At 40.0% G+C, this 72089-nt stretch overlaps 2 protein-coding genes across 2 annotated transcripts; both read left to right on the top strand.

Annotated features, from left to right (window-relative positions):
- Window positions 1-21246: 21246 nt before the first annotated feature.
- On the top strand, window positions 21247-26639 carry LOC103695939 (ketol-acid reductoisomerase, chloroplastic-like). The gene is made up of 10 exons (XM_008777391.5): window positions 21247-21616; window positions 21725-21817; window positions 22533-22598; window positions 23845-23985; window positions 24585-24812; window positions 24997-25114; window positions 25187-25326; window positions 25410-25577; window positions 25772-25927; window positions 26041-26639. Exons 1-10 carry the CDS (start codon window positions 21317-21319, stop codon window positions 26407-26409), a joined length of 1779 nt encoding a protein of 592 aa, XP_008775613.2. The 5' UTR covers window positions 21247-21316; the 3' UTR covers window positions 26410-26639.
- Window positions 26640-28953: 2314 nt separating this feature from the next.
- On the top strand, window positions 28954-59607 carry LOC103695938 (SCY1-like protein 2 A). The gene is made up of 14 exons (XM_039119556.3): window positions 28954-29756; window positions 32200-32304; window positions 34379-34489; window positions 35009-35191; window positions 36846-36972; window positions 38549-38610; window positions 38696-38782; window positions 40776-40862; window positions 42373-42486; window positions 54528-54656; window positions 55894-55956; window positions 57568-57729; window positions 57902-58020; window positions 58100-59607. The coding sequence occupies exons 1-14, from the start codon at window positions 29265-29267 to the stop codon at window positions 59031-59033; spliced, it is 2775 nt and encodes a 924-aa protein (XP_038975484.2). The 5' UTR covers window positions 28954-29264; the 3' UTR covers window positions 59034-59607.
- The last annotated feature ends 12482 nt before the right edge of the window (window positions 59608-72089 follow it).

Below are 72089 nucleotides of genomic sequence, written 5' to 3'. Positions count from 1 at the left end.
TCTATTACTTTTGATAATGCATCTAATAATAATTCTGCTGTTGTATTATTAAAAGACTCATTGCATCCCATATTAGATGGAAATTTACTGCATATTAGATGTGCATGTCATATCTTAAATCTTTCTGTTCAAGCTGGCATGGGCATGATTCAAGATGTGATTTCAAAAATTAGAAATGCAGTTTTTTTTATTCATGCTTCTAGATCAAGACTTCAAGAATTTAAGGAATTATGCATAAATCATGGTAAACATTTTAAAAAATTTAAACTTGATGTAATTACTCGTTGGAACTCCACATATAGCATGATACATGATGCATACCCATATAAAAATTTATTAAGTGCATATATTAATGATCGTGGATTAGGATTTACATTGACTGAAACTGATTGGAATAAAGGAAAAATTTTGGAAGATTTTTTGCTTAGTTTTTATAATGCTACCAATGTTCTTTCTGGTATTTATTACCCCACTTCATGTTCATTTTTACAACAAGCATATATAATTAGTCAAAAATTTGCAGAACATAGATATGATGATGTTTTAATGCCTATTATTCACCTAATGGAATCTAAATGGAATGAGTATTGGGACAGGATATGTCCTATGCATAACTTAGCTGCTGTATTTGATCCTAGAGTTAAATTAAATGGCGTGCTAATTTTACTTGATGCATACGCTGAAAATATGAATCAAGATGCTGAATCTGCTAAAGATGAGGTAAGACAACTTCTTTATGATATTTATGCTATATATGATGAAAAAATTCGTGGATCTAGAACACAAATACAAACCTCTATTCCTCCTTCTAGTAGTTCTCGTTCGTCATCTATTTTTTCATTCATTGCACAGAGAAGACACACACATGCTTCAAGTTCCTCTTCATCTTCTTCATCTTTAAGTAGTGAACTAGAATTTTATTTACGAAATGATCTTCAGTCTGCATATGATGAAAATCAAATAGAGAATCTAGATGTATTATCTTGGTGGAAGAGTGTTAGAAATCAATATCCTGTTATGTCTGCAATTGCACGCGATATTTTAGCTGTGCCGATGTCCACGGTAGCATCGGAATCCGCTTTTAGTGCAGGTCGGCGTGTTCTTGACGAAAAGAGAAGTAGGATGACGGGCGAAACGGTGGAGATGCTTCTCTGCTTCAAGGATTGGCTGGATGCTGAGGCAAGACTTCAAGATAAAGGTGGACATAATACAACATCCTCTGATGATGATGATACAAACACTACTGAAGACTGAAGACTGAAGACTGAAGACTGAAGACTGAAGACTGAAGACTGAAGAGTGAATACTGATTCACTGAATCACTGATGATTAGTAAGATTTCTTAATTTTTTATAATTGTACATTTTTATTGTATTCTGGAGGTCAGACCAAGGTCTAAACCTCGGCCCTTTTTTAGTTTCTTATTGTATTCTAGAATCTAGAGGTCAGACCAAGGTCCAAACCTCCCTTCATGTACCATTTTGATTTAAATTAATAAACTGGTAGGGGTCTATGCCAAACCCCCCACCATTAAGGTGGCTTTATATTTATAAATCAAGATTTCTTAGTGTTCAATATTTATTAATTTATTAAAAAAATTTTATCGGGCCGAGCCGGGCCCAGGCCCGGACCGTGCCAGGCTCGCGTGCCAGCCCGGCCCAGGCCCTTATGGGCCGTGCCGTGCTGGCCCGCGGGCCGTGCCGTGCTTGGCCCGCGGGCCTAGACCGGGCCGTGCCGGCCCAGGCCCGAAGCGAGCCGTGCCTGGCACGGCCCGCTGGCCAGGAACCTCTAGCCCAGCACGGCCCTATCAAAGGGGCCGTGCCAGGCACGGCCCGTCACTGTAGCTGGCAGGCCGTGCCAGGCACGGCCCGGCCCAGTGCCCATCTCTACCGGTCGGGGCTTCAGGCTAGTCTGCTCCCGGAATGATCATCGGGTTAGCCTGGCATCCGAGGGCCGAGCCTCGGGAAATTCCGCTCGTTGGTCGGCCAAGGCTGGCGCAAGCCGAGACGACCGGTCGGGGTTTCAGGCTAGTCTGCTCCCGGGATGATCATCGGGTTAGCCTGGCATCCGAGGGCCGAGCCTCGGAAAATTCCGCTCGTTGGTCGGCCAAGGCTGGCGCAAGCCGAGGCGACCGGTCGGGGCTTCAGGCTAGTCTGCTCCCGGGATGATCATCGGGTTAGCCTGGCATCCGAGGGCCGAGCCTCGGGAAATTCCGCTCGTTGGTCGGCCAAGGTTGGCGCAAGCCGAGGCGACCGGTCGGGGCTTCAGGCTAGTCTGCTCCCGGGATGGTCATCGGGTTAGCCTGGCATCCGAGGGCCGAGCCTCGGGAAATTCCGCTCGTTGGTCGGCCAAGGCTGGCGCAAGCCGAGGCGACCGGTCGGGGCTTCAGGCTAGTCTACTCCCGGGATGATCATCGGGTTAGCCTGGCATCCGAGGGCCGAGCCTCGGGAAATTCCGCTCGTTGGTCGGCCAAGGCTGGCGCAAGCCGAGGCGACCGGTCGGGGCTTCAGGCTAGTCTGCTCCCGGGATGATCATCGGGTTAGCCTGGCATCCGAGGGCCGAGCCTCGGGAAATTCCGCTCGTTGGTCGGCCAAGGCTGGCGCAAGCCGAGGCGACCGGTCGGGGCTTCAGGCTAGTCTGCTCCCGGGATGATCATCGGGTTAGCCTGGCATCCGAGGGCCGAGCCTCGGGAAATTTCGCTCGTTGGTCGGCCAAGGCTGGCGCAAGCCGAGGCGACCGGTCGGGGCTTCAGGCTAGTCTGCTCCCGGGATGGTCATCGGGTTAGCCTGGCATCCGAGGGCCGAGCCTCGGGAAATTTCGCTCGTTGGTCGGCCAAGGCTGGCGCAAGCCGAGGCGACCGGTCGGGGCTTCAGGCTAGTCTGCTCCCGAGATGATCATCGGGTTAGCCTGGCATCCGAGGGCCGAGCCTCGGAAAATTCCGCTCGTTGGTCGGCCAAGGCTGGCGCAAGCCGAGGCGACCGGTCGGGGCTTCAGGCTAGTCTGCTCCCGGGATGATCATCGGGTTAGCCTGGCATCCGAGGGCCGAGCCTCGGGAAATTCCTCTCGTTGGTCGGCCAAGGCTGGCGCAAGCCGAGGCGACCGGTCGGGGCTTCAGGCTAGTCTGCTCCCGGGATGATCATCGGGTTAGCCTGACATCCGAGGGCCGAGCCTCGGGAAATTCCGCTCGTTGGTCGGCCAAGGCTGGCGCAAGCCGAGGCGACCGGTCGGGGCTTCAGGCTAGTCTGCTCCCGGGATGGTCATCGGGTTAGCCTGGCATCCGAGGGCCGAGCCTCGGGAAATTCCGCTCGTTGGCCACGCGCCTGTCGCTTGCCACTCGATGGGATTTCTCCGTGTCCAGCTACGATCGTGTTTCTCCTCCTCTCCAAGCGTCGCCTGGGGAACACCAGAAGGGCATTAAATGCTAATTGAAGCGTTACCTAGGAAATCGGGCCGCCAGTTGCTGCTTGCAAGGAGTGTCAGTTAAGCGGCTGCGATACGCGCGTTCTTCGAGGTGGATGCGGCCTGGGCGCGAGCGGAGATACGTGGACCGAGGGATACATGCCGCCCGGAGTGTCCTGCACAAAGAATGCAATTAAGGAGAACGACGCTTAGGAGATCGTGGGAGGATACGCCTCGAGAGCCGGAACGGCTCCGGATTCGGTGCGCCCGCCTTTATTGGAGCCACCCGCATCGGAACGACCGGGGGGCCTCAGTTTGGCTATAAATATAAGTGCAGGTGCGGTGGAGTCTGCCAAGCCGAAGGTATTCAGGTTGCCATGGATCGTGGACCTCCTCTCCGGCGTGTGGCTGGGAAACCCCTGCTGAAGGAACGGGAGGCGCGCCCCTCGCGACTTCCGCCAACTAGCCGTTTCATCTGGGATCAACAAGGAGGTTCTCCCCGGCGGAACTCCGCTCTAGGCGTTTCATCCGGGATCACATCCCCCCTCCTTTCAGTCCCCCCTCCCGATTGAGCTCTGCGCCAGACGCTCCATCCGGGATCGCGCCTCCTCGCGCTCTTCTTCCCTTGTATTCCTTCTCTCCCCTAACCTGGGGAGGACCGGGATATCCCATGGAGGTGGCGTTCCTCTGGAGGCAGCGGGAACTTCTTCTTCGTCCACTTCTTCTTCGTCCACGCTGGCTCTTCGTCTTTTTGCGTGAGGCGTCCATGGCGCCTCCGGGGAGAAGCACCCACGCCCGGCGGGATTGCAGCTGCTTCGGATGGAGGGTTCGGGATCCCAGATCTTCAGCTCCACAGAGTCTCCACCTCTTCCTTGCTTTCTTTACTCCCTAATTCTCCCCTGGGAATTCTTTGTAATCACACGAACACACCGTTGTAACCCAGAATTATTGAAATGAAAAGAGTTGTACATTCTTCGAACTGTCTTCCTGGTTTTGTCGTTCTACTGGTAATACACCCGCAGGTTAGCGGAATTCCAGCTCCTTGGAATTTCTCGACCATCTAGGGCCTCCAACTGGTAGGAGCCAGGTCGGTTTACCCAGCGAACCCTATACGGGCCTTTCCAATTCGGCGCCAGCTTTCCACCTTCCGCGGGTTGAGATGCTTTGGCTCGCCTTAGCACCAGATCTCCGATTCTGAAAAGTTTCGGTCGGACCTTGGAGTTATAATATCGGGCCACCCTCCGCTGATACATCGCCATCCGAACCTGCGCCATTTTCCTTGCTTCTTCCAAGAGATCCAGGTTCCCTCGGAGCTGCTCCGAATTGACCTCGGGTCGGTGCGCGGCCACCCGAGGTGAGGGGAGTCCGAGCTCCATGGGGACGACCGCTTCCGTGCCATAGGTTAGGCTGAATGGCGTCTCCCCGGTAGGGGTCCGATGCGTGATCCGATACGCCCAAAGGACATTCTCGAGTTCTTCGACCCAAGCTTGCCCTGTCCGACCGATTCGCGCCTTAATTCCTTGGAGGATCGTCCGATTTGTGACCTCGGCCTCACCGTTGGTTTGGGGATGCGACACAGATGTGAACCGATGCTCGATCCCGAACTCCTCGCAGAAGTCACGGAAATGCTTGTTGTCGAACTGTCGACCATTATCCGAGATGAGGACCCGAGGTACCCCAAATCGGACAATGATGTTCTTCTTCACGAACTTCCGGACTTGCGCCTCCGTGATAGTGGCCAGCGGCTCTGCTTCTACCCACTTGGTGAAGTAGTCGATTGCAACAATCAAAAATTTCCGCTGGGCTGAAGCGACGGGGAATGGTCCGAGGATATCCATTCCCCACTGTGCGAAGGGCCAGGGTGCGGTGATCGGGGCCAAGGGGCAGAAGGGACTCTCTGGACGTTGGCGTGGCGCTGGCTGGCGTCGCATTTCCGCACGTGATCCTTCGAGTCCTCCAACAAGGTAGGCCAATAATAGCCTTGCCTCATGATCTTGTGCGCTAAGGACCTAGCCCCCAAGTGCGATCCGCAGATGCCCTCGTGGACTTCGCCGAGGACGTAGACCGCCTCCGAGGGGCGGAGGCATCTTAAAAGGGGGGCGGTGAACGAGGTCCGATACAGCCTCCCTTCATAGAGTACGTAGTGGGCGGACTTCTTGACAAGTCGCCGAGCTTGCTCTTCGTCTTCAGGGAGGATCCCTTCGGCGAGGTAGGCGACGAGCGGATCCATCCAAGACGGCTCCGGATCAATCGCCATCACCGCTCCAGCCTTGCCGATGCTCGGCGCATCCAGGGTCTCTAGGTAGATCGCCCTCGACAAGTTGTGCGCCTCTGCGCCCACCAAGCGGGACAACCTGTCGGCCCTGGCGTTTTCGCTTCTGGGGACCTGCTGGAAGTCGACGCTGCCGAGGTCGGGAATGAGCGCTTGCACCTTCCGGACGTAGTTCTGCATGGTCGGGCTCCGGGCCTCGAACTCCCCACGGACCTGCCCGACCACCAGCTGGGAGTCGGTGAAGACCTTCAGACGCCGGATGCCGAGCTCCTTGGTGAGTTTGAGTCCCGCGACTAGGGCCTCGTACTCCGCCTCGTTGTTGGTCACTGGAAATCCAAACCTCAAGGCATACTCGGCTATCACTCCATCAGGACTGGTAAGGACCAGCCCGGCCCCTCCTCCTTCGGGGTTCGACGACCCATCGATGTGAAGCGTCCAGATCGGGAGGTCGAGGCTGGGCGTTTCCGGCGGTCTAGGTTCCGCCTCCTGCACCGTGCACTCAGCGAGGAAGTCCGCGAGCACCTGGGCCTTGATGGCGGGTCGAGGCTGGTAGCGGATGTCGAACTCACCGAGTTCTACTGCCCACTTCACCAGCCGTCCCGCATTCTCGGGGTTGCTGAGGATCTGTCGTAATGGTTGGTCGGTTAAGAGAGTGACCGAATGGGCCTGGAAATAGGGGCGAAGCCTCCTGGTCGCGGTCAGCAGCGCGAAGGCGATCTTTTCAGCCTTCGTGTACCGCGTCTCGGCATCCCGTAGGACCCGGCTGATGTAGTACACGGGCTTTTGGAGCTTTGCCTCTTCTCGAACCAGCACCGCACTGACCGCAGTTGGGGAGACCGCCAGATAGAGGTAGAGCATCTCCCCTTCTTGCGGCTTGGACAGCAGGGGAGGAGACGCCAGATATTTCTTGAGTTGGTCGAACGCTGCTTGACATTCGGCCGTCCAGAGGAAGTCTTTCGGGCGTTTCAACACCTTGAAGAATGGTTGGCAGCGTTCGGCCGATTTTGCCACAAATCGTCCGAGCGCGGCAACCCTTCCAGCGAGCTCCTGAACCTCCTTCACTTTGGTCGGGGGGGACATACCTTGGATAGCCTTGATTTTGTCCGGGTTTGCTTCGATACCCCGCTGGTTGACAATGAAACCAAGGAACCTCCCGGCCGAAGCACCGAAGGCGCACTTCGCCGGGTTCAGCTTCATGCGAAACTTCCGCAAGGTGGTGAAAGTCTCCTCCAGGTCCGCGATGTGCTGATCTGCATGGCGGCTCTTCACCAGCATATTGTCCACGTACACCTCCATGTTCCGGCCGATTTGCTCTTTAAAGATTTTGTTGACGAGGCGCTGGTAAGTGGCGCCAGCATTCTTCAGACCGAAAGGCATCACCTTGTAGCAGTACAGCCCCCGGTCTGTTATAAAAGCAGTTTTCTCCTCGTCCTGTGGGGCCATCATTATCTGGTTGTAGCCGGAGAAGGCGTCCATGAAAGACAGCAGCTGATATCTGGAAGTCGCGTCGACCAGTTGGTCTATCCGCGGAAACGGAAAGCTATCCTTGGGGCATGCCTTGTTCAGGTCGGTGTAGTCGACGCACATCCTCCACTTCCCGCTCGTCTTCCGGACAAAAGTACGACATTTGCCAGCCACTCGGGGTAACTCACCTCCCTTATGAATCCTGCCTCCAAGAGCTTGTCTACCTCCTGGTCGACCACCCGGATCCGATCCGGGGCACAGTGTCTCTTCTTTTGCTTTACTGGTCGGTGGGTCGGGTCGACGTTGAGGGCGTGAGAAATGACCTTCAGGTCGATCCCGGGTACATCGGCCGCCGACCAGGCAAATACATCAGCATTGGCTCGGAGGAATTCCACCAACCGGGCCCGAGCTCCCGAGTCGAGATTGGCGCCGACCCGGACCGTCCGGTCTGGGCGGCCTTCCTCGAGGGGAACTTCGACCACACCCTCGGCTGGCTCCCCCTGCCGCAAGGCCACCTCGTCTCTGGCATCAAGGGACTCGACGCTTAGGGCTTCCACGGGCTTCTTCCCTTTGAGAGTCGCTAGGAAACATTGCCGTGCGGTCGGTTGGTCACCTCGGACCTCTCCGATCCCAGCCGCCGTGGGGAACCGCATGAGCAAGTGGTACGTAGAGACCACCGCACGAAGGGCGTTCAGTCAAGGTCGTCCGAGGATAGCGTTGTAGGCCGAGGGAACACGGACGACCAAGAACCCGAGTCGCACCGTGGCTTCTGCGGGTGCAACGCCCGCAGTCACAGGCAGCTCAACGACTCCTTCGGCCGGGACAGCGTCACCAGTGAATCCGATGAGGGGGGTGGATGTTTTGTGCAACAATTGTCTAGTCAAGCTCATTTTTTGGAAGGCCTCGTAAAACAAAATATCAGCTGAGCTTCCACTATCAACAAGAACACGCCTTACATCATAGTTTGCCATAGTGAGGGAGATCACCATGGCGTCATCGTGGGGAGTCTGAACCCCCTTTACATCCTCATCAGAAAAGGTGATTACATTACCGACCCTCTGCCTCTTTACGATGGCCGTCCCTGACGCTTCCGCCGAGCCCCCTGCGTTCCTCACGGGCCGTGAGCAGCCCCCAGTGATAGTGTGGATCACGCCCGCAACGGGTCGATTCTGCTTCCGAGGCTCCGGAGGAGCCGGGTCGGCTGGACGCGGGTCCGCGGGGGGACGTCGGTCGTTCACATATCGTCCGAGACGCCCCCGGCGGATGAGAGCCTCGATCTCGTCCCGAAGCTGGAAGCAGTCTTCGGTGTCGTGGCCGTGGTCCCGGTGGTACTCACAGTACGCCCGGGAGGGCCTCCTCCCAGGGATCTTCCGCATCTGTCTCGGGGCCGGGAGGTCCTCCCGCCCCTTGATCTCCATAAGGATCTGGGCCCGGGGAGTCAGGAGAGGGGTGTACCGGTTGAAACGTCGGGGCGGAGAACGAGGGCGTGGGGCGCCGTGGTTCCTCGCCGGCGACGGGCTTCTGCGCCGACGCTGGGGCGTCGGGCTCCTCCTCTGGCGTGCCTCTTTTCGCCTTTTCTTCCCAAGCTTTGGAGGGATCTCGGCGGCCTCCTTGCTCCGGTGGGCGGCCGCCTCCTCGGCGTCCGCATACTGGTTCGCCCGGGACAACAGCTCCGGGAAGCTCCTCGGCAGGCGTTTGTCCAGGGAGAAGGTGAGTCTGCCCTTCCGGAAGCCGCGCTTCAGGGCTGAAAGAGCTACCTCCTGGCTCAGGTTCCGGACCTCCAGCATAGCCTTGTTGAAGCGGGTGAGATAATCCCGCAGGCTTTCTCCCTCGTTTTGCCGAACATCAAAGAGGGAGTCGGAGACCAGTCGCCGCCGGCTACTGACGGCGAAATGAGTGATGAAGAGGCGAGTGAACTGGTCGAAGGACTGGATTGAGTTAGCCTCCAGGCCGGCGAACCACGCCCTTGCCGGGCCACGGAGGGTTGCTGGAAAAGCCTTGCAGAGGAGAGGATCTGATGCTCCGTGGAGGAGCATAAGGGTCCTGAAACTCTCGACGTGATCCCGCGGGTCCGCTGCCCCGTCATAGGGCTCGATCGCCAGCATCTTGAACCCCGGCGGATTCGGGGTCCGCAGGATCCTCGAGGCTAGCGCCGGCTGGGAGGAGATCTCCAAGTCGGCGAAGGGATCTTTGGAATGGCCCTTCAGGACCTGGAGTTGTCGGTGGAGATCGTCCACCCGCCGGTCCAGGGAGCGCGACCGGTGGGCGGGAGACAAGGAGCGGCCGGAGGGAGACCGACTGGAGCGCGGGTTCCTCGAGGACTGGGGGGTCTGGGAATGTGCCCGGGTCCGCCTCTCGTACCCCGCGCAGCTCCGATGAGAAGGTCCCGGCAGAATGGAACGCGTTCGAGAATCCTCCTCGCGCCGGCGCTCCTCCCCATGGGAGAGGAAGGAGCGCGGGTTGAGGAGAGCAGGCGAACGCTCAGGCAGCAGCGGCTCCTGAGCCCGCTGCGGCGCCCGGGACATCACACCCTGCAGATTTTGCACCGCCTCCGCGAGGGTGCGAACCTGCTGGGCTAGCTGGTCGAACTGAGCGGCTTCGACCGTCTGAATAGGCGGTGGGGCGGTGGAGTGTTGCTGAGAGCGCGTTGGAGATGCAGCGGCCTCCCGGCCGGAGGCGCGAGAGGCCCCGCGACCGGAAGCGTTGGAAGCTCCACGACCACCTCGCCGTGCCATTACGATCGCTCTGAGATCCGGCCCTTCCTCTAGCGCCAACTGTTGCTGGTGGTCCAAACCGAGAACGATTGGCACAGCGGTGTGAACGGGGTTCCCTTGGAGTTGGGTTGGTTGCGCTCCACCTTCCACCGGAAAACCTGCAAGCAAGCCTCGCACCACCACTGGGGTAGTGGGGGCCCTCCGACGATCAAGTCAGAGAGGATTGAAGGAGAAGGAGAGATAGCAGTAGCAGGTAAGAGAATGCTCTGGAAAACCTTTTCTTACCTCCCCCCTTCTCCCCCCAGCCGCATATATACCAGGCTGGGGGGTCCTTCTGGGGGGTTGGTCATCGTGTAGCACGATGGAGCTGCCACTGACATGGCCGTTACAGAGCGTCGTGGGGCAGCGCTGGGTACGGCCATGACAGGGCGTAGTGGAGCTCCGCTTTGTACGGCTGTTACAGGGGATCGTGGAGCAGCGCCGGATACGACCGTTGCAGGGAGTAGTGGAGCAGAGGGCCGCGGCGTGCTTCAGGGGAACAGCCTGTCGTTGTCGAGAGATTACCGACTCGGGGTCGGACTGCTGGATCATGGGGCAGCCAACTCGGGGTCGGGCTGCGAAGCCGAAGATATCCGACTCGGGGTCGGACTGCTGGATCAAGGGACAGCCGACTCGGGGTCGGGCTGCGAAGCCGAAGATATCCGACTCGGGGTCGGACAGCTGGATCTAGGGGCAGCCGACTCGGGGTCGGGCTGCGAAGCCGAAGATATCCGACTTGGGGTCGGACAGCTGGATCAAGGGGCAGCCGACTCGGGGTCAGGCTGCGGAGCCGAAGATATCCGACTCGGGGTCGGATTACTGGATCAAGGGACTGCCGTAGTCTTCCTGGGTGCGCGTGCCGGTCACGTGGGGCGTGGCGGCTAAGTTCCCCTGTAACATAATGCAAAGTGAATTTGAAATGAGTATGATAGATGAACTGAATTTCTTTCTTGGATTACAAATCAAACAACTAAAGGATGGAATCTTTATTAATCAAGCCAAATATATCAAAGGAATGCTAAAAAAATTTGGTTTGGAGAATAATAAGTCTATAGGTACACCTATGAGCTCGTCATGCAGATTAGACAAGGATAAGGCAGGTAAAAGTGTAGATCAAAAGCTCTATAGGGGTATGATTGGATCCCTTTTGTATCTTACCGCAAGTTGGCTAGATATTATATTTAGTGTATGCATGTGTGCCAGATTTCAATCAAATCCAAAAGAGTCACACCTACTTGCAGTTAAAAGGATTTTTAAATATCTAGTTGGAACTCAGCATATAGGGTTATGGTACTCAAAAGACTCTAATTTAAAATTAATAGGATATACAGATGCTGACTTTGTAGGATGTAAATTAGATAGAAAAAGTACTAGTGGCACATGTCAACTTTTAGATGAAAACTTAATTTCATGATTTAGTAAGAAGCAAAATTCGGTTGCATTATCAACAGCGGAAGCCGAATATGTTGCAGCCGGAAGTTGTTGTGCTCAAATCTTATGGATTAAATAATAATTAGAAGATTATGGGATCAAGAAAACAAAAATACTTATTAACTGTGATAATACCAGTGCTATAAATTTATCCAAGAATCCAGTTCAACACTTAAGAACTAAACACATGGAAATACGATATCACTTTAAAAGGAATCATGTCTCAAATGAAGACATATCACTTGATTTTGTGTGCACCGATGATCAATTAGCTGACATCTTTACGAAACCCTTGAATAAAGATAGGTTCTATACTCTTAGAAGAAAATTGGGAGTAATTGACCCCTTTCAATGATCATGCTTTTACTTTCCTCAATTCATTCCTTCATGTCCAAATTTCCAATCAAATTGCATCTTCATAAGTATTTTCTAAAGGTAAAAGTCAATCAAACCTAGAACCTTTTGGACTAACCATTATAAATGGTTTGAAGAAAAATAGACCTCGAGCCGACTTGAGAAGAATCCGAGTCGACTCGCGTGCGAGTCGTCTATAGCTATTGCATGAGATGTCTCGAGGTCGGACTCACAATGACCTATCTTTGTCGAGTCGTCTCGAACTCTTGCGTGAGACATCTCGAAGGAAAACTGACACTGTCGAGTCGTCTCGACCCTTGTGCGAGACGTCTCGAGTTCGAATCGACGTCTTTTTTATGTACCCGAGCCGTCTCTTCATTCATTTTTCCTGAGCCTTCTACTTGAAGTCTTCTCTATCCTCGAGCTTAGGATCATCCAATATTCCCAAAACCCTAGGTTCACCTCCAAGTCTAACCTAAGTTAGGTCTCCATGGCTCCCAAGAAATCCTCCAGCTCATGCGGAAAACGTCCTATCGTGGCAAACGAGTCGGAGCGACGGTCAAAAGCGAGGAATGAGCCAAATCCTTTCAGATCCACGGCTCCTTCCTCTCCTAGACCGGAGATCCTTCGCTCATGCGACACGAGGGCGGTCACGACTGTTAGAAAGGTTGATTTTCGCTTCCTTTCTCGCGAGGGATTTAGTCTAGATAACATCTAAAGGCCCTAGGTCTAGAACTTCTCTGCTCACTGAACGTCCCTACATACCCAGGCCTAGTTAGAAAATTTTTCAGCACCGTAGTAAGGAGAGACGGTGCCTTGGTGGGATGGGTCAAGAATGTCAAGGTGGTTGTAACCGAAGCCCTACTGTCTAGAATATTTTGCTTTCCCAATATAGGGCCTTCACCCTCTTCCCATCCTGATAGAGCAGAAGCACTCATGGCAATATTAGGACGAGAGCCCATTAGTCCAATGGAGGAAGCTTTCGCAAATCAGCACTCAGCTGAAATGCAACTGCTTTTTAGCATTATAGGTCGGATCCTCTTCCCAAAAACGGAAAGATTTGATTTCATTTTTGAAAGAGACCTAGCAGTCATGTATCACATTGTAAACGAATTGCCTCTGAATTTTGCTAGACTGATGTACCTCCACATCCTAGAAGTCGTATCCAAGAATAAAACTAGTTTAACCTATGGCACGGCCTTCACCTTAATTTTTAGGAAATTCAGAGTTTCCATATCTGAAGGAGATACTTCTCGTGAGCTACGAAACACTGACTATGTAGATGAGAAGACCTTTCAAAGAATGGGTTTTATAAAATCAGAAAATATTTGGGTTAGGAAGCCCGGTCACACTAAGAGGACCTCTCCCTCCAGAGCTCCACCTTCCCCACCACTTCCTCCTCCACCTCCTCCTCCTACTTCAGCCACAGAACATCCAGAACCTTCTGCTCAGGCTCCTCCACCCACATTGAGTGATGATCAGCTGCGAAGGATGGCCTCCTTCATGGTTGATGAGATGGCCTCCCGAGATCTGCATAGTGGAGCACCTTCTTCGGAGCTCATACCCTCTAGAGTGGCTCTCACCCAAATCGTGAGTGAGATAAAAGCTGAGTTGACAAGTCTCCATTGCCTTCTTCAAGCTCAATACCAACGGTTTTTAGATATAGAAGAAAACACACGGAGTTTGCAAGTTTAGGTCCGCAGAGACGTGGAGAAGCCAAATGAGAATGCGGAAAAACTTGCCAACCAACTGCTGGAGGAACTGCACAAGAATAATGAGACGATAAGTCAACTTAGTAAGTTTCAGCGGTTGGAGAGCTCCGAGATCCTCAAAAGTCTTGAAGATATCCTCACGGCAATCACCCAACTTATCACAAGTCAACCAGGGTCCTCCTCAAGAATTCATCCCCTATAACTTAGTCTATGTATAGGAGAAAGTTCTTTAGACCTATTGTACCTCATTTTGAATCAATCATGTATACAACCTTTTGATGAAATGAAATGATCAATTTCTTTTCCCATCTTTACTGTATCTTTTTATCATTGCACTCTTCTAATATATTTTGCTGATGACAAAAAGGGGGAGAAGAGTTACGAAGAGAAGCATTAGGAAGAACTAAGTACAAATGGTAAAGGCAAAATAAATGCACTGATTTAGAGGGAGCTAAATGAACGATGTTTACACAGATGCTCAAATTAAGGGAGAGATAAGTTTCATTATGGATATAAAGACTCACAATGACTAAACAAAACAATTCACATAACTACACAATTCCAAATGAAAGGGGGAGCATTATAATATTGAAGTTGTTGCTCACATCTTTCATATCTTGGATAAATTAAAATTGAGCATACATTCTTGATTGGAGATATTTATGTAATTGATACTTGGTTGCAAATACTCAATGTTTTGTCATCATCAAAAAGGGAGAGATCGTTGAGTAATTGATTGATCCCCTACTTGGTTTTGATGCGCCAAAACATTTTGAGTGCATTCCTTGTTGGACTAACAGTTTTAAACAAGTATTTTCCAGGTAACAATGCTATAACTTCAAAAGAATATCTTAGGAAATGGTTCATGGATCTTAAACTCAAGTTTTGGAACCATTCAAGCATTTTCCAGAACTCGAGTCGACTCCCAGAAAGTACGAGTCGACTCCGGCACAAGCATGTCATATTGGCACACCCTTGAGCCGTCTCCACAAAACGCGAATCGACTCTCTCAGACAGACAGAAAGAGGTATTTCAGGTCGCAAAGCACGAGTCGACTCGAGTCCAGCGCGAGCCGTCTTCCATCTTTCGGATAAAGCACGAGATGACTCCCAACTGTTACGAGACGATTCTCTCAGAGAGACAGAAAGTAGTATTTCAGGTCGCAAAGTGCGAGTCGACTCGAGTGAAGCGTGAGGCGTCTCCCATCCTTCGGACGAAGTGCGAGTCGACTCCTAACTGCTACGAGTCAGACTCTCTCAGACAAGGCAGAAAACTCATTTTCTACGTACCAGAACGCGAGATAATTTCCGAACCGCGCGAGCCGACTCCAACGAGAATCGACCGATAATCTGTCAGAGGGATCCTGAGCCAGAGCCGACTCCAGAATCATGCGAGACGTCTTCTACTTTAGTCGAGCCGACTCCTGGATGGGCTAGACGACTCCAGTTTCAACGGATATTTTGTCAGAAGTACCAGGTGCGACAGAACGGCTATTCTTCTCGGTCTAACGGCTAGTTTTTCAAAACGGAGTTATAAGAAGACCCGTTCTGAGTGAAATAAATATACACACGAAAAATCCAAAAAGAGAAGATCAAGCAAATCAATTGAAACAATAGCTCAAAGGACATTCAAAGAAAAATCGGAAGAAAGTAACTCTTCATCGAGAACCCATCCTTTCTCCGCACCAGAGCCAAAATAGAAAGATCCTCCATTGCTGATTGATTCAGAAGAGGATCCGGAAGAAAAGAAGCAGCATCTCAATCGGCCAAAATTCTCTGAGAAGCTTCTTTTCCCTGTTCTTGTCAATATTGTTTTATCTGCTTTTTAGAAGCTTGTGTTTATACATTCATTTTTACATTTGGGTGCTTGATTAAATCAAAGGATTGAATTAGAAGATCTGAGGTTGTAGTTGGTGATCCTTTGTGAAAACCAACCGGATTGTTTGTTCGTCCGAGTAAAACAAACAAGGTGGTTCGTTGTGAGCCAGTAAAACAACAAGTTTGGTTGTGAGCTTGTAAAACAACTGTGCTATAATTCTAGAATTATAGTGAAAATCTCAAGTGAAACTTGGGAAGTGGACGTAGGAACAAGGTTAGCTCCGAACCACTATAAATTTTATGTCTTTTGTATCGTGCTTTCCATTGTCCTACTGTGTTCATTCCTTTAAAATTCCAGACTGACACTTTAGATTAATCACGAGTTAAAATTCCACATCTTTAATTAAGATCCAATTCACCCCCCCTCTTGGGCTGCTTGCTGGGCAACAGATTGACTATCATTGCATCCATAGAATCCTAGGTGCCTTTTTGAAAGCCTGTATAACATTTATTACATAGCGAAGAGTGCCAAAGAACTTTGGGACACTCTAGAAAGCAAATATGGTCTTGATGATGCTGGGGTGAAGAAGTTCAAGGCCTCCGACTTCAATAACTTTAGGATGGTGGACTCATAAAGCCTATGTATGACCAAATCAATGATTATGAAATCCTGATCCACCGGCTTAGGGCTAATGGAACCAATTTGGATGAATCATTCCAGGTAGCATGTCTGATAGATAAACTACCTAATTCTTGGTCTGATTGTGCTAAGACTCTGAGCCATACCCAAGGAGGTCTCACCTAACCCAAGTTTTGAACTCTATTAGAATTGAAGAGCTGTATAGGCTCAGGAGCAAAACCTCTACTCGATACAAAAATAATACTTATAATGTAAAGGCCCCACCTAAGGAAAATCAGAACCGACCCTTCCGTTATAACCAAAATAAGCATTTCAAAAAAAAACCCTATAATCCTAGAAACCTTAACCACCACTTCAATGAGAAACCTATCCAATCCCAGAAGCAGAAGAAGAAAAAAGAGGAAGGCGGTGTTCGTTTCTGTTTTGTGTGTGGTCGGACCAACAATTTGTCTCTCCAGTGCTTCCATAAGAAGACTGCGCCTCTTCAGTCCAAGAAGAAAGGTCCACACACAACTAGTGCTCAAGTCAACATGGTGACTTCCGACAGTGGCTCCTCTGAGACTGCTTTTAGGTCAGTTTTCTTCACTCCATAAGTTAACATGACTTTATAAGCACTTGATTGATAGATTGATACCAGAGCCGGTATTCATATTTGATCGGATCGCTCCTAGTTTTCTTCTTAACAGGCCTCAAGTGGAGGAGCTGTGATCATGACAAACAGCTCGGAGGCGCGTGTGCTAGGAGTAGAACGTGTGGACTTAAAGCTCACTTCTGAAAAAGTTCTATTCTTGCACGGCGTCCAACATGTTCTGGTTGTTAGGAGAAACTTTATTAGTGGTTCCTTGCTTGTCCAGCAAGGCTTTCGTCTTATTTTTGAGTCTAATAAAATTGTAATTTCTCATGGTGTGATGTTTATTGGAAAAGAATTTCTTAGTAAAGGATTGTTTAAGTTGAATGTTGTAGTGCCTTCAATAATTGAAAATCCTTTGATTATGAAAATAAATCCTTTTTCTATTTGGCATGGTAGATTAGGTCATGTGAATTATAATTCAATTAAGCAACTTATGAACCTAAATTTAATATCCAAAAGTGATCTTAAGAACCATTAGAAATGTGAAATTTGTGTAGAAGCCAAACTCCTTAGGAAGTCTTTTAAATCTATTAATAGAGATTCAGATCTATTAGAGTTGATCCATAGTGATGTTTGTGACTCTGGTAGAACTTATAGGAGAGGTAACAGATACTTTATGACTTTCATAGATGATCTATCCAAATTCTGTTACATCTTCCTAATTAAAACTAAGGATGAGGTGCTCAGCAAATTTAAGATTTTTATGATCAAAGCTGAGAACCAACAGAAGAAGAAAATTAAAATTCTTAGATCAGATCAGGGAAGTGAATATACGTCTAATGATATAACTCAATTTTGTGAAGCTCAAGGAATCATTCATGAAGTGACTGTTTGGAAACATAGAAAATATAATCTCAGCTATTTGAAAGTGTGGGGGTGCTTGGCAAAAGTAAAAATACCTGATTTTAAAAGAAAGAAAATATGACCTAAAACAGTAGACGCTACATTCATAGGATATGCAGCCAATAGTAATACCAATAGATTTCTAGTGATTAATTCAGAAAAAAATGATATTAGTAACAACTCTATCATAGAAGCCAGAGATGCAACATATTTTGAAGACACTTTTTTACTTAGGACTAGAGTAGATAGTGGTATAGCTAGTAGCTCTAGTAGAATAAGAACAAGAGAAATAGAAGTAGAAGCAGAACCTAGGAGTAAGAGATCTAGGGTAGAGAAAACTTTTGGAGATGACTTCTATACCTTTCTTATAGATGACACTCCAACTACTTTTGAAGACGCAATGAAATTCTTGGATTCACCTTTTTGGAGAAAAGCTGTGAACAATGAGATGTAGTCAATTATCCAAAATCATACTTAGGAACTAATTAATCTTCCTTCTAGCTGTAAAACTATTGGGTGCAAATGGATCTTTAAGAAGAAACTTAGGCCTGATGGCTCTGTAGATAAATTTAAGGCTAGATTAGTTGTTAAGAGTTTTACTCAGAGATCTAGGGTAGATTTTTTTGATGTCTATGCACCTGTAGCTAGGATTACTACTATTAGGGTCTTGATAGCACTAGCCTCCATCCATAGATTAGTGATTCATCAGATAGATGCGAAAATAATTTTTCTAAATGGAGACTTAAATGAAAAAATTTATATGGACCAGCCAGAGGGATTTATAATCCCAATCCAAGAGAAGAAAGTTTGCAGATTACTCAGATTTCTCTATAGTCCTAAACAAGCACCGAAGTAATGACACTTGAAATTTGATGAAATCATATTGACATTTGGATTTGAAATCAATAGTACAGACGAATGTGTATACCATAAGAGAGTTGGAAATAAATTTGTGATCTTGCGCCTCTATGTAGATGATATACTGATCTTTGGGACAGATATTCAGATAGTTGATGAAGTAAAGCAATTCTTATGTCATAAGTTTGATATGAAAAACTTGAGACAAGCTAACTTGATTTTAAATACTAAAATAATTAGAAGTGCAAATAGAATTGAGTTATCTCAAAATCATTATGTTGACAAGATTTTCAATAAATTTAATTATACCGATTGTCAACCTGTTTCTACTCCTTTTGATCCCTCTACACACCTTAAGAAGAACAAAAGAATTTATATCCTTCAAAGCTTGTACGCTTAAATCATAAGCTCACTAGGATTCCTATCAAACTACACCATACTAGACATAGCATATGCTGTAAATAGACTTAGTAGATATACTATTAATCCAAATAGAGATCACTGGACAACATTAAAGAGGATCCTTGGGTATCTTAAGGGTACCAAGTTTTATAGTTTGCACTTTAGTGGATTTCCTGCTGTTCTAGAAAGCTATAGTAATACTAATTAGATCAACGATACCTTAGATATTTAGGAATACCATAGAGTTTGAACTAATAGCTTTGGACACCACTAGCACTGAGGCTGAGTGGCTTAGAGATCTACTTATAGACCTTCCTGTAGATGAGTCACCTTTACCACCTGTTTTCATACATTGTGATTGTAAATCTACAATAGATAAGTGCTACCAAGAAAATACCAATGGAAAAATGAACATGCACTTAAAAATGTGTCATAAATCATTAAGATATAAATTAAAAAATAACGTTATGGCTTTGAATTTTGTAAAATCTAAAAATAATTTGGCTGATCAGCTTACAAAAGGTTTGTCTAAAATAGAGCTGATCAAAACCTGGGCCGGACCGGGCTCGGGTCGGGCTCTACAGCAGAAATTAGGCCCGATGGCTATGCCCAGGCTCGGCCCGGCCCGACTGTCGGACTTAAATTTTTATTCAGGCCCAACTCGACTTTATAAATCTGGTCCCAGGCCCGATCCGATAGGCCCAATTTTTTCTTTGTTTGGAATCTGGAAATGAGCCAGAATGGCCCAACAACTTAATGGGCTCTCTAAAACTGGATTTATTTTTCTACTTTTATATATAAAATACGGGCCGAGCTGGGCCAGGCCATTTTTAAAAGTTTCCAGGCCTGGCCCAATTTTTTGGTCGGGCCGCTTTTCTTGCTGAGGCCCAACCCATGGGCCTTTTTTTAATGCCCAAGCTCGAAAAATTTCGGGCCGGGCTGGGTGGGCCAGAAGACTCGTGATCAGCTTTAGTCTAGAACAGTAGTTCTAGAGTCGTCGAGGAGGATGGGGCTTAGCCTATAAATATAGATCACCATGGTGGGAACCCAACCTTAAAAGATTCAATGAGTAGAAACAAACCGGAGTGTGACTAAGAGGAGCACTGTTTTATATTTTTCTCATCCCTATAGTGCTAGTGCTCATAAAAGCAAGCGGTATGATGAGTTTGTTTGTATAACTCTTAATAAATCGAAGACCTAAGAGGCAAGAGCTTCCTAATTAAGACTCACCTATATGTGTAGTCGTGAGGCCGCGATTATGGAAAATGGGCGATTTCCTAAAAAGCACATGAAAGATACCTGCGCATGGCCATATTAGCGCAACCCGCTTAGAACTCAGATCGGATTATATTATGTGTACTGTTGATTTAATCTGAGTCATTGATCGAGGTTCAAGGTTAAGACCACCTTGGCACCACAGATGTAATCAATTATCACTAAGTGAATGTTCAAACCGAAAGGTACCTACACCTATTACATAATATAATATATCCAGTATTTTGTTTTTGATTTTAAAATTATTTAAAATTTAATTTTTGTGTGGGATTGTTAGAAAAATTAATTAGCGTGTGACTTGAGACGTGTCTCGAGCGCGCACCTGCACCAGTTCGCGAGCGCGCTGGTGCCCTCTGCGGACAGAACGTGTTCGTGGAATGCGGGGATGCATCCGCGGAAGGCGCGAACACGTCCGGGGATTCGCCTCCTTGATGCCTTTTTGGGCCAACGTCTCGTTGGCCCAAAAAGGCTATAAATACCCCCATTTTCCTCCTTTCTTGACATGGAAAAATTCTGGCAAAATTCTGCAAGAAAAAAATTGTTCTTCCTCCTCTTAGCCATTTTCTGTTTTTATTTTTTGCGCCTACATTTAGCAAAGTTTTATTTTATTCTTTTTATTTCGTTCTTTGCTGGATCTGCAAGTTCGATCGGGTTCGTATTGGCTTCTTTCGAGACGCACCGAATAAGAAGTTTAGGATTGTCGTATCTCTGAGGAGGATTGCCGGGAGACCCGTACGTGGAGACAAATACTTTTTTGGAATAGCGTCCACGCGCTTCGACCTGCCTTCTTTTAGGCTATCTTTTTTTACCTCATTTCAAATTTAATATTAGTAGATCTCTAGCATTTACAATTTATGATTTAAATTTATTACATATTCTATAAAATAGATTTCTTTTGTGCTAAAATAAATTTTTTTATTCCTTTTTTTATTAATTATTATTATAGTTTTATTTGCTTATTTAGGTGATTTATTGCGAACAGTTTTCATGTATGATAATTATTCAAAGTGACATACGAAAAATATTTTAGAAAATATAAACAAATAGAACCTAATGAATCAAAATATCAATGAGAAAAATGATCAGGATATTTTTTATTTAATAACAGTATTAATTTGGTGTTTGGCTATTTTTCATACGCAAAATAGATTGCAAAAACGTTCTAAGAAAGTTTGTTTTTATAAAGTGCAAATTTAAGAAGCTGGGAAAGCCCCCAATAATTTACCAAGTGCTCTCGTGTACTTCTTACACGGGATCTCATCGACGATAGGCAAGCTCCGTGTACTATCATTTCCTTTTATGAGGACAAGATAATTTAACGGCTGAGATTTCTCGGAGCTGAGTTTCCGCTGTTAGGATGACAACAGCATATTTTAGTCATAAAAATCTTGTCTGCTATATAAGTATAACCACGGAAGCCTGGCCTTCATCTTTTCTTCCTCTCTCTCTTACCCACTCCTCACAGATGGCGGCGGCGACATCCTTCAAGCCTTCTTCCATCGCCGCCCCTTCCCAGGCTAAAACCCTAAAGCCGGCCCCCAAAACCCTAGCTTTTGGGTTGGGATTCTCGTCGTCGTACTCCAGATCCCCGAGGCTTCTCCTCTCCCGGATCCACACGGATGCGGCCGCGGCCGGGCGTGCCGGCGGCGGCGCCCGCGGAGCTCGAATGGTCTCTATGCCGTCCATCAGCAAGCCCGCCCCCTCTCTTGACTTCGAGACCTCTGTCTTTAAGAAGGAGAAGGTCACCCTCGCCGGCCAAGATGAGGTCTTGGACGCTCTCCTATTCTCAAATCTTTTCTTTTTTTTTTTCCCCAATTTTTTAACCCTTTCTTTGTAGTGTTCTGATGTGTTTATTGTTTCCTTTTATTATCAGTATATTGTTAGAGGTGGGAGGGATTTGTTCCATTTGTTGCCAGATGCCTTCAAGGGGATCAAGCAGATTGGCGTGATTGGTTGGGGATCCCAGGTGAAAAATCCTGTCTTTCCCCTTCCTCCTTAATTTCTCCTTTTTTTGCTGTTTTTTTTTAAAATCAACTGGCTCTAAAATAAATCCACGTAGCTGTTGAGTTTACTGATCTTGAAGAGCAGTCATGAAATTTAATGCACAAGATTGTTGCAAACATTCTCTGTGAACAACTAGAAGATACACGCAACCGCATGTAATTTTTAGTAGATACATATGGGTTCCTTCATCTTGGCATTCTCTTCTGTGTGCTATTCAAATCAATTTTAAGAAAATGAGATACCGAACATAAACGGTTGATGGGTACCGATGCACACTATTTAAGGGGAAAACTGAGGCTATTATTCACATATCTTTTAATTTTAGGTCATGATTCTGTGGATATCTAAGGGTGGTTCCCTTGCTCATTAAGGTGGCTAGTCTTTTACCCTCATCATTAAATCAGTTTACTGCTGCAAGCCCATTGTTGCATGTTTCTTTTGGAAAATCTGGAGTAGCTCCTTGAATAGCTGCTATTCTTTTGTTCTCTTTAACCCTAAAGTGCCCCGTCTTTACCCCAGATTCTGTGACAGTCTTGTGCAAACATTTTTATTTTGGAAACAAATGATTTGCCTTCATCATTCCTTGCCTATGTTTAGTGTTCGATTTGATATTTGGTCTTTTGGCTATCAACCTCTTTAGCGCATCCAATAGTAAAATTTCTCTGTTTGCTTTGCAGGGTCCTGCCCAAGCACAGAACTTGAGGGATTCACTTGCAGAGGCACGATCAGACATTGCGGTCAAGGTGAGACTGCTTCTTATATTTTACACAATCTTGCATTTGTCTGAGCACTGGAAGATGACAATCTGCTCAATTGAGCTGTGCATGAACCAATTCATATATTCTACTCTCAATTGCTGACTACAAGGGGACTGTCACCGCAAGGAAAATATGTAAAATGTTGTCAGTTTTCAATCTTCTAAATTAGTCAGACTGCCATGATAAGATAATAGATATAGAAGAGCATCATATGCTAGTATAGCCACTAAATGAACCATCTCTTCTCTTTCTTTCCAATTTAAGCCTGAGTTCCACCCCCATCCTGACTTCAAACGCAAAAATAAACTCTAACCAGCACAGATTCAAAATTTTCAGGGTTATCATCTACTATTTGATTTGCCCATCTTCTAGGTTTTTTCTCTGTGGTGGAATGTTCCAGTCGATAACTTCTTTTCTTTTTTTTTTCCTTAAGAAAAAAGATAGAACCTTGTTTTCTGTTTTAGTTTTGAGGAGTCTATGGCACTAGAAAGTGGGGTTGAATAACGATGAGATTTTTCTCTATTTTCGTCCCAGTCTTTTGCATTACACCATGCAAAGTTTAATCCTTTATCTGAATTTTTATACCATCTGAATGCTAACAACTCTGTGAAACATTGTTAGAAGAGGAACATTATAAGGAACCTGGTCAAGGCTTGTTAGAAGGGGAATCACTATAGAGAAAAATGTTTTCTTTGTTAAGAGAATATCAGACTTAAGACTTCTCGCTCTTGCTGCCTGACTTTACATGGTCAATTTTGTTGAGATTTGCTTGATTGCATCAAGCTTCCCAATATCTTGCTGACAATGTTGAGTTGTGAATATTACCTTACTCCTTCCCCTTAGATGATATAAAAGAGTAAAGTTCTTGCAATATCCCACCACATGTGAGTTAGTGAGATGTTTGAGAAAAGAGGAATAGAGGTTGCTCGAGATGAAGAAAGTACTTTGGATGAGTTGCTTTCTGAAAAAAATCTATTTTTTCACTGTTAGTGTTAGAGAGCACATTTTTTTTGGTCTAAATGCTCTTTTTCTTGTGAAAGAGTCTGAATGATCTTGATCTATTATTGTAAACCTACATTGTTTATCTTCTCTACCTTGTTGTAGACAATCTTTTACTTTTAATGTCATGCCTTCTTTTTTCTTATTACTGGAGAAACTGGGACCTCTTTTTATCCCTTAAAATGTTTTGTTATTGACATGATTGTATACTCTGCAATGTTTATATCTACAGATTGGTCTGAGAAAAGGTTCTCGTTCCTTTGAGGAAGCACGTGCTGCTGGGTTTACTGAAGAAAATGGAACCTTGGGTGATATCTGGGAGACAATTTCAGGCAGTGACCTTGTCTTGTTGCTGATTTCGGATTCTGCACAGGTTAGCATTTACATCATACACAAAAACTTCTAAACCGTTTCTGATTTAATCTGTGCCTCTCTTCACATGGTATAATATATACTTCTGAATGTCAACATTTAGGAATTGGTGCTATGAGTTCCTTCTGTTATAACTATAGTTCTTCATTCGGTCTTATGTTAAGATAGCAATTATTAATGTTTACTCTGTTTTAGATCAGGACTTATCTGTATAATTTTCAAGAATTCACAGCGTTTCAATACCCAAAAATAATTCGTAACTCTTGGAAACAAATACAACCTCATAACTAACAGGTTTAGCATTATTTCTATCTGAACTATCAGTTGAATGCAGTTCTGTTATATACATTTGAGTAATTTTTGACCTGTTATTTTTCTAGAAGTTTTGATTTTATTAGATCAATTTTCTTGAATACTCCTCTTGATTATTTGACTTGCATAAATTAATAATCTGGACTCTTTAAGTTTACAATTAGAGACTGGAGAAGTTACTTTTTAATATATTTCTAGTTAAATTTACTGTAAATGGTACTTTTACCATTGCACTTCTGTGTAAAGTTCTAAAATGTGCACTTTTTTGGTATTAATACTGTGCTGCAGGCAGACAACTATGAGAAAGTGTTCTCTCACATGAAACCAAACAGCATTCTGGGGCTGTCTCATGGTTTTCTTCTTGGGCATTTGCAATCTCTTAGTATTGATTTCCCGAAAAACATCAGCGTGATTGCTGTATGTCCTAAGGGGATGGGTCCATCAGTGAGAAGGTTGTATGTTCAGGGAAAAGAGATAAATGGTGCAGGAATCAATTCCAGTTTTGCTGTACATCAGGTATTTCTATAAACCTAAAGTTGGTTTTCAATAATTTGTGTGTCTTTGTTTATATAAATATATTTATAAACTTGGTTATATAATGCGTTCAATATTTAGCTGTGCAACGATGTAGTAGCGTATGTTGTGTGGTGTGAATAATAGATTAGCATCTTTTCACCAATTTCTTGTTTTATGTCAACAGGATGTTGATGGCAGAGCTACAGATGTTGCTCTGGGGTGGTCGGTTGCTCTAGGATCTCCTTTTACATTTGCCACTACTTTAGAGCAGGAGTACAAGAGTGACATTTTTGGGGAGCGTGGTGAGCCTCCATACCTGTTGATATGTTGGTTAAATGTTTTCACGAGTTTTCTGACTATCTGGTGGTGTTTAGGTATTTTGCTTGGTGCTGTGCATGGAATTGTTGAGGCCTTGTTTAGAAGGTACACTGAGAATGGAATGAGTGAAGAAGTGGCTTATAAAAACACAGTTGAGTGCATCACTGGAATCATGTCAAAGACCATTTCAACAAAGGTAGCTTTTTTTAAGATGCTATATATTATTTCCGGGACTGTACAGGACCACAGGTACTCATAGACGTGCACTACTAAATGCAGGGTATGCTCTCTGTATACGAGACTCTGACTGAAGAAGGGAAAAAGGAATTTAGTGCTGCATATAGTGCATCATACTATCCTTGCATGGATATCTTGTATGAATGTTATGAGGATGTTGCCTGTGGCAGTGAAATTCGCAGTGTTGTTTTAGCTGGACGACGCTTTTATGTAAGCTTATAACCCGGGTTTGTGTTTTCAGTATTAGTTAATTGAGAGTTGTGGTAATGACTTGTTTGAAGCATTTATAGTTGGACCTTAAAGAAAACATAAATATTTTCTTGTTAATGGATTTACTGATATCTTTATATGAGCTAAGAAAGGGATGTTAAAAAAATGGTGGTTTTTTGCCCCTGTCCTGACAGGAAAAGGAAGGGCTTCCTGCTTTCCCAATGGGTAAAATCGATCAGACACGAATGTGGAAAGTTGGTGAGCGAGTCCGTGCAGCTCGACCTGAGGGGGACTTGGGCCCCTTGCACCCCTTTACTGCTGGGGTTTATGTGGCTCTAATGATGGCTCAGGTATCACATTCCCTCCTGTCCTTTCAATGTACCTTACTAATTGGATTAGTTTATTCTTGATGTAAATTTGCTGAAATTATTAACACATTTTTCTTTTATTAAATGTTTTGCAGATTGAGATCCTAAGAAAGAAGGGACATTCTTATTCAGAGATCATTAATGAGAGTGTGATCGAGTCAGTGGATTCCCTAAATCCTTTCATGCATGCTCGTGGGGTGTCATTCATGGTGGACAACTGTTCCACAACCGCACGCCTTGGATCAAGAAAGTGGGCTCCGCGTTTTGATTATATCCTCACTCAGCAAGCATTGGTAGCTGTCGACAAAAACGCTCCTATTAATCAGGACCTACTCAGCAACTTCTTGTCTGATCCAGTTCATGGTGCTATTGAAGTCTGTGCAGAGCTGAGGCCAACTGTTGACATATCCGTGCCTCCTGATGCAGATTTTGTGCGCCCAGAATTGCGACAAACTGGCAATTGAGAAATGACAATAGATTTTGATATATAGCTCAGAGCCGGTGAGATATTTGGAGAGGGTAATCTTAGGATTAAATCTTTTTAAACATCTAGGTTGTATGTGCATGGGAACATTGTGCACTCTATGACTCTGTAGTGTCTGAATAAATTGGTGCGTAGCAGGGCATCAATCGTGTGTACGTTGCACTTGTTTGACAGTAATTGAGGAATATCTGGGAGTCATTTGTAGCTTTCTGAGATCTTTTTTTTTTGGCCCAGATGATAACCGAGTTTTTGATGCGAGTCACACAGCTGGGCATCCAGATATGGAATTGCAAGGTGCCTTAATTATGCAGAGATTACAGTTCTGAATGTTGGACCAATCCATGCTCTCAATGAACCTGTTTCTTTTGATCTCGTTTGCATGAAGTAAATCTGTCATCTACAATGAACAAGCTGGACAGCTTGGAGTGTTCTTCTTACGTATGTTTAGCAACTTCTTCTGATCATAAGTTTGCAACGACGAACATTATGTAAGCAATCTTCTGTATCTTAGCATGCTCGTTAAAGTATCTTTAAGTGCAGTTAAATTTCCAGCAAATGAAAATGAGCACGTTTTAGTGTAACAAAGCCAGGAGAAACTTGAGAGAAGATGCACTTACAGTTGCACCTGCGGATTGTGTTGAAGATATCTTGCCTCGTGAAGGAAAATCGCATGCTCTTCATAACTAGGATTATTTCTAGGAGCAAATATGGTCACGATCCCCAATGAGAGACTTTGGTTCCCAAGTGCATTATATATTAAACAAGGACGCAGGATAAGTTCTGAGACATTGTGAGATGGCTCGAGTAAGAGAGATGATAGAAGAGTAGAGACTAGAGAGATGATATAAGTGCTTGCGTGAATGTATAGTTTTTTGTTCTTTGGCTTGTTTGTTTTTTCAGATATGGGTGAGAACTTGTGCTGAAAAGAAACAATACTTGCAAACATGTGAACCACACATGCCATGTCCAAGGTTACCAGCATTTTAAAGTAGGAATATATATATGAGGCAAAAAAAAAAAACCAGTATGTTTTTTTCTTTTTTTTTTCAGGAAAATTTTATTAAAAATCAGCAGCAGAAGTTACAAGAGGGTGGCGGGGAACAACAGAGGAGTTTACAGAAGTGGAAGCTAGAAAATTTTAGGCGAGTTTTATATGCACTCCTAATTTCCTTAAGCTCGTAACAACTGCATATGGTTTCCTCTTACCCAGTGCAAACATTTCCCCTAATTAAGTATTTAATGCTCCTAATATCTGCAACCTTGAATGCTTTTTATCCCTGAATATCCTGCTGTTCCATTCAATCCAAAGTCTCTAGCAGATAGCTATAGATATCATATTCCACCGAAGCTAGTCAGCCTTCCTAATCTTGTTCTTCATCTCCTCCTAACATCTTCCAAAGGAGCTGTTACACCATGCATGCCTAACTTGTGAAGGAAATGAAGAGCACATTCTTCCAATTTTCCACAGAATACACAAGATCAGGGACCTGTCCAGTTTCTTTTTCTAAAGTTGTATACTATCAGAGCTTGTTTTGAAGAAGTATCCAAAACAGAATTTTAAGTTTGTCACAGGAGACTTCCAAAGAAGAGGAGCTCTTCTTTGAGATTAAAAGAAAAATTATAAGCAATGAGATTATTTAGGAAGATATTTTTCATTTCTGTGTTAAATAGTGGTTTATCCATGGTAGAAAATGCATCATCATTATGGCCATGTACTACTACTAATATCCAGGAAGAATTAACGTGGATTATAGTCCCGACCAAGGAGGACTTGTTCTAAATTAAGAAGTTTTTTTTGGCCATAAATTGTTAAAGAGTCGGTCCTTTTCAGTGACTCCGGTGCTTAAAAAAAAAAAGAAAAAAGTGATTGACCTATATAATTGCAAGGGAATGGGAAGGTGATTGTCACTCCAAAATGATAAAGAGAGAAGTCTTGGAAACTAAACAATTGGTAAGTCTTGCATTACAATGAAGAGAGGTTTTTGGGACATGAACGAGCTTCCCCAACAAAAAAAAAGAAGAAGGGAAAAAGAGCTCAATTGGTTTAGAAATGTTATGGAGCATACATGACAAAGCTAATAAAGAGATGTATAGACCAAGAAAAGATATCGAAAAGGAGATCTAAATAGAACAAATCAAAGACTTGGTCTTGAATTTGAATAAAATGTCAAAAAATTAAGCAAGTAAGGAAACAACCGCATTCATGAGATGCTCTATTTCAAACCAAATTATAAAAAAGACTCATCATGAACCAGATTATTTTAAACTTCCCATTCAAGGAGAAATTTAGGACAAACGGTGAGCAATGGAGAAATCCTACCCCTTCACACTTTCCTGCTACAACCATACAACTACAGTCTACAGTACTCTCTCATCTCCTCTATCTATTTTATAATATTTTCAGCTCAACGGTCACCTGCGAGCGGGAGTGCAATGGACGTCCGCATCGTCAGTCGATTAATCCATCCGATAAACGACGTGTAGCAGCCTTAACCCCTAAGCTTCCCAGAAAATTGCCCACACCAGGTGCGCCTTTTTTATATTTATCCGCGAGGCATCGCACCATCAAAGCCGAGTTTTTTCATATTTATATTTAGAAAAATTAGATTCATAATAGACGAAACGAGAGGAGTAAAACGAGTATAGAGGGTCACCGTTGACAGCCCATGTCGGTGTCTTCCTCCCTTCTTTCCTCCCCTTCCACCACCAAACCCTAGAGAGAGAGAGAGAGAGAGAGCGTCCGGTGGGCGGAGGAAAAGATCTCCCATTCTCTCTAAAATTCGCATTTCTACCGCCTGCTTTTCCCCCCGAATTTTCGAGGGCGTGCCATCGATCATGGCGCTCAACATGAAGACCTGGACCCAGGCGCTGGCCAAGACAGCGGCGGTGATCGAGAAAACGGTACAGACCACGGTCCAGGAGGTGACCGGGCCGCGGCCGCTCCAGGACTACGACCTCCTGGACCCGATCGGCTCCGGCGGACCGGGCATGGCCTGGCGGCTCTTCGCCGGCCGGCCCCGCCCGTCCGCCCCCTCGACCCAGTACCCGCTCGTCTGCGTCTGGGTCCTCGACAAGCGTGCCCTCGCCGAGGCCCGCGCCCGTGCCGGCCTCTCCAAGGCGGCCGAGGACGCCTTCCTCGACCTCCTTCGCGCCGACGCCACCCGCCTCGTCCGCCTCCGCCACCCGGGCGTCGTCCACATCGTCCAGGCCCTCGACGAGAGCAAGAACGCGATGGCCATGGTTACCGAGCCTCTCTTCGCGTCTGTCGCCAACGCCCTTGGCAACCACGACAACATCCCCAAGGTCCCCAAGGAGCTTAGGGGCATGGTACGCTCTCTCTCTCTCTCTCTCTCTCTCTCTCTCTCTCTCTCTCTCTCTCTCTCTCTCCCCCCCCTCCCCCAAGATGTAATCGTTTCTATATTATGCTGTTCTCTTATCTAGATCTGGGGATCTAGACGTCGATTGGTGCTTTGATCGATGTGATGTCTTGAGATGATTCTGATCCATAGGAATTTCAAGATATGGGGAGTGGGATCTGGACCTCCGGACATTGTGGGATGGGTGGTATAGATGAATTATTAATCTGCTTGCCTTGATTGAGCTTTACCAGTTTGGGTTAGATTTAGGGAAGTGGATAACAATGGAGAATCCCTCCAAGATTTGGAAATTTATATTGATTTAAGGGGATAAGATGACTTATCTCGTAAATTTATATTGATTAATATAAATTTATATTGATTTATATTGATTTAAGGAAAGAAAGAAAGGTTTTACAAAGAGCTCGGGTTAAAGAATAGGAAAAAGGGAAATTTGTGGATCTTAATAGGATATATTGTTATTAAATTAATAAGATCTAGCATTATGTCAACAATTTCAGCCATTTAGCCTGCAAGCAATTGGAAAGCTGAGAATTCATATAATTAAGTTCAGGTATACCCACCAAGATCTGTTGAGGCTTTACTGCCGATATGCATTGTGTTTGGATTGTGGAAATTCATTGCTATATGCTATTATTTTTTAGATTTATATAGATGGAGCTGCCTTGATTACAGATTTGACAACAATTCGTATTGGGGCAACCTCTGATTATATCCATGTGGATGCTGTCTGCAATTATGTTTCCTTAAAGACTCACTGCTAATTTCTATTTGCAACTATGACTAAGAGTTCTTGCCTGTTTTTTTAAGCTTGGATAAACATTCGGAATACATTGTGAATATAGCTAAACTTTCTTTCATACACCTCAAATAGTCTTATCTCATGAGTTTGCCAAACAATATAAATATGCCCCTAGATTGCTTACTTCCTAGTATCAATTAGAGAGCTTGCATCTAAACCCTAGTTGACCTAAAGGATGAGACAGGAACATATATGTCTAGAGGTGCATCTTGTCCTCATCCATTTTAATATAATCCTAAGAATATATATTTCTTTTCTTTTCTAGAATGAATTCATGGTTGCAATAACAAATTTTGTTGTCTAATATTATGGTCGTCAGTTTTAACGATCCTTATCTTCTTAATCCTAAACCTGCAGCAGAGTTGCATTTAATTCTTTTTATTTGGTTTGATAAACTTTCTATTATTTTTATGTGTGTATTTATGGCTTTTTACTCACCCTTCATGCCACCTCAATTGCAACTCAATATAATCTATAAATATCCAGCAATAGCCTCTTTCTGACTATCAAAATTTGATAATTTAAAACTTGCGAAATCTAGGGGCTTGGAGATGATCCTTTATGGAGACTTGTTGCTCTTGGCACCCCCTTGTCTAGGTTGAGGAGTTTGGCTTATAATTCTCTCAGTCACATTGTCTAACGCTGTCAATATATTGTCTGACATGTTTTTGTTCCTTGTTTCCCACCAAATAAGATCTTTTGCTACATAGATCCTACTAGCATACTAAAAAAATGAACATAGATATGATCTGGACAAGAGAATAAATATGCGAGATTTCACGTATTCTGTTTTGTCCAAATTATGCCCATTGAAAGAGGTGGGAATAGCTCACTGACTCCCCAAAGTTTTTTTTCTGCCTTTCTATTACGTTGTCCTCTGTTTCTTGCTTGATGATCTTACTAGATCTTTGCTGACTGACTCTTGAGTGCAGAGTGATGGTTTGACGGGGCATCTTTACTTGGTGTCTTATTTGATAATTAGACCATAGAATCAGGTGGTTGGGTTCTTAGCTTCTTTCCTTAAGAAAAGGGTTACCATACAGTCTAGGCATGGTAAGCTTGAGACCTTAGCCTGAAACTTGGGAAAGCATTGGGTGTTTGATAGAGTGTTGGGAAGCTTGACACTTTTGATGTGGCATATTTTGTCTGAGGATTGACTTATAATGATAAGAAAAAGGATGTTCAATGTTTTGGGCGTATTTTCGCTGTACTGTCAATTGCTATTTTTGGATTCTTTTGATTTTTGTTATTCTTAGGAAAGCTTTCCAGTGCCTATTGCAGTTCTTCTAAGATATCTGCATGACAAAGTCTTCCATCTTCTGGATGTCTACTATTGGTTCATCTTGTTTCCATGTCCATTCCAGTTTTTTTTTTCTTTTTTTTTTCTTCTGCATGTAGTTGGTTTTGGGGTTGTCCAGTTACGGAGTCAGATGCAGACCAATTTTATCATTCAATTGTTTAGTTTGTTTTAGCGGCGGTTCTTCGAGGATGTTTATGATTCAGATGAATTCTAATATTGTTTAAGTAATAGTGTTATCATTTTTTCTTTGTTTTCTTAAAATGACCAGGTAGTTTAACCATGTTTTGGCAGGAGATGGGGCTCTTGGAGGTCAAACATGGGTTACTCCAGATTGCAGAAACCTTAGATTTTCTTCATAACAATGCTCACCTTGTACATCGAGCTATATCTCCTGAGGTTAAGTACTCCAGATTTAACTAGTGTCATGTTGTGAAACATCTTCATTTGTGCTCTTTTGGGAATATTTACTTTTGTGAACTTGCTGGATCATGATGGTTTTATTAGAAATTTAGAATACATGTGGTGCTTACATGTCTATTTTATTATTGTTGACTCTATGCTTGTTTCATCTGTATCTAGTTTTTGCTCTATTTTGCTTATAGGTGATTCATTGAACTTACTAAAATTCACTGGTGTAAAGGACAATATGCAAATTCAAAGTAAAAAGGGGATCATGTGAATTATAGCTAAAGGAGAATCCCTAGAGATCCTAATTTGCTAGCTCTAGTCTGGATGCATTCCTTAATGGAGATCCAATTTTCCTCTAAAAGTAATACAAAATGAAGAATGGAGATATCATTTTAAATGAAAATTATGCAACATGCCCAGTAGAAATAAATTGGAAGGGCAAGACCTGTGCCTTTCTATCTGTACTCTTGGTTGGTCAAGTGAGTTCTAAACTTCGCAAGGAGAAGTTAACTCAACTCAACTCAAATTTGTTAGTCGACCAAAGAAGTTTGCTCTGTTAGTCTGTTCATGATGAATGCTGAAGATATTCCGTTGAATCTTAACAGTTCTTGGGCATTCTTGTAAAGTCATTGTTTTTGTCGCATGCATGACATTTTAATGGAGCCTATTGGATCTTGTACGATGGCTGGCAAATAGTACCTTGAACTTCAAATTCAGCATTACTTTTGGTTTTTGGCTAAGATCAACTTCTAATTGATAGTCTCTTAGTAGCAGGAATTTTCCACTTAGGATAGCACATCCGAGAGACGTGCTTATTTGTCAATGCACCCAACATGCTTCCAATAACTAAGATATTCTGAATTATATCTACGTATAGTCATGCGAAATTCCTCTTGCCTCATATTTGGGAAGGTGCCTCAGGATGATCCTAACGTTCTTTGATATAGGTCTATAATTGATGAGGATTAATCACTGAATTTGTCCTTATTGTCTGGACGGTTGGCCATGTAGTAGGTAGTTTGCTAGCGGTTTGCACCAAACCCATCATGTGGTGAGTAATGAGATAATCAACAGTATAAGGCTGATAATATACAACACTGGAGCACCTTCTATTTGTCAAAGACCTAACTCTTTCGTACTTTCTCTAGTACAGGGGGCAAGGACTGTTGGCTAAACCTGCTACGGCATTTGTACTTGAATTCTTTTCCATTGAAAAAGTAGCAAAACTAGTTTGATCTGGATGGTCCCTTCCCCGTTCGCTTTCCTTCTTCTTCTCCAGCTCTAGGAATGCACCCCGTTTTCTGAGTCAGAATCGTACCAGTGAGCCACTGGTATGGTTCGAAACGGGCCAGTTCGGGTCGGTTCTGCTGACATTGGGTTGCACGAGGTTCTTTTACAATCTGTGAATCATGTTCTGATCTTTTTTTTCTTTTTTTGCTAAAGCAGACCTGAAAGCACTATAACTTATTTTGGGCATTATGATAGGTTGAGATGACTAGATAATCTGTCCTTTCATGTCTAACTAACCATGAAACCGTTAACTTTCCAGCGAAACCTTTTTTTTGACTTGGACATCTTGTTCTAATATATTCTATGATCTGCTCCTTTGATACTTATGTTTATATGACTTCTATTATAAATTATAATTATTTTTAACTCTATATTTTTTTCATGTTCATTGTAAAAAAAGACTGTATAGATTTGCTTGTCAAATATGTTCTCTGTGTATCAATTTTTTCTTTTCATGCCTGTATCCCCATTTACTTTCATCACTTTGCATTTGCATTTCTGTCAGGAATATTCTTTTTGTCATGCTGTGGAATCACATAGAGCTTCAACATGAAAATTCTTTTACTTCTTAGTTAAAAGTAGTACAGGTTATTGCATATAGTTAGTAATGTATGGAAAACCTGATTAGACTTGTTACCAATTTTTTGCATTCTGTAACCCCTTACACTGCATTGAACTGTTATGCTTAAGGTCATTCTCAAGGACCAATCCCATAATCCTGTAGTCTGTAAGCTTTGGCATGTCAATTATTCACTTGATTTTGCTGTTGCAGACAGTCTTTATAACTGCAAGTGGAGCTTGGAAGCTTGGTGGGTTTGGTTTTGCCGTCTCTATTGACCAGGTCTCAGGTGGTTTGACATCCATGCAGCAGTTTCATTATCCGGTCAGTTTTTAACTGTTTCAAAAGACAGGCTACTGCCTTCTTTGTGTTTTGTTTCTGTTTTCTTTAACTTGTTTTCTTCTTCTTCTTTTTTTTTAATATTTGTTGTTATGTACTTCACCCATACAAAGATGGATACACGCAAGCACTCTACTACTATATATTGCGACTCATATTCTATGTTTGATGCCAGTATTATCGGTTGATCAATACCATGTTGCAAGGTTCTCAATTGCAATACCAGACCCTGCACTGGTACCATGTTGGTATGGTATTAGTATACCCGATATAAGATTTTGTTCATTGTGCCTATATTTGGTTTGCCCCCCCATACTGAATATCAGTTTGATACCAGTGTGGTATGGGATGTCTAGTATGGGTGGTACACTGATATTGCGAACCTTGCTATGCTGGGTTATGTTGCATTTGAACTTGTCATTATGATTATCTGTGTAGTAGTTATCTGTCTGTGTCAAAAAATTGCTGCCAAACCTTTTATTTGCTGGATTTTTGTGTAATCAGGAGTATGACGTTGAGGATTCCATGTTACCCCTTCAACCATCTCTAAATTATACTGCTCCAGAATTGGTTCGCAGCAAAGCACCCACTGCAGGATATTCTTCTGACATTTTCAGTCTTGGATGCCTCGCGTACCATTTGGTTGCCCGCAAGCCACTTTTGGATTGTCATAACAATGTTAAGATGGTGTGTATCATTGCTTATTGTTTGTTTTTAGCTAAAGTCTTTTTCTTCAAATCTTTAAGATTTTATCTTGTATAAGATTACTTTCATTGTTATTTTTTTTTGATATGTTAGAAAATTTCTTCTTGAGTTCATTGATCCTCTCATTAATGTGGTCACTTTGACTGGTGGAAGTTAAATGCATGTTTCTTGAATACTAGGTAAGGATAGATGTTCGGGACCAGTGAACTTTGGGTCTGTAAGATGATAACATGAATTTTGTACTCCTTCAAGGTGTGTTTTTTTTGTTGGCTGTATCATATATGTTTGGTGTGAGGAGCTGGTGTACCAAAAAAAAAAAGGTGGGTTTTACATTTTCTATGAACACATTGAAAAGTATAAGTGAGAATAATATATCTTTAGTCTGATTGCACGAGGAACAGGCCAGTCCACAATTCCAACCATGTTTAAATACTATCAATTCTGTTTACTTTCTTAATTAATCTTGAAATCGCTGTATATATTGATACTACATTTGCATGAATTTTCTTCTATTTTTATTGGGCTTTGAGGATTATGTCTTGATTTGTCTCTTTGGCTTGTGATTTGTTGCTTATGGATAAAATGCATTTCCCAGTGTTAGATCATGTGTTCTTCCCTTTTCATTTGGAAACTTCTAAAGCTTACTGTATTGATGTTCGGAGACTTAGATAACTGTTTGTATGGATAGGAATGGTCATTGGAGAGATGAGAAATTTAAGTTGGTTATACGATAGAACAAGGTAATGTGAGTCTGGAACTTAAAAAAGATTTTATTAGATGAATTGTTGGAGCTTCTCCAAATAAAGGTCGTGGCTAGGCCACCAAAAAATAAGTTTTGAGGGGACTCCTGTAAAGAGTTGAATGTGTTGGTGTGAAAGAGGAGGGAGATACCCTGGAAGTCATCAATGAAAGCTATGAAGAATGATCTGAAAAATTTATATTGATAATGTATGCAGCTTTTGCAAGAATCAGTGGACAAGAACACAAAACATAGAGAAATCCATCTTGTACCCATAAAGCATCTTTCTTTTTTTAAGCTATGCTTATTGGATAATTTGTCAGTTCCAAGAGTCTTTTTTTCTGACCTTTTTTTGGGTAAACTACAGCTGTGTTTATACTGCAATTGTTTAGTCAGTGATATCAAGGAGAATATATGGGAAGATTTGATTGCTTCGTAAGGCTATTTCTGAAAAACCTCTTTGTTCTGCACACAGATGATATGATTCCAGAATAGGTCTACATTTGTTTCTGTGTCTGCCATGATGTATTATTATTAGATATTGGGATTGACCATGCTTTTTCTCTCTGAATGTTTTATTTACCTATTGGCAATTTCATGCATATTATAGTTGATGTGTCAATAATTTGAGATATGATAACAAAAAAAGCTTTGGTTTGTTTGTATGGTCTGGAAATTCTTTTAATTTCCCATCATCATGTACATGCAATTTTTGTTTGATTATTTGTGCTATTCTTCTTTAACTGACACCATTATTATTTAGATATGTTAGTAAAAGTATTGTGGGTAAGTTGAGCAATGGATGGGTTTGCCTTGATGCATTTCAAGTAATACAGGCTGTAGATACTATCTCTTTACTTTTCATAATTTATTTATAATAGTTGTTTGCTCTTACAGTACACAAATAGCTTGACATACTTAACAAGTGAAGCATTCTCAGTCATTCCTCCGGAGCTGATTGTGGACTTGCAGAGTATGTTATCTGTGGATGAGGCAGCTAGGCCAAGTGCTTCGGATTTCACAGGTAGAAACATGACTATTAATCTGCTTTCGGTTTGCTATTATCAGTGTTTGAATATTTAATGAGTTTGGTCCTAATGATTACTGTTAACTAAATATCTCGCATTTTCTTGCAACATTTGTTCATGTGGGAACTAGTATGCTGTAGCTGCCTGGCAAAAGCATTGGATTGAATTGTTTACCAATGTTTTCATGGATTCCTTTTAGTTCATTTGAAATTATATTTAATTCTTAATTGTTCAATTTTGAAAGAAATTAGAAGCATTGTTTCATCAATTAGTTTCTATTTTTTTATTGGTCAATATCAATATTGTTTTTCTTTTCTTATGGCTTTATTAAGCCTAATTTAAATATTGAGGTGGTGATGAAAGGATGAACTACTTTAAGTACTTTATTGCATGCTGTTGGCTGGCAAGATAAATGAAAAATAAGCCAACGATTACAAGTTCTAACATTTCTAAAAGAAAAATGGGTATATGAAAGATAAGGTCAATATTCTATTTGAAGAGCTGAGTTGTTACTAATAGTAAACAAGGAAAATAATGCTATAACTAGCTAGCTAAAGGAAATATAAAGAACCTGATGGGTCTTGGAGAAGCTTGTATGTATGTGTACTTCAGCAGCCACCTAACACAAGCTTGGCCTTCTTTAATGGTGCTACATTTAAGCTGTATGTAAGTTTACTGAAACTCAAAGAAGATTGTATGTGCCAACTTTTTCTTGAGGAGTCTCATGATATTTAATAAATGAGATTTCTGGGCAAATATAATGGGTGATCAACTACAAAGACTTGCTGATGGTATGGAACAGTCAGAACCTTTGAAATGTTATGCAGTAATATGCATACTAAAGTTAGAATAGAAGGTTTCTAATATTGTTGGGGCTTGAATTATGAAATACAGTGATATATTATTGCTAATTTATTACATTATTGCTATACACAAGAAGTCAGAGTTCATACATAGAGGAAATTGCCATTATTGGGATATAAATTTTAATGATAAGTGATAACGATAACCTAAGATGGTAACTGTAGGACTGGGGTGGGACATCATAGTTTATAAGTGGCAGTTTTTCCTGTGCTAATCAATTTAGCGATGAAGTTCTTGTTTCTTCTTTTTTCCCCTGAACATTTTCGATGACAAAAAAATTGCTGTAATAGACATAGATCTCTAATGTCAAATTATAAAGTAAATTAAAGTTTTTGCTGATCCATTCCTGTGACACTTAAAAAGTGGCACTTGAGGGTAAATTTTGGTGCAATGGTAAGATTGCTCCATTGTGACCTGGAGGTCATGGGTTCGAAACACGGAGACAACCTCTCGGCATGTAAGGTAAAGATACATATATCTGACCCTCCCTGAACCTCACAATAGTGCAAGCCTCGTGCAAGCCTCGTGCACTGGACCACCTTTGTTGTGACACTTGTAATCTGTTTGATCATTCCGAACTTTTACTTATATCTGACCCTCCCTGAAGTTCCAGGCAAGATTCCAGAACAATGTCACTTCTGTTGCTAAACTTTTGTTTCACTAGATAGTATTGCTGGTTATCTCAAGACTGATTTGTTGGTTTTGCAGGTTCTTCTTTTTTCCGGCTTGATACTAGGTTGCGTGCTCTTCGTTTCCTGGACCATATGCTTGTATGGTTTCCTGCTTTTGAGTTTGCTTAGTTGTTTCTAGCTAAAGGCCTGAGACTTCTAATCTTCTTGTTTTATCATTTTTCAGGAAAGAGATAATATGCAGAAGACTGAGTTTCTAAAGGCATTATCTGATATGTGGAAAGATTTTGATGCTCGTGTGCTGCGGTATAAGGTTTGATTCATTTTACTTCTCCATATATCTACGTTATCTTGTCTATGATATCAGTCATTTCACTCTCTTAGTTATTCTAGGAACTGCATTCATTGGACTTGATTTCCAAGGAATTATCTCTGTATATTTGAATTTTTTTTTCAAAAGAAAAGAAAAAAATACATATAGATACTTTCTTCAACACAGAACTGAATCCTTTCTACAAAAGAACAAGCCTCATATATATTTTTCTTTCTCTTGTTCTCGTCATTAAGAGTTATTTTGCATTTCTTTCTAGAAAAGTACCATTTGCATTGCAGTTCATTATAGCTGCATATTCTTTTGCAGCTATCGGCATGATGGGATTAAAACAGAGTACATTGTCTAGTGTTACTAACATCGCAGAGCCTTTATGATTTTAGCTGGTACCCTAGGCCCATGTCAATTGTGTTGTCTAGAACTTCTCGCTACATAAAATTGTACTTCCTATCTTCTAGTTGTCTTTCCTTTAACGATCATCATGAAAATTGAGAAATTCTTATGTCTTGATCTCAAGATGATGCCAATCTTAAACAAATTGATGTTGACATTCTTTGCCAAACTAACTTCAAGCAAGAGAGTATTCTGTCCATGACCTGGGAGACCAGTTGGTGCAAGGAAGCCTTCCTTATGCATTACAGTGTTCCACTTTGTGCCAACAACTTGACATCTTCAAGATTGTTGCTGGACTTATGAAGGTGCAAAAAGAAGGGTTTTGCGAAGGAAATTGCATCAATCCATTTGGTATCAGTTAATGAATTAGAAGCAAGAGATTCTTTTTCAAAATATAAATTTATTTGTGTTAATATGCATGCTTTATACCATTTTCTCCTCATAGTTGTTGAAGGTGCATTTTGTTATGGTTACTGTAGATCCCCACCAGCACTTTGGTGCATTGTGGCATTGCTGGTTGCTTATTGTTTCAAGAATGTCGTGAAAGCATGATAATCATCATATTAAATAAAAAATATTTATACATGCATGCACTTTATATGCTTTATCTCTTGTTTTTCTATTAATCAAATTCTCTAGAAGTTTTGGGATTAAACAACTAGAAGATTCCTAGGTTTACAAGGATAGAGTTTATATATGTGCTGTAAATCCATTATACATGTTGTAGAAATGCAAAGTTTCATATATGGCGTGGTTGATTCTCTTAATCAATTCTTTTCTTGACATGAGCTCGGTCCAGCCCATGTACCTCAATGTTGTATATACTGAGCTAAACTGAAATACCAATATGAGGCTTCACAATCTTAAGCTTCCTAACAGATATCATGACATAATTCTCTTTAGAGAAACATCTTGGCAGATATGCATTAATAATCATGTGATGGATTAAGTTAACTAATAAAGCATGACAGGTGATACATGGCCATCTACTTGGCTGATCACATGATTCTGTGATATGTACTTTTTCTTGTGTGCTGCAAGTATTGATGAGAGATTAGTGGGAAGAAATGAAAGGTAGTTCTATAAAGGTTGATTCTCTTAATCAATTCTTTTCTTGACATGAGCTCGTTCCAGCCCATGTACCTCAATGTTATATATACTGAGCTAAACTTAAACGCCAATATGAGGCTTCACAATCTTAGCTTCCTAATAGATATCATGACACATTCTCTTTAGAGAAACATCTTGGCAGATATGCATTAATAATCATGTGATGGATTAAGTTAACTAATAAAGCATGACAGGTGATACAAGGTCATCTACTTGGCTGATCACATGATTCTGTGATATGTACTCTTTCTTGTGTGCTGCAAGTATTGATAAGAGATTTAGTGGGAAGAAATGAAAGGTAGTTCTATAAAGGTAGTTTTACAACAAGTAAGGTTGACATAGATAAAAGCTCTGTGCCTCCTTTCAGGTAGATTTTCTTTTTAGTATTCTAAATCTCTTTTTTTTTCAGAAAAATTAAAGCCCTATATTGCATTGCCTTTATCATGTAGTTTGTTAACTTTTTTTTTTACAGGTTCTTCCACCTCTTTGTGCTGAGCTGCGAAATATGGTTATGCAGCCAATGATTTTACCCATGGTTCTCACAATAGCCGATTCTCAGGTATTTTTCATGTTCTGGTCCTTTGAATCTCTGTGGCATCCAAATCAGTGTGAAGAATGGTGATAATCTTTCCTTATCCAATTCTGTTTCTTGAGGATTGTCATTGTACAAAACATGCTTCAGTATTATATATCTGTTCATGGAAGGAATTTCGGTCGCCTACTCTTGTTTAATTGATTGGATATGATTTAGGCTGTGTTTGGCATTGTCATCACTTTTTTTTAAAAAAAATAAAAATAGAAAATTTGTTTCTATTTCTTTCTAAATTTTTGACAACAGAAACCTGTTTGGTAGTCATTGTTATTATTTTATTTTTCACAACAAAAAATAGGAAAACATGTTTGGTATGCCAAAATAGGAAATCCTTTTGCGGTGCCTTTCCCACGGTAGAATCTAGGCATGCAACCTCCAGCGATCATCAAGTGGAGGATACGTGAGATACACCATGAATTGCTGGGCGTCGTCCGTCTCATGGATACATGCTGAATGAATTCTGGCGAGGGTAGCATAACACTTGACATTCACATACATTCTGGTCCCTCCCACCACCACGATGTTGAATGTTGTTGTTGTTTTTGACAACATCGTTGTTTTCATTATTGGCAGAGAAGCCGCTGCTGATAAGGAGGATGGTGGGGTGGAGAGGCAGGAGGGAAGGAAGAGGGAGGAACTTCTTGGTGAAGGAGGTGGGGATGGAGGCGACGAGGTAGTAGTAGTTGAGGACAGAAATAAATGATGGGAGCCGAGACTCGGTTTGATTTCATGGTTCAAAAAGTTATTTTTAAAAATAGTGGAAGTAAAAAAATTTTCATTTCCACTTTTTTCTATAAATTATGGAAGTTACTTTTAAAAATAAAAAATAAAAATGAGGGAACCAAACATCTTTCTTGCATCAGATTTCATGTTTTAATTTTTAAAAATAAAAAACAGGGAAATGAAAATTTTTTACTTAATTTATCTCTTTAAAAGTAGTACAGCATTATCTGCTGCAATATCTTGCCATTTGAATGGATTACTTGATTTTGCTCTCTTTTTTTGAAGATATTCGATAATACTTCAATCCTTTTTCTTTTCGTCATGAAGGACTCTTTTTGTTATTATCCTTCCAATGGGACCTTAATTTATCTCTTTGATTGTAGTACAGCATTATCTGCTGCAACATCTTGCCATTTGAATGGATTACTTGATTTTGCTCTCTTTTTTTGAAGATATTCGATAATACTTCAATCCTTTTTCTTTTCGTCATGAAGGACTCTTTTTGTTATTATCCTTCCACTGATGCAAAACTTCTCCAACAATGACAAAGTCTAAAATTGGAGTTAGATGTAGTTTTTTTCCCAATCTGCAACCTGGCCAGTATGTATAGCAGTTCCATGCCAATTCTTTTTCTGGTGTTCATGTATATATGCTGAAACTATGTTGATCATGTCTCTACTCTTTGTAAAATAGGTGCATCTTGTCTATTGTATTAATATGGTGACTGATGCCTTTGAGTGTTGCTTTACTGTAGGATAAGGATGATTTTGAGATTTCAACATTGCCTGCACTTGTCCCAGTTTTTAGTTCTGCATCAGGAGAAACACTTCTTCTGCTTGTGAGGCATGCAGAGTTGATTATTAACAAGGTGATAGAGCTTCTCTCAATCTATGTATTTGATAACTATGGGTTCATGCTTTCATGGCTTGTGACAGTATTCCAGTTGTTAGGCTTTTGAAATTTAACAAGTGCAAGACTTTTGTTCTGAATATCAGAGTAGTCATTCTCTAATTCCTTGTGGTCTTTCCGTTTTTGCTTTGGTTTTTGAATACGATGCTCTTCCTGTTATCTCAGTGCTTTCGTTCCTATAGAACTGCATGAAATTTTGTTTGATGCTTGTAAATGCCTTTATGCATGTGTAGTTTGACTCTTCTCAACTATCAAAAAGAAAAGCTCTTTGTTGCCCAAGATGACAACCCAAGAGGGAAGGGGGGAGGGGGGGTGAATTGGGTTTTCTAAAAATTGTGTTTCCTAATTTTTTACTTTAAATTGAATGTAGCGGAATGATAAGATGTTACTTACTTAAGCTCTAGGTAATTATAAGTAATGCAGTGACAAACTAAGCTAGAGCAATTATGCTATGGCTTTAGGACGCAATTGATCCTAAATTAACTTATAGTAGTATGATCAATTTAATCTATGTGAATTGTAAGAATAGAGTGAAAGCTAAGCAAGTTCTGAACAATCTCTTATAATCAATTAGGAAATAAAGCTAGAGATATTACACAGTCAAGTATGTATGTAAGGCATGAAACGCAAGAAATAAGGCATCACAAACACAAAGATATATAGTGGTTCGGTGCACCCCAGCACCTACATCCACTCCCCAAGACCTCTTGGGAATTTCACTATAATCCCTCAGATTACAGTCGGTTGTTTTACAAGCTCACAACCCAACTTGTTGTTTTGCGAGATCACAACGAACTCGGTCGGTTTTCACAGGCTCACCGACTAGAACCAACCGATTGTTTTCACGGGCTCACAATCCAACCCAGTTGGTTTTTCCAAAGGCTCACCAACCACAACCTTACAACGATTGTTTTCCGGGTTCACAATCAACCCAGTTGGTTTTCCCAAAGGCTCACCAACCACAACCTTACAACGTTGGTTTTTCTCTTTGGCTCACCAACAAACCTTAACCCCTTGATTCACTCCCTTGATTGAATCAAGTTACAAGATATTAGAGCAAGAATTTAAATCAAATACAAGCTTCTCAAATAAGCAAATATAGCAAATATAAATAAGTAAAGTAAAGAGAAGAAGCCCTCAAACAAATTTGTAGATGAAGGAACTCGGCTTCTTCTTTACTTGACCCTCTTCTGATTTGGCACGAGGTAGATCACTGAGGCAGCACACAGTTGAAGAGGAAGCTTTGGGATTCACTTGGATGCTCTTCTTCTCTCTATTTTGCTTTGAATGGCCCTTTTGTGCTTTTGGGAGATTTCTCTTGTAATCTCTTTGAAATCTCTTCCCTAAATGTTCTCTCCCACTTCCATCCCTTCTCCCTTTGCTCTCCCCTTGATTTTATAGCTTTAGAGGGAGTGGGAACAAAAGCCGTTAGAGACAAAAATAGAGCCGTTGGAGTTGAGAAAAAACTAGCCGTTATGCCTCCCAGCGTGCTCGAGTCGACTCTGCTGAAGTAGGAGTCGACTCGGCTGAGGCAGGAGTCGACTCGGCTGGGAGTCGACTCGGCTGGGAGTCGACTCGAGCACTGCAGTGCTGAAAATCAACTCTCTGTCTTTTTGTCTGTTCTCAGTCGGAGTCGACTCGCAGAATCCCGGAGTCGACTCGAGCACTGTTTCTTGAAACTCTAGAGTGCCAGAGTCGACTCGGAACTTCCAGGAGTCGACTCGAGGACTATTCTTTTGAATCTTTCTTTGAATTTGCTCCTCCAACTTGAATCCTTTGAACTTGAAACTTGGGCCAATGAAGTGTAGCTTTCTTCCAACTTTTCTTGAGAGCTTTTGAAGCCTTCTTGTATTTTTCCAACTTGATATGTTCCTTGCAAAACAAATTATCTTTCTTCTTGCCACACAAGCATTAGTAATTATACTTCAAGGTTTTGTGATCATCAAAATTAATCTTTAAATCAATTTTTGGGTCATCAATCTCCCCCTTTTTGATGATGACAAAACTTGGAGTATATGCAATATAAAATATATTGTGTTCTAGAAGTAATGCATAGCTAAGTTGCATGAAGTAGAAAATATATATCTTTAAAATATACTTCATGATAATGCTTTAGATTTAATCTTAACATAATCAACACATAAAGCATTATGAGCATATACTCAGATATTTCTCCCCCTTTTTGACAACATCAAAAAAGTTGTAAGATAATGAAACATTAAGCACAAAGATAATGGTACTCAAATATTTCTTTTCCTTTTTGTACTCTGATTTGCATGTCAAATTATTGTAAGAATATGAATCATATAACTCAAGGCAATAATGTTAGAAAAAGATTAATGAGCATAGATCAGAGCCAATTATAATGAGAACACATCGAATGTGGTTCCAAAGATAGTTTTCAAATCAAGTTAATTCAAGAAGTACCAAGAATGATATTCAAAGAAAGCACGAATGAAAATCTAACCATTCTTTAATAATAAGTATGAAAGCTTGTTCATTTAAGATCTTTTGCCCAATATATTAAGTATTTTAGCAACATGAGAACAATTTAACTAATTTTCAGAGTATAAGAACAATATATTAAGTATGATTGCAAAGTTCTTTTATGATGTAAAAATATTGTGGCATAAATACCAAAACATGAATTCATGCAATTTATGATATATCTTAGAGCATACATAAAATTCAAAGCTTTGAAGGTTCTTTTAAAGCTCTTTTAAAGACTTTATTCCTTTAAAAAGAAGCACATTTTGGTACATATAATAATGAATTGGCACAAAATTGAAGTTCTAAAGAACAAGCCAATAAGAACTCATTAGTGAATTTCAAAAATAGGTTTTCTAAGAGATACTCAAGAAAATTCAACACATTATTCTCTCCCTTTTTCATTAAATTAGAGGCTCTTAAGATCAACTTTTTTGAATTGCAGTTTGGTTCATGATTTATGCATAAGATATATTAACCAAATAACAAGCCTCAAGGTGTATCATAAAGATTTTTAGATTTAAATTTCAGATGATACATATTGGAGAGTATTAGGATCACTTTTTATTTAGTATTCTTTCTCTCTCCTTTAGTTATAGATTTATGCGATTAAGTTCCATAAAATCTCTCCTTCTAAGATTTTCTTTCTCCCCCTCAATTGATCATTCCATTTAAGAGTTTAGAATTTGAAGATAATGTTCAATAAAATTGTCAATCTCGAAAATATATTTTCTATAAGTTTCAGCTTATTTTCATAAGACTCAAGGTTTGAGATAAGACAACCTTTATAGAACTCATCTCAAGGTATAAACTTATTATATAATTAAAGCAAGTCTTGCAATATAAGGAGGTTCATCAACATCAATCCATAACGTATAGAAGATATTTATCAAATGGACATGATATTTTGCATTTAGATTGACTATCCAAAGCTCCCCCTCAAAAAATGCATTCTTCTTTAATCATTCTTTTCTTTGTTGAATTTCAGATTTTGATGATAAGCATGAATAGAACTGAAATTCTATGATATCGAGAATGTAGAGTGATCTAGAATTATTCAAAATTTGTAGTAATTACTCTTTCTAATCCTTCAAGAACAAGCTATGCTTTCTTTAAATCTTTGAGAAAATGTATAGAAATATTAATCAGAAAATGATTCATTTGAAGCTCAATTTCTTTCAAAAGTAATTACATTTTCTTTCTTTTAAGAATCATTTGAGTGAGCTGAAATGTTTCTAGACTTAATAATATATATATATATATTGATGGAAGTCTTTAATAATGTAGGAGAGAAAAACATATAGATGATCATTGAAGTATATATATTTATAGAACTCAATTTCTTAATCATAGTTTTTCAGCAATGTATACATGAAGCACAATAAATCTTTTTAATATCAAAATAAAATCATATATTTAAAAATATTTGTTTGCAATCAAGATCATTGAAAGACACATCATTTAGACCAATATTAGTACACTTTAAGGATAAGAAAAGATATGTTTCGGATGCGTATCGAGACAATCAACCAAGGCGTCAAAATTAATTCTGTTTTTCTTATGTTAAAATTTTCATTTAGAAATCATATTGAGTTGTTCTTCTGAATGACGCGATCATTGAAGCATATAACTAAGGTTACAAAGATGTAACGATATAAGCATTTTTAAGTTAAGTTTAAGCTTTTATACAAAATCAGATTCTGAATTTTCATAAGAATTTCCAAGAAGGCTTTCAAAATTATAATTTGAGATATGTATCTTCTACATTGTAGCTCATCTTAAATTACTAAGATTGAAAACACATATTTCAATAACATTAGAGCACTTTCAGAATCTTTGTATTTAATATTGAGTTTCGATACAAAATGGAGGATATTTTAACAAGTATTAGGATATTATGTATCAAAGTTAGGCAAGTAGAAAGATAGATCAAGATCAATTCATTTTGCCTAAATAGAGATATTTTTCTCTTCTCCTTTTTACAAATTTATTCAACTTTCAGATTTTAAAGATGATTGTGAACGACAAATCTGAAATTTCTTTTCAATAATACCCAAAAAAAAAATTTTATGCAGTATTTCAAACATTCAATCAAATTATCCAAGCATGGAGCATTACAAAATATTGAAAACCCATAATTCAAAACATCATGCCACATGCAAAATATATTATGTGTTAAGTCATGCATTAAAATATTAAGAACAAGCATGTCAAGGATCAAAATCAATTCTTTTCAAATAAACTCCCCCTATTTAAATATAATCTTGCATTGATTTCATCCTTAAAGTGTGTTTTCAAGTGATTAAAAAATTTGACTTGATTCTTCTTATATACTTTCATTTACTTTGTCTTTCATTTTTACCTTCTTATGCTCTATACACTATTTGCTCCCTATTCGGTGGAGTTGGAAGGGGCACGAGGTACTACCACTAGCCTCTCTCTTGTGCCGTCCCTAATATACCCTACACCGAATAGTTGGGTCAAATAGTGCCGGGTACTACCACTAGCCTCCCTATTGGCACCATCCCTATGATGAGCAATATAGAAAGGTTAAAACGTTCACTTCAAACTCTTCCTGTTTAAGTGTAATTAATTACGGATTTTATTCCTTTCAAAAGAATGCTCACACAAGTCTCACAATTGTGCCGAATATATTATGCTTGTTTTGCTTTTTCTTAAGATTGAAGTATTTGCCTTCACTTAGATTTTACTTCTCTTGAATAATATCCATTTTCTTTTCTTTATCTCTCTCTCTTTTTGTTATTCTCAAGTAATTTACATGAAAGAGCAGAATAAAGAAATAATCTTATGTATCATATAGATGTATATCATGCAAACAACATTTTCATTATGCTCAAAAATTCATAGCTTCTCACAAGTCAATTCAAATCAGCATTTTAAGCATAAACTTGTGTATTTCATGGTTATGACATAGGCAAAGATATATTTTAGTTTGGGCAAACTATGAAACAATTTCTAAAAGTATAAGTCAATCAATACATATATAGACATGATATCAAAAATTAATAATTAAAGACTTTAATCATGCCATAATAAGATTTAAGTTATTGACTTTGCTCAGTTAATTTATGAGAGAGGTATCTAGAATTACCGATTCATTCTGCATTCTTCAGTCAAATACCTACTAGATTTCTTATGTGTAAACTTTTGGCTGAAGAAGGTCCCCTTTCTTGTTTGCATGTGAATGTTTATTGTATCTTATGTGGAGGTGTCCTTCAAGCTGAAATCTCTCATTTTCTTGCTTAAGGATTGTGCATTATTAACAAAAACTTTTTCTTTCTTGAAGGAAAGTCATTAGTTTCTTCAAGATACAAAACATTCATACCATATATTTCTTAACTAGATGACTCAACGTACGATATGACAATAATTAAATGTTGAGTCATTTTACTCAAGAGATTGCCTAAATATAAGCAAGCATATGTCACTTGAACTTAAAGAGATAGTTTCATTAACCAAGATGGTTCAAGGACAAGCATGTGAGGCAATAGGAAGATTTATCAAGGTCAAATCAATTTCTTATTTTCAAAATCAATTTAGTTTAGATTTTATTTGCTTAAGATAATTATCAATAAGACACGCTAGCTAAGTTTTAATCAACTTATCTTAAACAGTTGTTTCTATCAAAATTCAGATTATGATTTATTTGTTATCAATAAAATATGACTCATTAATGTTAGATTGAAGTCTTGCACAAGGGCACATAATGAGCATACAATCTGGTCTACTAGCTGTATGATAAAATACTTATTCTATCATGCTTCAATACAGCTTTAAAACAATAGATCTACTTTGCTCATCCTTTTCAAATTCTACAAGATGGGGTCATAGACATACCTTCTTCATGCCAATCTTCTATAAGAGTTTTCTTGTGGACTAACTTTGGTCAATGAAGATCCCCTTTCTTGTTTGTCTTAATTTGGAGTTCGAGAGAAAATGTTAATTCATTCATCATACATATTTCAAACTCACCTTGCATGAGCTTAGTAAAATCTTCATATAAATCTTCATTAGTAGAACCAAAAATGATGTCATCAATGTATACTTTGAGCAAATAAGATATCACAAATTCTTCTTTTTGATGCATAGATTTATCACTATTACTTTCTATCAAAAAGGTTACTCAAGCTTTTATATCATGTTTTTGATGCTTGTTCCAAATCATATATTGCTTTATCATATTTATAATGAGTGTTTTCAAATATGGTGGTTATTTAACATATATCTTTTTTAATAAAATAAGCACATAGGAGTGCATTGTACACATTCATTTGATAGAATATAAAGCTCATAAAGCAAGCAAATGATAATGGTGATCTTTACTTCTAATCATGCAAGAATTTCATCAAGATCTATTTCATCTTTTCTTGATTTAGTCTTTTAGTAGTCATCAATTTTTCTTCATTAAGTGCATTTCTGAAAAACTCAATTTGGTTCTAATTATTAACATGTTTTCAGATTGTTATATGTAAAAGATTAACCATATACATATATAATTTGATTTTAGTATCTTGATAATAAATCATTAGTCTCATAAAGAATAAAATGAATTGATATTTCTACAACTATGATCTTTTGATTAAATGTTCCATATGCATTGCTTGATGAATGATATCTAAAAAATAGAAATATCTTTATCAGATTTGGCATTATTTTCAAAAGACCATATCAAGCATAACATATACTACTGAAAAATATGAAAGATATGCAATAGATCATTTTCTATTTTTCAGAAGATCAAATGGAGTTTTCATCAAAAATAGATCTAATAGAAACCATATATATGACAAGCAATGATGATAGCCTTTTTTTTTTAAAAAAAAATCATTTAAGTAGATGACTATCATACAACATTGCCTTTTTCATTTCTTCAAGGATTCTATTAATCCTATTTTACTTATGGTGTTCTTGGTGCAGAAACAATTGTATTCAATATTATTTTCTGTGCACAACTTGATAAAAATTGGTTTTCAAGACTATGCCATGATACTTCTTTTACTTTCATAGTTTGCAAACCTTTTTCATTTGATCGCTTTTTGTGAGTTTGTGCCAATGCAGAAAATATTTCAATCTAAGTGCCAAGAACAAAACTAATGTAAGCTTTTGAAAACTTAGTGATGGAAACATCTTTAGATTTAGAAATTGATTTTTGTTTGTTTCCTTAGTTAACATGCATAGCAAACTTTGACCTTTCAGAAGATAATCTAAGTAAGCCAATGGCAAGGTCTTTTGAGATTAAGTACATACTAGCATGAGCTGATTTTATATGCCAAAGATGGTTTCTTTAATCTTGGTATTCATAGTGCATATATTCAAAAGCATACCAAGTACACATTATTATATCTATGATCAATAAACAATAATGCCATGGATAAAAACTCTCAATCAAGCATATAGAGAATTCATAGAGTTATTCTTAATAGATTGATTAATCATTTAGCAACTTATCCAATAGTGAGTAACGCATACTATAAGATGAAGTGATTTGATTATATTTCCAAAAGTATTTTTTTTTTATATCACAAAATTGATCAATACTTGCAATTCATATTTTAATCAAATACTAAAGCAAAAATAATGATGAGATGCAAGGATTACTGATTTCATTATTATTATTATTATTTTTTTTAAAAAAATTACTTTTCATAAGTATATTCTAAGTTTCATTTTTTGACGTGTGTCTAGAACACCCATTTGTATGAAAGTTATATTTGTTCCATGGGTATCTTGGCACACCTATGTCTACATCCTCATATTTTCATTTTGGGTACCCAAGCTTGCTTGGGTCCTTGAGAGTTAGGACATATGGTTCCTTTTGGAACCCAAATTTGTTTAATTGTAATAACTTTACCACTTGATTTAATTATGTTAGAACGATAGGTAAAGTTGTTATGCCCATTCTTTTCATGTTTGAAATAAGTTATCTTATTTAATGGTTTGCTTGGTGAATTGATAACCTTTTTCTCTAGAGATTTATTGTTAAGTAAAGGAGTCAAGCCAAGTTTTGATTTATCATAAGCAACATATTGGCTTTCAAACATCATTTTTAATCGTTCTGAACTTACAGTAAATTTGTTAATAAAATATTTTAATTGATTAATTTATTTACTTAAGTTTTGATTTGTTTTGATTAAGCTATGATTTTTCTGAATCAATTCTTCTGAAATTAACCTTAAGCTTTTATTTTCAGAATTTAGTTTGTCTTGTATTTCAGCAATAGAATTTCTTTCTTTTGAAATTTCCAAATTTAGCTTTTTAAGATTTTTATTTTTCATAGCTAATTTTTTACATTCTCCATACAAATCATGAAAAGCATTTAAAAGTTCATCATAAGAAAATTCTTCTTGAAAATTATTTGATGTAGAAGTAGATTCAGATTTTACCTTATCTTCTTGTGCCATAAAGCAAAAGTTAGTTACCTCTTGTAGTTCTTTGGAGCTAATATCATCATTGTTGCTCCTAGCTTTCATTTTCTTGCTTGACTCTTCCTTGGTCAAAACTTTCTTCCTTTTTATCTCTTTCTTTCTTTCTTCTTGCTTCCTCTTCTTCTTTGTCTTTAGAAAGCTTTTGAATCTTTCGGTGTTTGGGAATGGATCCTTGTTTCCATCACCGAATTCTTTGTTTTTTGAACTGATCTGCCTCAGAGTCGACTCGGGCCTTGTTGGAGTCGACTCGGCTAACTTGGGAGTTGACTCTGAAATACTTGGAGTCGACTCGTCTACTGTGGAAGATTCTGCAGTCTCATTGTTAGTATGCAATTGAAGCACATGTGATCTAATATGAGATTTATCATAAATATTTCTTAAAGTATCCCAGATTTCTTTAGCAGATAAGCATGCAGAAATCTTATGAAATATAGATTCATGGATAGCACAATATAGAAAGTTCATAGCATTAGCATTCAATTGTGCTAAGTCTTTTTCATTGACATTTTGAGAGAGTGTGTGAGGTCCATTTATAATGATATTCCATATTTTATAGTTTTGTGATTGAACAAAAATTTTCATTCTAGCTTTCCATTGAATATAGTAAGTTCCATCAAACAGTGGAGGTCTGTTTATGGAAAGTCCCTCGGCAAATAATAAGTTATATGGGGTTGTCATAATCTTTAGCTCTAGTCGATTAAGACTATAATTAATAGAAGAGCACCTGCTCTGATACCACTTGTTGCCCAAGATGACAACCCAAGAGGGGGGGTGAATTGGGTTTTCTAAAAATTGTGTTTCCTAATTTTTTACTTTAAATTGAATGTAGCGGAATGATAAGATGTTACTTACTTAAGCTCTAGGTAATTATAAGTAATGCAGTGACAAACTAAGCTAGAGCAATTATGCTATGGCTTTAGGACGCAATTGATCCTAAATTAACTTATAGTTGTATGATCAATTTAATCTATGTGAATTGTAAGAATAGAGTGAAAGCTAAGCAAGTTCTGAACAATCTCTTATAATCAATTAGGAAATAAAGCTAGAGATATTACACAGTTAAGTATGTATGTAAGGCATGAAACGCAAGAAATAAGGCATCACAAACACAAAGATATATAGTGGTTCGGTGCACCCCAGCACCTACATCCACTCCCCAAGACCTCTTGGAAATTTCACTATAATCCCTCAGATTACAGTCGGTTGTTTTACAAGCTTGCAACCCAACTTGTTGTTTTGCGAGATCACAACGAACTCGGTCGGTTTTCACAGGCTCACCGACTAGAACCAACCGATTGTTTTCACGGGCTCACAATCCAACCCAGTTGGTTTTCCCAAAGGCTCACCAACCACAACCTTACAACGATTGTTTTTCGGGTTCACAATCAACCCAGTTGGTTTTCCCAAAGGCTCACCAACCACAACCTTGCAACGTTGGTTTTTCCCTTTGGCTCACCAACAAACCTTAACCCCTTGATTCACTCCCTTGATTGAATCAAGTTACAAGATATTAGAGCAAGAATTTAAATCAAATACAAGCTTCTCAAATAAGCAAATATAGCAAATATAAACAAGTAAAGTAAAGAGAAGAAGCCCTCAAACAAATTTATAGATGAAGGAACTTGGCTTCTTCTTTACTTGACCCTCTTCTGATTTGGCACGAGGTAGAAGATCACTGAGGCAGCACACAGTTGAAGAGGAAGCTTTGGGATTCACTTGGATGCTCTTCTTCTCTCTATTTTGCTTTGAATGGCCCTTTTGTGCTTTTGGGAGATTTCTCTTGTAATCTCTTTGAAATCTCTTCCCTAAATGTTCTCTCCCACTTCCATCCCTTCTCCCCTTACTCTTCCCTTGATTTTATAGCTTTAGAGGGAGTGGGAACAAAAATCTAGCCGTTAGAGACAAAAATAGAGCCGTTGGAGTTGAGAAAAAACTAGCCGTTATGCCTCCCAGTGTGCTCGAGTCGACTCTGCTGAAGTAGGAGTCGACTCGGCTGAGGCAGGAGTCGACTCGGCTGGGAGTCGACTCGGCTGGGAGTCGACTCGAGCACTGCAGTGCTGAAAATCAACTCTCTGTCTTTTTGTCTGTTCTCAGTCGGAGTCGACTCGCAGAATCCCGGAGTCGACTCGAGCACTGTTCCTTGAAACTCTCGAGTGCCAGAGTCGACTCGGAACTTCCAGGAGTCGACTCGAGGACTATTCTTTTGAATCTTTCTTTGAATTTGCTTCTCCAACTTGAATCCTTTGAACTTGAAACTTGGGCCAATGAAGTGTAGCTTTCTTCCAACTTTTCTTGAGAGCTTTTGAAGCCTTCTTGTATTTTTACAACTTGATATGTTCCTTGCAAAACAAATTATCTTTCTTCTTGCCACACAAGCATTAGTAATTATACTTCAAGGTTTTGTGATCATCAAAATTAATCTTTAAATCAATTTTTGGGTCATCACTCTTGTTGAATAACAATTTGAGAAATCAAGATTTAATTTCCATTCCTTTTATTTTATTTATATATGCTGATTTTTTTACATGGTGTACTGTTGAAGTTACACAGATAAGTACTTTGGTTTTCATTTGAATGAGCATCTTGCATATCTCATTTAGAATCCACAGGGCTTGCTTTTGACTAAACATGGCATTTATCAGTGTAGAACTTCATGATATGAAGTTAGCATTTGATAATTAAGTGGTTTAAGAATTTGAAAGCTGATGCTGGCTATGAAGTTCATTCTTCCCACTACATTTTACTGATGTATGGTTCTATTTTGTTGTGTGGTTGGCACTTTGAAGTGATACCATGTTGCAATTATAGAAGGATGCAAGAAGCAACAATGTATTATCTGTTATTAGATTAATCCTTTTTTTGCTTCACATTTTTCTTCCAGTATTTTATGGATAATTAGCTTAATGTTGCTTGTTATATTTAGAATTGACACTCTTAGTCTGAGCAAGAGAAACCTTGGTTCTAAAAAGTTAAGAAGCTCAAGCAGCTTGGTGTATGCAGTAGCATTTTTATGCCTTCTCCTCTAAGTTTTCTTGAGCACAATCATATGGATTTGAATCCCTTGTAGGCGAGTCAAGAACACTTGATATTGAACGTCCTCCCTTTGCTTGTTCGGGCGTATGATGATACAGATGCTCGTATACAAGAAGAGGTATTGCGGAGAACTGTTCCCCTTGCAAGGCAACTTGACATGCAGGTAATTAATATGACCTCTTTTAAGCATGAATGCAGTGCTAGCCAGCCTCTGATAAGGTGACCTTAATAATTATATGATTTTTGATGTTGGGTTTTTTTTGATCATTAAATGATGGGTCAATACATTATTTATTGTCATATAGCAGCAAAAATATCTTCATATCTGCAACCTGTTTAAATTTCCTTTTATGTTTTTTTGACTTTTTTGAACGTATCTTGCAAGCACTTATCTAGACACTAAAACATGCATATTAGACTCTATTAATGCATAGTTATATTTATTCAGTTTTAGTGAGATTGTTTTTAGAATGTAGTGGCTATATAGCCCTGGATCTAATTAATGTATTGCTATTATCATATTCTGTTAAGCCAGTAAACCCTCTTTTTTCATTGTTATGCAGCAACTCAAAATAATAACCTGGTCTTCTATAAAGTACAGAATCTCTTGGCAAACACCATATATAATTCTATAATTCTTTAGTTTGTAATATTACTTTAGCTTCCTTTTTGTAGCATGTACATACACTATAGTTTGGTTTAGTATTAAGGCTTGGCTTATCTGAGTCCATGTGCCTCATAAGTGTTTTGAGTTGATCTAATGGATGTTTATTTTTTATAACTTAATCTAGTGGATGTTTATTTTCTTTAGTGTTATTCTAACTTAAAGGTAAATGTAATAAACTTCAATTCTTGTTCTAGGTGTCTCCTTGGGTTCCTAGGTGTGCAAATTTCAGATTGGCTACTTAGAGTGACGCTGAACCCACTTGATCATGTAAACCCATAAGTTAAGGGACACTGCATGTGAAGGCTCTTAAACACTTAGCAAATGCTCCAAGAAACAAATTGTTAATTAAATTATAAGAGATGTATGCTAATTGTGATAGTTATATATTTCTATGTATGAGGCACGTGTAGTGATTACATGAAATTTTGATTCAGGTTTTTACATGAATGGATGTAATCATAGTCGTCAATTTGTAGCCAGTTTTATATGCATGTGGAGGCAGATCTTTACTCTTGCTGCAGCATGCCCAGATTATTTTTATGAGGTCCTGTATGTGTCGATACTTTACTGTTGCTGGAAATTGCTGAATGTTCCTTTTCCCATGAAAGTTATTGATTTTAATGGACATAGTGAATTGTGACCATCTTGCATATGGAGATCTGCTTGCTAGATGGTTGGGATATGTTCCTCTCTAGTTAAAGTTTTGAAACAGCTTTTAGCTTCTTTTTTGCAGATAGTGAAGCAAGCTATCTTGCCTCGTGTTCATGGCTTGGCTCTAAAGACTACTATTGCTGCGGTATGTGTTGTTTTTTTTGGTACACTGCCCCTCTCCTCTTCAATAGTGCATGTTACATAGAAATGATCATTTCTGTCATTTTTTATTGATCATTTATGATAATGTTTATGAGTATGTGGAAGTTATCTTATGCTGCTATGCCAGTGGACTGAACTTGCTCAGTCCTGAACAAACAAGACAACGTCACTAGTTCTTCTGAATTGATTGTTGACTGAACTAAAATTTAGCTTCTATAATGCAAAAGAGTATTATTGTTTTTACGTCCCCATCTTTTCCCCAAAGTGTTGTGACTAAGAATATTATTGGTTTTTATTACCAAAACCATAGAAAACTAACATTAGGTTGGGAGCTGTTCATAAAAATTGTCAGCGCTCTACATGTCATACCTTGATTGATGCATAAAGAATATAGATGGGATGTAGTTTCCAGTTCACAGTCGCAAGTTTTGGTAATATTCCAGAAGCTTGTGATCCATTTATATGACTCATTTACTCAACTGTATTTTCTTTTATCTGTTGATATTCTTGAAGCCATTGCTTGTTACGTCAATTGTCTTTCCTTCTCTTGGCTTGTAAGTGTTTGTTTACAAACCCAATGTGCACTTAGTTTTCTTTCTTGTACTGGAGGAAGATATGATACACGTCAGTCTTGAAAAATCCTTCTCAAGTTATTTGACAATCTTGTGGAAGCACGATTAAATCCTTAAAACTAATTCTCAAAACGAACATTGAAAGTTTGAAATGCTTGTACAGTTATTGCAGAAAATGAAATAGAAGATGGAAATTTAGATGAATATCTTGAACAAATCAAGGAGTCTCGCTATATTCATGTTTCAAAAGCTTGACTACATCTTGAGATTAGAACTTCTGATCAGTGGCAACGATCTGTTTCTGCTGGTTGTGAATTTGATGCACACTAGCTGGCATCTTGAAGCATCCATGCTCACATCCCGGGGCAGCACACTCACCATTCACAGCCAAAAGAAACAATTATTGTCACTAGCCAGTGGAGCCAACTTGCTCCCCACAATAAAAAGATTCATGTAATACCAATGAATAGGAGGCCTCTAAACTGGTACTCCATTTTAGAGAAGCTGTTATTTAGAGCCATTTGATTAGGTTAGCTAAACCCTAACTCTTCCATTGGACTTGTCCTAGAGACTGATTTTCAGGATGGTGTAAGGTCTAACACATTCATCTTCAGAGCATTAGAAAAAAAAAATTATATAGATTTCAGCATCAGTGCACTTAAAAATTTACTAATCTTCCATTTGAGATGAACTATGATTTTTTGTGAGTTATTGTTATATTGGACACCTTTTCAGTTTATATATGTCTAATACATTCTATCAGATTGGTCGATGCATGTTCCTATCCCATTTTGGGAACTATGCAAAGAGCCAGTGAATTGTATGGTCCTTAGCATTGCTATCATTTAGTTTGACTTCCTACGATAGTTCAAAGTGGGGCGGTACTGAGTGACCTCCAGATTGATTCCACTTAATTTGTGTCAGATGCATGTATTGCCTAACTTTAGGTTTCTCTTGCAAAATTATTACCTGGAAACGAGAGGGCTGTATCACATAGATTTTGTTTCTTGCATCATTACCAGGTGCGGGTGAATGCCCTGCGTTGCTTTGGAGATATGGTTACCTCTCTTGACAAACATGCAGTTTTAGACATATTGCAAACAATTCAACGTTGTACTGCTGTTGACCGGTCTGCACCCACACTTATGTGTACTCTAGGAGTGGCAAATTCCATTTATAAACAGGTAAAATTGCTACTATAAATTTATTGCATTGATATTATTTCTGGTCGACCTTGATATACCCCGGTGTTGTTGTATTTTATATCTCCAATTCTTCATTTCCTTCAGCTTGGATTTTTCTTTCACTTAGCAAGCCTGGACTGCAACTCATTTTTTTCTTCATTTTTCTTTTCAGTATGGCATAGAATTTACTTTAGAGCATGTACTTCCTTTGCTCTTCCCTCTGCTTACCTCCCAACAGTTGAATATCCAGCAATTTGCCAAATACATGCTGTTTGTCAAAGATATTCTAAGGTATTGTATGTGTAGCAAATCCCTCTCTTCCATATTCATGCATCACATCAATTGAACTGGGCTCATCCCTTACTGACAGAAAGATTGAGGAAAAACGAGGTGTGACAGTGACTGATTCTGGAACTCCTGAAGTCTCAGCATCATCTTTATCTAACGGGCTTCATTCTGAATCATTAGAAAGATCAACTGGACAGACAGCAAAGAGCAGCCCGGCGTGGGATGAGGACTGGGGTCCCAGAACAAAGAAAACTGCCACTTCTTCTCAATCTTTAGAGTTAAACATACAATCCAAGCAGCCATTACCAAGTTCACAGCCTATACTGGCTATAGCTCCTTCATTGCAGTCTCTCACACTGACACCTACCCAGCAAACACCCACTGCATGTACTCCAGTTGACATTGAGTGGCCTCCATCAAATTCTTCGACTGGCTTCAGCACACAGCCAGTTAATGAGAAGCAGAACTCAGGAGGTCCTGATGGTGCTTTTGATGATTTAGATCCTTTTGCCAATTGGCCACCCAAGCCAAGCAATTCAGCCAGCAGTTTAGGGTCTCTGACTAAGTCAAGTCACACTCATGGAATTTCATCCAACACTAGCAGCGCAGGATTGTGGAGCAACAGCAATCCTCTTGGGCAGTCAAAACCTTATCAGGGAAGCTCGGTCTCAAATACAAACAACCTAAGTGGTTTGGGCTTGAATTCTCAAACACTTGGTCAGTTGAAGCAGGGAAATTCAGGATCAAGTTTTGGAAATTCAATGTCGACTTTGGGTATGGGGTCCCATAATTCTAGTGTTGGTCAATCTGCTGGTAAAGCAACAGGTGACCTTGGATCCATTTTTTCCTCATCAAACAATGGGCAGCCTATGCCAAAGCTTGCACCGCCTCCCACCAGTGCCATTGGAAGAGGACGGGGTAGAAACCAAGGGCGTTCGGGGCTCCCAAAAGCATCACGATCTGGCCATTCCAAAGTATCGTCAGATCAACCGCCTCTTTTGGATTTGCTGCAATGAAACCTCTATTCACTCTTTTTTGTTTGAAACTGGCAGACCAGCTTCCTTGGGTCGCTTATTCCCTTGAGATAGCATCTAGTAACATATCCAGACTGCAGGTCATGGATATTGTTGAATTTTCTTCCTAGCGAGTTCCATGGTCATATCTAATGAAATGCAAACATACACGGCAATGTGATGGTGCCTGTTGATATTATGTGTTCGTTGGAAGTGCTCCAGCCCCTTTGCCGGGTCATTGGTGATAATAAAGGAAGTCTGCATGGAACCATTTTCTCTTCTTTAGTGTGAGAGATCTGATTGAGCATGGAAAGAGGCTACTTCTATTGTAGTTTTATGCATTTTTTCCACTGGTGTAGATCTTCCAACTGTCCAGCATAAATGGAAACTCACAGTAACTTGAATGAGGTTATACTGTTGAACAGTTTGTTAGGAGAGAAATTGTATAGTGCTTCAGTTTGTAATTTTGAATGGAAACTGTTGCAAGCTTTGTGCGTCAAGAATGTAATTATAGACAAACAAAACAAATAGAGTTGCTTTGTACGGCACCAATTTAATAATTTGCCTTTTACTGCTAGCTCCAACTAGTGTATCAAACTAATGGCGAGATGGGACAAAATTGTATTATGCAAACATGATTGAATTGGTTGTAGGCCCGGCCAAAATCCGAGTTAAAGAAATGTACCTATTGATAGGTCGTTTCTTGGGGTTTTTGTGAGCTATCGTGTGTGATGAATGCTGGTTGTTGGTGCACCAGTGTGAACTTTTTATTTTGTTGCCAAGGTATCTAGGGTCCTGATGAATGCTGGATGTTAGTGCAAATAGGATTTTTGTATTTTTGAATTGTTGCCGGGGTATCTAAAGTGTTGATGATTGCTGGATATTAGTGCAAACTGGATTCTTTTTTTTTCTTTCTTTTTTGGTTGAATTGATGCTTAGGTATCCGAAGTCCTGCTGCCGTTGTATTCTTGGTTTCAGAATGTGTAATGGGATATGGGGTGATAAAGTAAGAATTAAACTTGGTGCAACTTGGCCTCTTTTTTTTTGTGTGTGAGTGGGTAAGGAACTTACTGTGACTTTGGACAGAGATGCCCGTTGTTTCTGCATGGTGGGAGCGGGATTATATTAGTAGTTCTTCAAGCAGTTGCTTCCTTCTGGGGACAAATTTTAATCTTTATATGTTTTAATGAAAATTCAGCTGAAAAAAAAAAAGAGTCTTGCCAAAGGTGTAACTTGGTCGTTCGATGGTATAGCTTCTTTCTCTATGAGATATGCACAGTTTCCTGAATTTGATAAAAGTATGTTTCAGACAAAATGTTTATTTAGAGAAGCTGTAGTCTGTGGCTATGCACTGGTTAACTCTTTTTAAAATGTCACAGGAGCTTATTGAGCCCTCGTCGTCTTGATTTCTATTCAGCCCATGACACGTATCTGTGACAAATGTTTGTACTAGCTCATGCAAGTTTGCAGGAAACTTGCTAGTTCTTAGTTGACTGGATCTGTCCGATACAAAGACAAGTTGACAGAATTAAAATTTCAGAACATGCTTTGCTTAAGGATCATCCTGTTTTCCTTCTGTCCCTCTTTTTTGTGATGAGTAGAGAAGATAAACTACAGTATATTATAAACAGGAAGCATTTTGAGTTGTCCCGGCTTTGCACTTTGAAGACCTTTGCTGAAAGCTGTATGGTTGTGCTCTTAGCCGTTCTTTTATGCTTTCCATGGTTGTTCCTCCCCATGGTCGAGCCTTTTTCCTGATTGGATGTCAAACTATCCTCAACCCATGGTTTGGTACAACAGTAAAAGACTGGCTTTGTAGATTTGCTTTCATCTGGGACCTGCTCACTTTCTTCTTTCTTGTTCAAGTGACATCAAAACAGCACTCGTTAACAACAGAAAGAGAACAGAACGGGTACAGCTTTCCAACTATTACATCACCCCGTTGTAGTGCGCAAAAAGAAGTCTGCCACCTGTTCATTGATTAAGAAAAGGTCCTTCTAAAGACTGACACTTAATGTTAGGTTGGAGTGGAAGGTGATGCGAGGAGAATGGCATGTGGCCAGACAGGCCAATAGAAAAGTATGGGATGTGGATGAAAAAGGCCAGCTCGACAATAAAAGGTTCGGGGATGGTGGACCTTCCTTTCTTTTATAATAATAATAATAATAATAGTAGTACTTCAGATCCATCTTTTACGGCTCTGATCCATCTTTACTCTGGATATGATGAGAGTTTCCCTGACTCTGATCAGGAGTACCTCTTCTGCTGTTTGTTTCGGTTTGAGGAGTGTCTCTTAATTGGAGCTTGGTTTCTTTTGGCTGCCTCTGTTATCTTCTCCCCCTCTAATTTCTAATAGTGTTCTGTAATTTGGCTGCTATTCTTGCACAATTAGTCCTCTAAGATCCCTGTATTTATTGCTTCTTTATCAATAAAAGTGGGTGGTTCACACCTCTTCTTTCATCAAAAAAAAAAGTAATAATTCAGATGCCTATATATATTTGCATGGAGTTGGCCGCAATCAAGCCATAGAAGAGCAACGGGTCAGCCCAAGCCCATCCTTTTCTTACTGGGTTTCACATGCCACACCATTTGATGGAAACCTTTTATCTCCCTTGTCCAGAACCACAATTGGGATGGGAGAAAGGGTGCAAGGACTGGGATCTATTTCGTAGTCCCCAACCAAAATTTTCATCATATTTCATATCACGTCACCACCGATCCAACTAACCGTAAAAGGGTGTGGGTGGTCATCACCATCATTGAAGCCCTTTGCCATCAAATATGAAAAGTGGGCATTGTTGAAACGGGAGTAGATGAAACAAGGTACTTAAAGTGCAAAATGAAGGAGAACAAAAAGATTTTAAAAGATAAAAGGAAGAAAAAATATAACATGCACCAATTTATATGGTTACGTCCGCAGGCCTAACGTTCATGAGCGAGGATGAATTACAGGAATATACCTGTTTGTCAACAAAATCCTAACCTCAACACATCCTGTCTCAATTTTTTTATATAATACAAGGCAAAAAAAAAGATGCATATAACAGTCAGGTCGGATTAGTAGGTGTAGCAGATTTTATGAGGTTTGAGCAGATTTTACAATCAGCTGTTGATCTGACATTAACTTTCTATTTACATCAACTATTGTGATCTAAAAATCGATACATTAAGGTAAGTACAGGCCGAAAAACTAAGGATGCAGATCAAGTGAATGTAGTGTAGAGCAAGAGAGGTGAAAGCTATCAGCCTAAGATGAGGTCTTTTATAAAGTGGAAGCTAAAGAGTAACTAACCAGCAATTATACCACTACTCAGTATGTGGATGAATGATAGTGCTATCAAGAATATGGGAGCAGTAGAAAGAAGGTGATTGCCATGCATAGTAGGCCTTGTGGCACAAACCAATAAGTAGTTATACTTATCGTAGCACTACTTATACCATAATCCAGAACATGGGAGGAATGCTACAACTACCAAGAATATAGGAGTAGTGAAGGGAAAATAACTATAATGCATGATAGCAGTGGCCCATGTGTCACAAACTAGTAAAAATAAGTATCGAAAGTTAAGCAATGACACTTAACCCAGCAATTAATATCAGCCACTTATAAGTATTAAATTATAATCTCAAGAAAAAGATGCCTCTTTTGCCAATCGAACAACCAAAAATTATCTTTACCATCCTACTTAATCTATCATTGTTTTTAGCCTTTTAAATTTCTTGCTTTAGTATCGTAGTAGAACTTTAGTTTACCATGACAACATAGCAACTTGTAGCTCCAGCCATGCTTTGTCTCTTCCTCTTCCGAGTAGCCAGTATTGCGGTGGCAAAAATCCTCAAAAGTCCAAGCACTTGGATGCATGCCACTATCACCAAACCCACCCAACAGAATCTATCATCCCTTTGCAGGGAAACACTTTCTAAAATAAGTAGGGAATTCCGATCAAGATAAATTTATTTAAGTGAAACGTTACACGACTAGCTTATCTGGAGGAACATTTTGATCCCACGAGGAGTAAGTTTTAAATGCTGGAAACTTTTTAATCAAAAACCTCCATGAAAGGAGGAGCAGGGAGAAATAGACAAAGTAGCAAGACTTGGGGATAAGAACCAAGGGAAGAGGAATAAGAACAAAAGTAGCAAGAGGATGGATAGAGAGCTAAAACCTCATCCAGTGCCGTCTCCATTGTGGAACCCAACCCCACCACCATGTGGCACACGTGCCGGGTCAGCTACCTTCACGTGCCCCGATGCCAAACCACATGTAGCCCCAATACTTTACAACCTTAAACTCCCCCCCCCCCCCCCCCCCCCTCACCGCCACCTCCTGCCCACGTGATTTCATCACATAGATTCAAGCAACCTAGGAACTCTCCCCGCTTCCTCATTCCTCCTCCCTTCCATCTCTAGTAAAAACCTCTCTTTTTTCCTTTTTTTTTGGGTCCTTCTTGATGTAAACCTCTTTGCTGGGGAGCTGATGATTGCGGTGTCCCTACTTTTCTTCTGTATCTGTACTGGGTTCTGGGAGAGGCTTTGTCCCACTTTGGAGATTCCCTGCTCCTAGACATTCCTACTCCCCTCAAAGCCCACATGGTGGGCTTCTTGGGAGATGGGGGGAGATGCATGGGGTCTGGTGTAGCAGTGTTCCCATTTCTTGTAACTTGATAGGACTTTGGATACGTATTTTTCTCTGCCATGCTGGTGTTGGAGGAGCAGCAGTTCGTACTTTGATTGTTTTCTTGTTCTCTTAACTTGGAAATTTTTTGGAGGAAAAGATTAGAATCTGTCTGATAACGTAACAATTCAGAACCTCACTCAAAATGGCTAGCCAGAAGATATTATTTGAATTTCTTAATCATGTATAAGTCCTCACAGATAAGCTTCATTTTGGCCTATGATGGGATAATTCCTTCAAGGCTGGGATAATTGTCGCTGGAATTAGGATTGAAGGACAACAACGAGAACGGAACAAAAGAGCAGAAAGGTGAGCGAACTTTTAAATAGAGAAGTCGAGGTCGTGTGCATCTTTAGGAGTCATTCCCTCGAAGGGAGATTAAGAATGATAAACCGCAAGGTAAAGTGGTAAACAATTTGAAGTTATTCCAAAAAGATCAGTTTTTTTAACTTGGCATTACCAAAAGATTTGCTTTTTTATTTTTATCCATCGTCGTCGTTAACATCTTTCCCTATTCCTGTACTCCATGATGTTTGCCACTTTTCTAGAGCTATAAGCTTTTTCACTTTAAACAGGATCTTGAGTTAGCTTAAAGAGATACTCTGGATCTATCCGATGTCTGAAGTAAATTACTAAATTGTCATTGAATTCCATAACCATGCAAGATATCAAATCGTTTTTATATATGATGGTGGCCGGTGCGGATTTTGGTGAGATCACATAAAGTTATTCAGCTTCTCTAACTGAAATCAATCAAATCAAAGTACCTGAATGTCTGCTATAAGATATTCATTCTGCAAAGTAGAAATTTGAGTACGGTTGTTGTATAAATGTGAAACTAAAAGTCTTAAGCTTATTATCCATTTGCCTATGCAATTCTTTGCCGGATAGGGAAGCAAGCCAACTATTAAATACGTGCTTTGGATCACCTCCAAACTCCATTCTTTAAACAAACTATTTACACTTGGATGGATCATGATAATGTTTTCTACACAGCTTCTTAATTTTTCCCCTAAATAGAACCAGTTGACCCTTCCCAAGGCAAGCCTCCAAATCCATCGCAACAGAAATCTTTATGAAGAGGCGTAGGGAAATTGATTAAAAATCAGAATTCTGCATGACACGGCAGTGCATCGCTGATTGCTGTGCATTTCTGAATGGCTACTATCAAAAAATGGACGACCATCAAATAATGTGCATTGTGTATGACATAACATGTGTTTATGAACTATCTTATTTGATGGTTTTTTTTTTAGAGCAAATAGATTCATATCTGATGAGTATAAATATATTCAATAAATTTAGAAAACAAAATGCTTCATGCTAGCACCGCACTATGAATGTTACGTATGGCCGCACAGCACTCTACGGTGCTGGCCCCGCACTATGGATGATCTGTGCTCATTAGTTAATGGTTAATACTGGGCTTGCAGGCCTCGAAAAGTACTCCTCTGTACTTTGAAGAATAAACTCTTCAGCTAGTGCTCTCTAATAGTTTGCCGCATTGAGCCATAATAAAATAATCAGAAGTAGTTGGGGACTGCATTAAGGGGACAGGTGGCTCTCAACTTCCTTTTCCTTAGTTGGTGGCCGGAAAAGGTTTCATAATAAATGTTAAGCAAGGGCCCATATCTTTAGTGCAACAAGCCATGGCCTCGACATACGGCTCCCATAGCCATCTTCAAAGGTTGGATATTACTGTATATCTCATTTGTGAGAATTTATATAGACATGTATTTAGTTTTATATCGATTATTTGCTGAATATATCTTAAGTATTTATACAGAATCAAGAAACCTAAATAATAACTTTCGGCTAGCTAATTTGGATGAAATCTTAGGTTATTTCAAATGGTATCAGAGCGGATCCGGCCAATAACCTATATGAACTAGGGGACACTGCAGCACGGATCTATTGGGGCTGATCACGGGCCGATCATAGTGTTTGTGATTAGATTTGAATAAATTTGAACCCTTAGTCTGACGAAGACGTCAGGACTTAAACGGAAGAGTATGTGAGGACCCGTGGAGTGTGTGTTTAGTCCCACATCGGTTATTCGCTGGGTAGATTTTGGATATTTATACAGGATTAAGGAACCTAAATAATAACTTTCGGCTAGCCATTTTGGGTGAGATATTGAGTTGTTACATTATCAAACCCATAATGCTCTCACTCTCTAAGTTCTAGAATAATTCCTCTCACTCTCCAAGTTCTAGAATAATTCTCATGTATTCAGCTATTTATCACTGGTTTACCGGCCCAGCCCACCATTTCAAGGAATGGTTAGGTAAAGCAATGAGCTGCTCCAAAGCTGTTCAAGAATCATTTGCAATTGATTCAAAAAATATTCTTGGATTTCTTAAATTGGCACAAGGTTTGCTGCCATTGCTACTAGTGCTTGTTCTTTACTGTTTGAAGTATTCTGTTGTTACTTAATTTATGCTTCACCCTGATTATTTTTCTTTATTAATGAAAGCCAAACTTTGGACCATGCTTTTAGTGCACCCCCCCTTGTCTCACTAGATTGATCTGCTGATCAAAATAATCGAATGCCCCTTAGTTATATTACGGTGCTATGATTATTATATGTAACATGATCTCCCCAACGACTCCTTTGCAAAGCAAAAAAATATGAATATCTTCTGACCAATCGAGATGAACAGGGATCTTGTCCTTCCAAGCAATGTCATTTTTATCAGGACCCAGGTATTATCAGTGAAGTTAATTTAAGGGACACCATAGAAAAGCTTCCATTGGAGAAAGTACTTTATATTCTAAATCATTTCAACAATGCCATGGAATTAATCTACCTCAAAATTTGAAGGGCCTGACAGCACCATGTGTCCTCCTGTGTGTAGCTTGTTAAACAACGTTATAAGAAGGGCAAGACCATGACTTCACGTGTCCAAGTGGCTTTAAGTTTGGTCTCTTGGATGGGGGGACACAACCGATCGACATATTAAAAAGCATCTAATCTTCCTTCTGTAATTAAGTATGGGATAAAAATTTATTACCATGTGGAGATTAGCAAGCTAAGCGTTTTCAATGGTTAAGGACACATGAAGTCCTGAACTGTACTTGGTTCATGGTGATTTTATTAGCTTGATGAGCCTTAGGTCTTTACAAATGACTCCTAAAGTGCTCATCTTCATAACTTGAAATATGAGGCTCCTGCAGGAGAAAAAAAAGGGGTAATTAATTCCCCACTCTCCAAAGGACCCTGGTATAACAAAAAGTCTCAGTTGACCATAACTAAAATCTTCGATCCAACAATTTCACTAAGTTTAACTTCAAGTCTTTGAGAGCCATTTATTTTTTGAAAAATATCGAAAAAGCCTATGCACCTATTGATCTTCCATTCCCACCGAAGAAGAGGTGGCCCGGCCCCCTCCCGAGCCTCTTCCCATGGCTGCCACGGCCCCACCTCCTTCCGCGCCGCCAGGAAGCCCCCCACCCCCACGGTGGGGAGGTGCCAAAGAAGAGGAAGAAGAAGGAGGCGCATAAATTGCACTCTATCCATATTTTAATGCCAATTCTCTGGCTTTGTCCAAGGTTACATAACGAAATCTGTACCAAAGGCCGCTGCTCTCCGAGCTGGGGCAGCTGGGTTTATTCCATCTGATAGTTATCAATTCAGTGTACTTTGTCTTTCCAAAACCAGGAGCTTTAAGTTATTTTAGTTGCGCAATTAAAAGATCCACGATTAAGTAGCAGGTCTTTCATTATTCTCTGCATCTTATCGACAAACATGTGTTACTAAATCTTTTCAGAGAAGGGAAAGAATGTCCCCTTAAAAAGCAAACCATGTGAGACAGAATTACTCCTAGTATTAGTCCTCTCACTAATTAATTTAAGCACAATCTGGTATGATGGGGCAAATCAAGTGGACTAATCGATCTATTGACCCAAAATCGTGTGCATCTTGTCGTACGGTATACACGCTTCTACCGTAGCATATGCTATTGCGATCGTATATTATTAATTATGCATGGATTTGGTACCTATGATTAGCTGTGATATTTTCTTGTGGCATAACACGTCCATTAACACTTGTGATAAGAATACATCCAAGTGATTAAAGAAGTTGTTTTGTTTAATGGAGAACCCACCAATTCAAAGGTTGGATATCACGGGTGGGGGAATGGTTGTGTATAGGAGGGTATTGGCATAATATTTAAAGCCTAGTTAGGTGTGTTTCAGACCTGTTTAAGTTGGCTTTTGCTTGTTTCTGAAAACCTCTGCATATTGGAACCAAGGATGTGCTCTGATGCTGTGCCTTGCCATTTGCATCGTTTTACTTTTGCATGTAGTGGAGGAAATGAATGCTAAACAAGTATTGACTCAGGAATTGTGTCCTCTAAAACTTGGTGCATTGAACCATATGAAGAAATTTTAAATGCAAGCATCTTGATTAAGTAAATAGGAGGATGAAGGGCGTCAATCATCAACCACCAACATGTCCTTATAAATTAGTACCGAAATTAGCAGTTAGATTCACAAGTTTGTAATAAAGATACAGGCAATTAGAGTTGATGCAGGATAATTTGATTTGAGTAATGCAGCATCGCTACCTTCATCACATCAAAATTTCAATGAAGGACAGAATGGCTTCTCAAAATAACAGATACTATCTCTATTCATAATACTATATAAAATAAATTCTACTGAATGTTTCCCTCTTGTGATGTTCAACTATATGTGAGACACAACAACAGCACTAAACCTACCCCAGAAGGCTTTCTTAAAAAAATTCCATTGTTGTTTTTTCATTCTTTTAAAATCCTAGGAACACTTTCTGTCTTGAGTTATACCCTTTTTTTTTTCTCCTGATCCTTAGATAAAAAGATTCATTCTCTTCATACAATACTGCAGATCATAAAGCTGAACTCTATCTAGTTTTTTTTTGATATATGTCTCTTAGCATCCCATCTTCTTTTAGTAATTTTTTGACCAGTTTTTTTTCCCTGAAAAATACAAACTCTGAAATACAAAGAAATAGAAAAGCTAGTACATGCGCATATATCTTTTTTTTAAAGATCTGGGAGGGGTTATTCATTATTACTCGCAAAATCAAGGATTTCATATGCAGGATCATCATAACGAACAACTTTTGGAATCGAATCCCGCACAAGTTGTACCATTCGGACTAACATTCAGCAATATGTGCCATCTATTTCAAACAATCATATATTGTTGGGTTGGGAACCTTCAATCAAGCACCTCCTTTTGAATTAATCACGTGCATCAATTAGGGTTTGCATGCTAAAAACTTGAAACCGGTCAAAATCGAAAGAGATAGGGGCCTGTTTGATTACAAATAACTATTGGCTGTAATTAGTTGCTTGATCATAGTGCATTTATCCTATTTTCATAGTCTAGTCAGCTATAACTAGCTTAAAAGATAGACTTAAACAACTTAATTTAGGAGCCATTATTGTGCCCTCAATGTTTGTGATGGGGACATCATAGCCGTTTATTTAGATGATCCTGAGCCACTGGATTGAGTCAAACTCAGATTGGCTCCATTTGAGTCTGAGTCACTTTTATTTTATTACCTTATTTACTTTTATTTTAGTCAAGTCAATTTAGTCAGTCAATTTATTATTAGTCAAGTTAATTAAGTCATGTAATTGGGTCGAGTGACTAGATCGATTTTGGTATGTAATCAATCAGTGGACTTAGTCAACTGATTGAAGGTCCAATTTTGGTATATTGTCAATTGTTTGAGTCGATGTAAGGTCTATATAAAGGCCAGCTCTCTCATATATTAGGGAGCTGAATGATTGAATAAACCCTAGCCTCTTTTCTTCTTCCTGCGTCTCTATAACCTCTTCTTCCTCCTTTTTCTCTCTTCTCTCTGCAGTGGTCCGCCATCAGCTTGGTATCAGAGCATCTCTTCTCTACATATCTTCTTCTTTTCCCTCGAGAGCTTTGTCCCCCCTCCCCCCCCCCACCCCCCAAAAAAAAGCTGCCATCAGTTTGCAACTAGACTTATGGCCAATTTGGCCATTAGGCAAGTTGTTGCAACTGAAAAAACTTTGAAAAGTTCAATTACATCTTACCCACCAGATCTCATGAAGCCAAGCGCTTTAACTTGGTCACCTACAATAATTGGCACCCTCTTACATCTAAATAGTATTTATACAAACAAAAAAAATCCAAATGGTTCATAAGTTACTACGTTAATAGATTAAAAAAAAAAAAAATCGAAGTATGTCTCCGGACCCGAGTTCTCCTTCTGCAATCATATCAACCAAAACCAATCTGGCAGCGAAACAGTGTCGTAATCATAGGTCATAATCGGGGTAGTTTGAAGGAATGATTGCATCCGGGAACCCGGATATGCATCGGCCATCATTAGCCCTCGGATCATGGACATATGCCTCGCGATTCGCACCCATAACGATTGAGGTACGAGAGCTCCCCTGCTTCAATTCTCGTGTCGTTTCTACCTCGCGCTACTCCGTTCTCTGTTTTTTTTTTAAAAAACCCGGCATTTCATATTATTACAAATATAAATACATTCAATAAAATTAGAAAACAATAAGTTTCGAAATGCTTCAGGCAACTCCACTTTCTTAGCCCATAAGATACTCTCAAAATGGTAGGCTCTATAAAAAGTCTTCCAGTCCACAGCCCTATTGGCCTCTCTGAATATATACTTAGTATCGAAATATTTCACGCAACACTACTTTCTTAGCCCATAAGACACTCTTGGAGTGGTAGGCTCTAAAAAAGTCTTCCGGTCCTTGTATGAAAGGCCATCCATTACTAACCATTGTCCAAATATTTCAAAGCAGGGAATGCCACATCTTGGTAAAAGCACTGGCATATATATGTAAATCTTTTTTTTTTAGATAAAAACTTTCTATGCGTCTATGGCAAATCTATCAGAATTTTATGGGAACCGATTATAACAGCCATTGTTTATCTCAAAATATATTTTTCAAAATTTTTTGAACTAGAAAAATTATTGTTATAATGGCTATTATAACAGCATTATAACATAGAATAATGGAGAATTATGGAAAAATAATGGTATCAGTTTTCAAATCACTGCTAATAGAATTAAAAAAATTATTAGTTTCTAAATATAACAATTTTTGTGGAGAAAAATTAACTAAAAAGCTGAATTTTCAATAAGATGCCATTTTATCCAGAAAAATAAAATGATCATAAATAATCTATATAATGGTATTTAGCTTCTTTCTCTATTGTTTTATAGATAGCATCATAGTATGCTGTAACGTGCAATACTGAATAGTACCGGATGTACTGTACCATACTAGTTTAGTACTGTTACCAATCTCGTACCAACATTCGGTATGCCAGACGTACCGCATATTGTACTATAGTGATACTATGCTAGTGTGGTATTAGTACGAAAGCCGGTACCGATACGGTAGACCTTAGATAAACATAATAGAGGTTGCCTGAGACCTTGCCGTGATCTCGCATATAAGATTTTATGCAGCACCAAGTTTTGGGAGACGATAAGATATTCTGTACATCGACGCGGCGAGGCCGCGCCTCGCACGCCTCGGGAGAGCAATGATATGGGGGTGGTGGGCCCGAGCCCACAAGTTTGGACCACCGGAGGGGCAACGCGATCTTTTGTGTCGTAGGATGGCTCCATCATTACCGTAGAATTTGGTGGACCTTTCCGAGTGAATCAGAGTACAAAGTCGGCCAATTTTGATTGGAACGGATACCAGCGGCAGAATTATAACATGGTCCAAAGTCAAGTTGTTCCACTTTGGACCCCATTGTACGTGGAGAGAGATGATAAGGGGTTAAGCTGAGTGTCCCAGGCTCCCAAGGCTTGGCCAAACTTGGATTAGTCTTTTTTTTTTTTCCTTTTTTTTTTCTTTTAATGTTTGTCCTACGGAAGGGTAGAGTTTTTTTTTTTCTTTTTTGCCTTTTTTTTTCTTAACTTATAAATTAAAAGAATTATATGATTGCTAATTTTTCACTGGTATGTGAATGAGAACCAATTTCACACCAACCGTAACAAAGAACAAAAGTGTGAGAAGTGTGTGCGCGCACATTTGGATTGGGATATCTGGCTGTGAGACCGCTTTTTTTAAAAAAAATGTTATGAAACCTTATAATATATTTTTTATGGATTATCAGATGTCATATAAATATTTTTGAAAAATTATACTAAAAATCATTTCAGCAAATTATCTATTATTTATTTATTTATTTATGTAGGCTCTCTTTCACTCTATTAGGTATAGATGTATTGTATGTATGGCTTTTTCTTAGAATTTGAATTCAACCATGAAGGCTTAACATGGTATTCTCTCTAAATCTTTATAGGCACAAGAACATGATATCAATAAAGACAAATCTATATGCCATAAATATTATCTCACAAACAT

Source organism: Phoenix dactylifera, chromosome 1, assembly GCF_051530095.1.
Source record: "Phoenix dactylifera cultivar Ajwa chromosome 1, Ajwa_hap1_PhDact_Kaust_v1.1, whole genome shotgun sequence".
In the NCBI taxonomy this organism is placed as follows: Eukaryota; Viridiplantae; Streptophyta; class Magnoliopsida; order Arecales; family Arecaceae; genus Phoenix; species Phoenix dactylifera.
This window is presented reverse-complemented; position numbering and strand designations above follow the sequence as displayed.

Bases quoted from the DNA above. Each gene is read 5' to 3' on its own strand.
- LOC103695939 (XM_008777391.5), top strand. From the start codon at position 21,317: ATGGCGGCGGCGACATCCTTCAAGCCTTCTTCCATCGCCGCCCCTTCC. The intron at 23,986-24,584 runs GTTAGCATTTAC...ACTGTGCTGCAG, and splicing joins TGATTTCGGATTCTGCACAG to GCAGACAACTATGAGAAAGT. The intron at 25,115-25,186 runs GTGAGCCTCCAT...GGTGGTGTTTAG, and splicing joins TGACATTTTTGGGGAGCGTG to GTATTTTGCTTGGTGCTGTG.
- LOC103695938 (XM_039119556.3), top strand. From the start codon at position 29,265: ATGGCGCTCAACATGAAGACCTGGACCCAGGCGCTGGCCAAGACAGCG. The intron at 35,192-36,845 runs GTGTGTATCATT...TTGCTCTTACAG, and splicing joins GTCATAACAATGTTAAGATG to TACACAAATAGCTTGACATA. The intron at 38,611-38,695 runs GTATGGTTTCCT...ATCATTTTTCAG, and splicing joins GTTTCCTGGACCATATGCTT to GAAAGAGATAATATGCAGAA.